The sequence below is a fragment of the Phyllostomus discolor genome, chromosome 9 (assembly GCF_004126475.2).
Source record: "Phyllostomus discolor isolate MPI-MPIP mPhyDis1 chromosome 9, mPhyDis1.pri.v3, whole genome shotgun sequence".
In the NCBI taxonomy this organism is placed as follows: Eukaryota; Metazoa; Chordata; class Mammalia; order Chiroptera; family Phyllostomidae; genus Phyllostomus; species Phyllostomus discolor.
Window position 1 is genome coordinate 85,330,741 of NC_040911.2, and position 60,414 is coordinate 85,391,154.

The window sequence follows — 60,414 nt, forward strand, 5'->3', positions numbered from 1 at the left end:
CACTGACCTTGGAGGACAGGGGCTGTGGGGTGCGGGGGCACATGTATGGGGCAGGGGAAAGGGGACCTGTGGTGAATAAAGGGGAGCCTGGTAGCCCAGGCAGGCTGAGCCGCATGGAGTGGGTATTTCTCATGAAGGGCAGGGCTCCCCATGGACTGAGCGCCTACGGGCTCTGCCGTTTCTGTGTGGTCCTGGGGTGGGGCTGGGCGGGCAGCCTGCCCCCCAGAGCGCAGCTGGGGCAGAGCCCAGGAATCCTGCTTCCTCCCCTCACGGTTCCACCGTTGGTTCACCCGGACCTACAGGGACCCGGCATGTCTATGGGGTGGGGTGGAGGGGACAGCAAGCACTTTGGGGCCTGGAAGGTCAGGGCTGGGGCTGCAGGTCCACCAGGACTCACCGTGAGACCTTAGGAAGGAGGCTCACCACTCTGTGCCTCAGTTTGCTCATCTGTGGGGATGCTCCATTCCTATAGTGAGGAAGACTTGAGGTGATGGGTGCGAACACACCTGTGCATTACGGAATGCTTGTGGAGGACATGAATGTCCTTCTAGAACACTAGGGAGAATTTACCTGAACCCTCAAGAGGGAGGGGACGGGGGTCGGGCCGGTGCCACGTGAGTGTCAAACAGCCAGAGTTCCCTCCACAGCAGCTCTAAGCACAGAAAATGACAATGAGGGTTAAGATCCCATTTATAATCCCCCTAAAGCTGATAAAGTACTCAGGATTAAATTTGACCAGGCAAGTGCAGAATTCATTTGAAGAAAGCAATGACACTTTACAAAGATGCTGAAGGAAAAAACGTGAGGACGTGGAAAGAAGATCCCGTGTTCCAGAAAGAGAAGGGCTGCCATGGCCGAGAAATGCATTCTCCATCCACGAATCCGTAAAACCAGTGCCGGTCCAGCTGCTAGTGGATGCGGCCTGACTCGCTGGTTCTGAGGCTCGCCTGGAAGAGAGGGGTGTGAGGAACAGAGAAATCAGGAGGACGGTACCCACTACAGCACACGTCCAAAACTAGAGGATCTCGGAGGGCCCGGTGCTGGTGCGGGCCGAGGCGGGGGCTGGACGAAGTGCGTGTGAAAGAGGCAGAACCTCCTCACTGACCCCGTTTCCCAGCTACAGAGGAGAGGTGGGCGCTTCCGTGATGGTTCCACACGTGGCCTTTGGGTAGTAAGTTAGTAAAAATTAAACTAGACCCCTACTCGACACCACGCACAAAAGTCAAGTCCGGATGCAATAACGCTTTTCTACATCCGAGTCTCGTGTGTGCACCAGAAAGCATGTCTGTCTCTCTGCCCTTACACGGGACAGATACGAAAACGTTGGTAGAAGGAAATACGGGAGCATAATGCTGTAGTCTCGGAACTGTGAGGCCCTTCCTGCAATGCATGCCAGTTATCAGCCATAAAGGAAACGGCCGATGTAGCTGATTACAAATTTCCAAAAGACCTGTTGAACACAAGCACGTTACACAGAGTTCAAAGACAAACCAGGGGAGAAAACATGTAGAGCAGCTGGAGGAGCGAGGCTGGGGGGGCGTCTGCGGAGGAAGTGGGCTGTCCACGGGCTCGCTTGTCACCAAACCCCGGTATGGTGTGGACTTTAAACTTTTATTTTCTTCTAATCCTCGCTCAAGGATATATTTATTGAGAGAGAGTGGGGTGTGGGGAGAGAAGGAGAGAGAGAGGCAAACAGACTTTGGTTGCCTCCCCGTCGTAGGCATACCCAGTGGGGATTGAATCTGAAAACTCTGGGTGCGTGGGACGGCACTCTAACCAACTGAGCCACCGTCCAAACCAACATGATTTTTTTTTGTTGTTGTTACTGTTTTTTTTTTAATCTTTGCCTGGAGACATGTTTATTGATTTTCAGAGAGAGAGGAGGGAGGGGAAGAGAGAGAGAGACAGAGACAGAGAGAGAGAGAGAGAGAGAGAGAGAGAAACACCGATGTGGTTATACAGGATGGCACTCAACCAACTGAGCAACACGACCAGGGCCCTGGCGTGGCTTTTTAATGACAAGAGTGGTTCTTACAGAAGTTGCAGCAATAATGCCAGGCTGAGCAAGTGTGGCTCCCAGGTTCACTGATTTCTGGGAGGGAGCAGGGAGTGAGTGGCAGGAGTGTGAGGTGACCCCTTGAAGCCCACCCACTCTGGAAACCACTGGAGGGCAGGCCCCGGAGCTGGGTGCTGGAGAGTTCCAGGGGCTGGCAGGGAGCCTGGCAGATGGCTACGGGGGTGGGTTCTGCACCAGCGCAGGGCCTGCCCACTGCGCCCTCCCAGGAAACAAGCGCATTGCCAACTCGTCTGCCCTTTTAATGGCCAGCTGGACCCGCACCAGGCTCTCCCTCCACCTGCCTGCCCCTGCCCACAGGAATTCCCTCCCTTGCAGGCTCTGGTCCGTGCTCTTTCTGGCCCTGCCACCCTGCTGCACTCTGGGGCCCTTGGTAGGGGCAGCCTCACCCCTCCCAGAGGACTAGGCCTCCTGCCATCTGCCCGGGGCTGGAGGTTTTCGGTGATCATTCACCCAGCACCTGCTGTGTGCCCTGCTCTGTGCTGATGGCTCCGTGGGTGGAGTCATAGTAGATTCTGGCAGTAGAATTGACTGCAAACTCTCCAATGAATACTAGAACAGGCAGGACTCAGCTATGGTGAAGACGATGCATGCAACGTGAGTGACCAGTATAATTTTTTTTTGTTGTGACAAAACATAATATAAAACGCACCATCTTAACCATTTTTAAGTGTACAGTTCAGTGGCATTAAACACATTCATAATGTGCCGCCATCGCCACCATGCATCTCCATGGCACTTTTCATCATGCACCTCAGCATTTCTTTCCTTTTGAAGACTGAATACCACCCCACCACGTGCACACCACTTGTTTATCTGTTCCTCTGTTGATGGACATCTGCTTGGTTCCGCAGTTTAGCTACTGGGGACAATGCTATGAACGTGGGGTACAGATACCTCTGAGACCCTGCTTTGAATTCTGCAGGCGCATACCAACTGGGATTGCTGGACCCTAAGGATACTTCTTTTTTTAACTGAGGAACCACCACAGTTTTCCACAGTGGTCACACCTTTCCACGTTCCTGCAACAGTGCACACGGGTTCCAGTGCCTCACATCCTTTTCCACACTTACTATTCTGTTTTGTTTTGTTTTTTTGACAGTGGCCATAGTAATGGGTGTGAGGTCATGTCTCACTGTAGGTTAGATTTTTGTTTCCATAATGATCAGTGATAAGATTTTGCATGTGCTTATTGGCCGTTTGGCTATCTCCTTGGAGAAATGTCTGTTGAGGTCCTTAGCTCACTTTTTATTTGGGTTGTTATTCTTTTGTGGTTGAATTTTAGGAATTCTCTATATAACCTGGATATTAATTCTTTATCAAATGTATGATTTGCAAATATGTTCTCTTATTCTGTGGCTTGCCTTTATATTTCGTTGATGTCTTTTGATTCACAAAAAAGGAAAATAAATGTTTATACCTGGAAAAACTAAGGTACAGAGAGGGTGCGTGTCCTGCTGAATATCACACAGCAAATCGTTTATATGATGTTGAAATACTCCAAGGTGGGCAGGGGTGAGATTTCCCATTTCCTACCTCATCTGGTATAACAGCCAGATGTCCCCAATGTACAGATGCAGAGACTGAGGTCCTGAGAGAGCTGGGTCGGGGCAGGCCTCGAAGCAAGGGAGATGACTCATGGACAGGCCTCAGACTGCCTGGGTTTGAGTCCTGGTGCTGCCGTTTGCTGGCTGTGACTTCCGGCAAGTCACTCTGTTGCTGGGAGCCTTTCCTGTCCCCATCCGTGAAATGGGGCCTCATGGGGCTCCTGCAAGGATGCCTGGGCACCCAGTACAGGATCAATAATCACTGACTGTGGTGTCAGACAGCACATGCTAGCCCACCCTCCTCCCTCTTTGGGGCTAAAGACGCACAGACTTGGGCTAGGCCATGAAGAATAAACTTTAATCTGTCTCAGGGTAGGGGTCAGTTAGGCTGCTGCCCTCTGGGTGGGGTCACAGAGCCGTGCACACGCACACGGTACAGGCAGGTGAAGCGCGGGTTCCCCCAGTTGCTCGATATCTTCACCTTGACGGCCCCAAAAGTCCGGGTGGGCTGGTTCTAAAAGCAAGTCACAGACACGGGGCTTTTCACCCCCAGAACCCCACTCTGCCTGTCCAGAAGGGCATTTGGGAGTGGAAGGGACCCGTTTCATAGGAGGGGAAACCGAGGCTCAGAGAGGGGAATGGGCAAGTCCAAGGCCATCCAGCGAGCCAATTCTCAGGGGCTGGGCAGGAGGTGCTGATGCCAGAAGACAGACGCTGTGATTAGAGGAGTGTCCAGCTTCGGGGCCCAGGCACGTGAGCACTGCGGGACCCCGAGGAAACTGCCACCCCTCTCTGGGCGTTAGTTTCCCCCCCTGTAGAACCGGAGCGGTAACGTCTGCTCCCCGTGGTTGCTCTGAGCATAAAACGAGGTCTTGGAGCTGGACGCGTACGGGCACTTGGAACACAGATGTACAAGACTGGGTGGTCTCTGTGTCCCAGGGAACTACACACGGGAGACTGAGGCCCGGCCGGAAATGGAATGGCCCAGATCACACAAGATTTATGGCCGGGCCAGGATTTGGGCCGGTGTCGGCTCCCAAGCCTAGACCTCCCACCGAGTCTCAGGGCCATGCCAGCAGCCACCCCTCCAGTCCTGCTTCCGTCCCCTGCTCCCTCCCCTCCGGGCCTCAGTTTCCCCCGGACCAGGTGCTGACAATGGACCTCCCCGTATGGAGATGCTAAGTCTGAGGCCCGAATTCTTAGCCCAGTGGGCCCCTCCTGCTCAACATCTGCTGCCCCTGGAGGGCTCCTGGGTGGAGGAGGGAGCTGGGCAACTGCCAGAGGCTGCATGGTTCTCCCCAGAGCCCCGCTCTTGACCTGGGGAGCAGCCCCCTCACTCTGAGCCTCAGTTTCCTTCTCTGGCAAGTGGGTTTGTGACAGTTGTGTACTTTCTGGGGCTGTTGGGAGATAAAGGAGGGTCTCCTGGGTCAAGGCCGGCACACAGTACGTGCTGCGTGTTCAGTAGGTGCTCAGCAGGGCATCTTTTCTCAGGTACCTGGAGCGGGAACATCTGAATGATGTTTTCCGGCTGAAACTGAAATGCCCCCAGGAACACCTCCTCCTTGGGGGAGCCTTCCATGCCCTGTGGACTCGGAACCAAGAAGAAAGTGTCAGGTACAGGCAAGGCCTTCAGAGAGTGCTGTCACTCTCCTGCTGGGACTTGCACACCTCCCAGGTTGGGGAGCTCCCTACCTCTTTGGGGACCATTCTGCTGCAGCACAGAGTAATGGATAGAAAAGAGCACTTCACTAGGAGTCAGAAGGCTGAGGGTCCAGGTCTATTCTGCTTATAGAATTTGGGTGTTTCCCTTACCCTTCTGTGGGTCTCAGGCTCCTCATCAGTGAAAAGGGACTCTGGCCTCTGAGGACTAAAGCAGCTCTGCAAAGCTTGGGTTGAAATAGAGTCGTTGTTTATCCCCTGTCCTTGGAGGCTGCGATCTGACTCTGACATTGGACATGCCCAGCCCCACCAGCCTCGTGAGTTGTGCTGTTTACCACAGTGCCGGCAATATTGCCATAATGAGCCTGTCCCTTAAGGAAATACTGCTCCCTGCCTGGCAGGGCGTGCTCACATAGATGACAAAGTCCTTGGGGGCCGTGTCCAGGCTGCCCGACAGTGAGATGGTCTTGGGAATATGCTGCAGGGTCAGATTGGACAGGTAGACCTTCTGGGCCAGTCGGATGGTCACCTGGCCTCGGTCACCTGCGAAGGCCCAGCAGTTGCCAGGTGTCACGTTGGGCTGGAAAGGCAGGTGCAACAGGGTTATGTTGGGTGGGACAGATTCCTCACCCACCCTGGATCCCCTAGACTTCCTCTGCCCTACTGGATGAGCCAGACCCCGCCTGACTACAAAGCTTGGCTTCAGTGTCACCAACTCCAGGAAGCTCCCCTGATTGCAGGCAGTGAGGATGAGTCTTCCCCTCAGCCCAGTTCAGTGAGGGCAGGGGCCTGCCTGGTCAGGGCCCTGAGGGTTCCCTGACCCTCAGTCTTTAGGGCTGCATGGGGCCCCTTCCAGTGCTAAAGCAGGCTGTCCCCTACCCCTGTGCCTGTCTCCTGCTGCTGCCCAGCCCTTCAGTGGTCCCTGCTGTCTGTCCTTGTCCCTGACTCCTCCCCTTTCATGGATTGTGGCCTTCCTCCGCCCCCTGCCCCCTGCCCCCTGCCCCATCTCTGTCTCCTTCCTTAATCCCCTGACCCAGGCCCAGGCCCCATCCCCTTCACTCTCACCCCCAACCTTAGTTTTTAGCGCTGACCCCAGGCCCCTGACCACACCCCTGCCACTCTCTCCTTGCCCGACATTCTCCCTGCCTCAAGGATCACGTCCGGGGGCTGTGCATAGTTCCACAGCCGGATCCAGTTCCAGTAGGAGCGAGCCTTGTCGTGGTTGTACGTGGCTGATGTTTGCTCAAAGTCGATGGAAGCCCCTGTGTGGGAGGTGGAGGGTGGGAGGGTCTCAGCCCAGTAGCCTGACTCCTGCCTGGTGGAGGGGAGCCTCACTGATCGGGCACTGACTCTGTGCCCATGCACTTTGGCTGAGTCACTGGGCTGCTCTGGACCTCAGGGATCTTCTCCAGGAAATGGGAGTAACAGTAACAATAATAGAAGTAACGATAGATAGCATGCACCTCACAGGGTTGTTGAAATCAGTTAATACTACAGAGTATTTGTCCAGCAGTGCCTGGTGCTGAGTCGGTACACACTTCTGTCATTATCATTACTGTGGCTGTTACCACACCCATTCCCAGAGCAGGGGACTCCAGTCCTGGGCGAGTAAGCTGATGCCCTCTGACCCTGCACCTCCTTGGGCCTGGGGGTGCCTGGGTCAGCTGACGGCTGCCTGGCAGAGGCAGTCTGCCCTGCTGGCCCCGCCTCCCTTCCTCCCGTGTGCCCCTGCCCACTCCTGCTGTGTCCTCACGGGGCACCTTTCAGGTCGGTTCCTTTGGCCTGGAATGCTTTTTTCTCCTCATCAGGTTCCAGCCCAAATGTCCCCCCATTCTGTCCAGGTCCCCTCTGTCCCAGCACCTGCTTCATTTTTCCGAAGCAACACTTGCCAAATTTGGCCTGGGTTGGCTTTTAACGTGGCCAGGCTGGGGCGGGGACAGCTCTGAGGACCACCAGGTTGCAGGTTGGTGAGTGGGTGGAGGGGTGGTGGAGGGCCTCCCCTCCTGACGTCAGCCCCCCATTAAAGAAAACTGAAAATTGTAGCAAGAAAACCAGCTGGGCAGGGGAGGTTGGCTCTGAGGATGGACTGCTCAGCAGTAGGGGGTGCGCCGGACGAGAACTGAACTCCATGCTCCGAAGAGTTTCTGAGGAAACCTGAGAGGAGCAGGCTGGGGGCGGGGATCACTTACCTATAGACTTGAGGGCGAAGTCCGGCTTTTCAATGTAGTCTCCTTGGATCATCTTCATTATTTTCTGGGCCATTTTTTGCTGGAGGGGCAGAAAACACAATCTGTGCACCGGTATGTTCTGACAGATCACGGTCCACCAGTGTGTTCGCCTGGGGGGCCGGCAGCTGTGGGCCACCCTGGGCCCCTAACCGCTTGCCCCTGCCTATGGGAGCTGTGGCTGGTGCACGCACAGGACTGCCCCGTCACGGTACCTTGAGGAAGCCCAGGCAACCCAGGGCCACCCCTGCCCCACCCACTGGGTGGACTCAGTGCTTTCAAACCCACTGTGACAGGGTGTCCCATGTGGGAATGGAGTCTCAGCCAAGTTAAGGGCAGGGGCCTGGGCTCAGACAGGCCTTCACTGCTGCGGGGCCTCGACTTTCTCGTCTGTGAGATGGGGCGACAGTCACTGGCGTGAGGACTGGACCTAGGACTTAGGGAGTCGCCGCTGTGTGCCACGACTCCTCAGCCTCACACACGTTTACTCCTGGTTCCTTTCAGCAGCCCCGGGAGGTAGGCACTGTCATCATCCCCACTTTAAAGATGAGAATCCTGAGGCACAAAAGGATGGCTTGTCCACGGTCACACGGCTGGTAAGCGGCAGAGCCAGGCAGTTTGGTTCCGGAGTTCAGGCTCCTAGCCACTCGGCCGTGCTGCCGGATGAAGACTGTGGAGCACACAGCAGTCAGTGCTCGACAAATACCAGCTGTTACTTTGATTAGACTCTTCTCGGCTCTGGCGGATTGTATTTTCCAAAAATGGCTGCAACGAGATCTCCCATTCCATGCTCTTCTTTCAATGTGACTTTGACATTCTTCCCATTGGGAGATGGGATGGAAATGCCTTCCTCATCAGCCTGAGTGGGCCTGTGATCATGGCAGGAGGGGTGCCCTGTGACTTCTGAGCTAAGTCCTATGAGGTGATACAGCACCGCTTGGTTCTCTGGGGACACTCCTCTTGGAAGTCAGCCGCCATGTGGTGAGGAAGCCCAGACCACATGGGGAGGCCAGTTTGGGTGCATTAGTCAGCAGCCCCGAGTTCGCAGTTGGCAGCCAGCATCAACCTCCAGACATGGGAGTGAAGACACCCCCAGATGACTTCAGGCCCAGCTGTCGAGTCACCCCCAGCCTTCAAGTCTTCTCGCGTGAGACCCCAGGCATCATGAAGCAATCAGAAGCCATCCCTGCTGTGTCCTATCTGAACTCCCAACCTGCAGAATCTCGGAGCATGATAAAATGGTTGGTTTGCACCACTAAGTCTTGGGGTGGTTTGTTATGCAGCAGCAGTAACTACAACAGTCGCACAGGTGCTTGCAGGGCAGTAATTATGACTCTATTTTGTTGATGTGGAAATTGAGGTGCAGAGAAGTTGGTTCCCATCCTAAAACTACACATATAATTCAGTAAGTCTGGGAGGGGCCCATTAATTTGAATTTGTAACATTTTTCTAGGTAATGCTAACACTGCTGGTGTAGGGGCCACCCTTTGAGAGCTACCTCTCTAGAAGGAGTGGTGAATCAATACCGAGCGGCTACAGCTGGTATGGACTTCATCTGGGGGCACTACACCAGTTATGGGCACAATTAAAGGCTGAGAGTCCAAGCTTGCCCCTGGCAGGAAGTCTGTCACCAGGGTCAGAAACTGCACCTGTGCAAGGCGAGGGGGAAAAGTAGGAAACTCGGGAGGCTCAAACATGGGGTTAGTCTTTCCCATCAGGACAATTATCAAATTTTTGAAGCTGCATGGGCAGGAGGCTAAAGGGTTAAACTTAAAACCTCTGTCTAAATCTTATAAAAATTGCAATCCAGGTCACAGCCAGCTTGACACACATCTACATAGATGGGAACAAGGTACTTCGTCATCCTTACAAAGAAAAGGGGGAATGCTCACTGGTAGAAGTTGTAATTATCTGGCACATCTACAGTTCTTTTGCATACAATGTCCAGAAAACACTAAAAAATTACTAGACATGAAGAGGCAAGACCATATGATTGATACCTTAAAGAAAAAACAGACAATAAAAGGAGACCATAGATGGTTCAGATATTGGATTTGGCAGGTGAGGATTTTAATACAACTATGACTAGTATGTTAAATAAAATAAAGGAAAAGATGGACAGCACAGGTGAAATGTTGGAAAGTTTCACTGTAAAATTAAAATCTGAAAAATAATCAAATGTATATTCTAGAACTGAACAATGCAATAGAGGAAATTAAGAACTTAGTGGAAATATTTAAGAGTAGACTGGACAGAACAGAATACAGGATTATCAGTTAACCTAAATAAATGTAAATAGAAAATAACAAAACTTAAGCACACTGAAAAAAAGAATGAAAACAAACAAACAAACCACGCAATAGCATAGCAGTTACGTGGAACACATTTGAAAGGTCTAGCATAAATATAATTGGAGCCCAAGGAAAGGATGCAGGTAATAAGAAATATTTTAAGAGATAATAGCTAAGAATTTTCCAAAACTATTGAATAACATCAATCCATAGATCTGATAAACTTAGCACCCCACAAGTGAGTTCAATATGGAGTACTGAGGATAAAAAGAATGTCCTACAAACTCCCATGGATGAAAGAAACAGACCATACCCAAAGGACCTATAGTACAAGTACCATTATGCTTCTCAGCAGAAATAGTATAAACTACAACACAATAGTGCACTGTTTCAAAATTCTCAGAGAAAAGTATTTCCTATATATAATTCTATACTTAGCCAAACTATCAATGAAGTGTAAGGGTGGAATAAAAACATTGTCAAACATGCAAGTTCTGAAAAAATAAATACACCTCTTATTCAGGAAGTTGTTGGGCAATGTGCCACACCAAAACTTGGGATATGGGAAACGGCATCAAACAGAGGAGTTCGGTGTTTGGGGGAGAATGGCCAGCATCTCACCTCATCTGACATGGCTTCCATCTCCTGGAGCTTGGCAATGAGCTGGGTTATGTTGCCGCGGAGGTCCTGGATTTCCCCAGTGTGATGTCGCACCTTCTCCTGGTACATTCTTACAAGGAAGGAGTGAGAACACGGACTGACTGATTTGTGATGCTGTTACCACCCTCAGCTTCTACCTTTGCCAGTCAGCCCATTAAAAACTAGCTTTATACTTTTCCACTCTCTTGGGCCCATCCCTGACATATCCAGGTTCTTAGCTCTAAAATAGTACTCATGCTCCTCCTCCTGCTTGGGATATTCTTTAACCCAGCTCCTTCCAAATATTCCCAAGTATTTTATCTGCAATTAAGGATACTGCCACCAGGGAATATCTTGGTTAAAATTCTTTTCAGCTACCTTTTGCTGAGCACTAACTATGGGCTAGGAATTATTCAAGACAGGTTATATCTTTTTTAACATCCATAATTACCCAGATAAAATGGGTGTTATGTCTCGTGTCATAAATGAGGCATCAAAGGACCAGAGAGGTAAAGTGTCTTGCATGGGATTAGCTAAGTAGGGAGTATGGGAGCGGGGATTTAAACCCAGGCTGGTCTGACTTCAGAGCCCACGTTGTTAGTCAATACATCCCAGATCTTGGCTGTAGCTCTGGTTTTTAGGTGTTAATAGAACTATTTAGCATATTTTTCTTACCTCAAGCTCTGCAGTGGACTATTTATGCTGTCATCCTGGTGGGGGGTTGAGGAATCAAGGGATCTCCTTCAGATGGTCTAATCTGGGTGCAACAGAGCTTCACCCACCCATTTTCCCACAACCATAAATCTGTCCATTCATCTACCTTCCTATTTACTCTTCTATCCATCCACCCAGCCACCATCTATCCCAAATCCAATTTACCTTCCTTTCTATCCATCCATCCGTCCATCCACATCCACGTTCACCTACCCTCTCATCCACCCACCATCCCATCCATCTACTCCATTTATCCAATCTTCCTCATCCATCCACACTCCCATCCACTTACCTTACCTTATCCATTAATCCTCCCATCAATCCATTTATCCCATCTATCCAACCATCCATCCATCCATCCATCCATCCACCCACCCATCCACCCACCCATATACTCCATCTGCCCGTCTACCCATTTTCTCATCCATCCACTTTTCCATTCATTCATCTAGCCCCCAAACACTTCCTCTAACCCCTACATCCATCACTTTCATCCTCCCAATTTTTTAGTGTTTTCTGGACATTGTATACTCCTATTGTATTTATGTTAAACCTTTAGAATGTGTTCCACATAACTGCTCTGCTATTACTTGGTTTGTTTGTTTTTCATTATGCCTCTCTCCATTCATACTCCCACATGGCCATCCTGTCATCCTGCACTGATGGTGTCAACCCTGTGCTTGGCCCTGAGGCAGACAGACACTGCTGGAATGGATAAGACCTGGCTCTGCCTTCAACGTTGCCAGTACAGTTGGAGGAATAGCCATGATTCCCCCAGGAACCACAAAGCAAATGGTCTCATCTTATTGGAGCAGAACGAACTGTCTTGAGTGGAGAGAGTGATGTGTTTCCTGGCCTCACCCTCCCACTTTAGGTGGGGGGCCTTGATAAAGAAGAGCTGGGTTGTCTCTGTGAGTGAGTGACAGGAGGGGCATCCTGGCGGGGAGAATATTGCATCTTGTCTCTGAAAGTCACATGTTGGCAGGAGAGATGAGTTCCAGGTGAGTGGCATGCCAAAGGCAGAGATTTGGAGCGGGGATGGATAAGAAACTGATCAGGGCCCAGGTGTGACGACAGTGAGAGGAGCCTACAGAGGTGACATTGACCGGGGAGAGGCCAGTCAGCAGTGGGGCTGATGAAAGCATGTACTCACCTGCCAGAATTCCACTTTGGATGGTAAGTGTATAGAGAACATCCAGAATCCTGTGGGGCCAGAGGAACGAGGATGAGCCATTTGCGATGAAAGGTTAAGAGCTTATGGTCTGGAGTTAAGGCAACTGGGTTCAAATCCAACTTTGACTCTTACTAATATTGTGTAGCTTTGGGAAAAGTTACTTAGCCTCTGTATACCTGTTTTCTCATCTGTAAATGGGATAACAGTAATACACACTTCATGACCGAATGATGTCATATATGCAGAGTATCTCACATAAACCGGACAATCCATGTCTTCTCTCCCTCACCTGTCCCAATCCTACCATGGATAATTGATGAAGTGAAGAACAGGGGGTGATCTCCCCTGCATTTTATGATATCTGCGTTGCCTGAAATCCTACTGTTCAAGCCACTAATAAAAGCATAAAAACCTACTGGTTGTTCAAATGAAAATGCTCAACAAAATAGAAATAGAAAGGAACTTCTTCAATGTGATAAAGGCCATTTATAAAAACCCACAGCTAACATTATCTTTAAGGATGAAAGATTGGATGCTTTCTTCCTAAGATCAGGAACAAGACAGGGATGTCTGCTCTTGCTATTTCAATGTAAAGTTGTCCTGGAGGTTCCAGACAGGTCAATTAATCAACAAAAAGAAATAAAAAGCAGATGACATGATCTTGCATATAGAATCCTAAAGTATTCAAGACTGTATATCTTGCCCGGTGTCAGAAGTAATAAATGAGTTCAGCAAGATTGCAGAATACCAGACCAATATGTAAAAATCAACTTATTTCTAAACACTAGGAATGAGTAATCTGAAAATAAAATTAAGAAAACAATTTCATTTACAATAAATCTCATAGAATAAAACACTTAGGAATAAGTTTAACAAAAAAGTACAAAACTACAAAACTATAAAACATTGTGGAAATAAATTAAAGAAGACACAGAGATGCCCATCAACAGTGGAAAGACAGCCACGTGCCTGGGTTGAAAGACTGCATGTTGCTAATACTTTAACAATACTGAACAGTGCTCCCTATTGATCCATCTGTGGGCCAATGCAATCCCTGTCAAACTCCCAATGATATATTATTTTCCACAGAAATGAAAAAAATGATTCTAAAATTCATATTGAAACATTAGGGACCCACAATAACTAAAACAACGCTGAAAAGAACAAAACTGGGGGACTCAGACCTCTAGATTTCAAAACTCACCACGAAGCTAGAGCAGTCAACCTAGGGCAGCGCTGGCAGACAGAGGGACACGTGGGTCAGTGAGACCGGACCAAGAGTCCAGGAATAAACCCTCCTGTTTATGGTCACATGACTTTCAATAAGTGTGCCTAGACAATCCAATGGGGAAAAGAACATGCTTCTCAATAAATGGTGGGGAAGCAACTGGGTATCTATATTCAAAAGAATGAAGTTGGATCTGACCTCACACCATATACAAAAATTAACTAAAAAATGGACCCTGGACCTAAATGTAATGGTCAATCTATAAAAATCTTATAAGAATACATGGGAATAAATCTTCATGGCTATGACACCAAAAACACAGATAACAAAGAAAAATAGATAAATTGACTTCATCAAAATTTAAAAAAAATTGTGCTGCAAAGGACACTATCAGGAAAGTGGAAAGACAGCCAATAGAATGAGAGAAAGTGTCTGCAAATCACATATCTGATAAGAGACATGTAACCAGGCTATACAAGAAACGCTTACAACTTAATCACACAAAGATAAACAGCCCAACTTAAATATAGGCAAAGCCCTGACTGGCATGGCTCAGTTGGTTGAGTGTTGTCCTGCAGAGTGAAAGGTCACTGGTTCGATTCCCAGTCAGGGCACATGCCTGGGTTGTGGGCCAGGTCCCCAGTTGGGGGCATGTGAGAGGCAACCAATTGATGTTTCTCTCAAAAAGTAATGTTTCTATCTCTTTATCCCTCCCTTCCCCTCTCTTTAACAATAAATAAGTACATTTTTTAAAAAAGTAAAATAAAAATGGGTGAAGATATGAATAGACATTTCTCCATAGAAGATATACCAATTGCCAATAAGCACATAAAAAGATGCTCACCATTACTAATCGTTAGAGAATGAAATAAAAACCAATGAGACCACTTTACGTCCACTAGGATGGCTAAAATAAGAAAGACAATAACAAGTGTTGGTGAGCATGTGGAGAAACTGAAACCCGCGTGCATTGCTGCTAGGAACGTAAATGGTGCAGCCACTCTGGAAAACAGTTTGGCAGCTCCCCAGATAAACGCAGGTTTAGCACGTGACCCAGGAACGTTGTGCCTAGACATATACCCAAGAGAACTGAACACACATGTTCACGCATGTCCCTGAAAAATTTCACAGGGACATTCATAGCAGCATTATTAATAATAACCCCCAAAAAGCAGAAATAACTGTAGTATCTATCAACTGATGAGCAGACAAACAAAAGGCTGTGTGTCCTTTTATTCAGCTACAACAAGAAGTAAAATGCTAACGAATTCTACAACATGGGGAACTTGGAAAACATTATCGGTAAAAGAAGCCACGAAGACCGCATGTCATGTGATTCCATCTATAGGAAGTGTCCAGAGTAGACAAACCCGTAACAACAGAAAATAGGTGAGTGGCGTCCGGGTCTGGGGCCAGGAGCATGGGAGTGACGGGGGAGCTGCTTTACGGGGCAGCTGTGAAAACCCTGGGCTTTGCCAGTGCTGGCGAACGCTCAGCTTTGTGAACACACCCAAGTGACTGAATTACACACTTTAAAAGGCTGATCTTTATGGTACAAAGATTGCATATCAAAGCTATTATTTTAAATTATCTTATTGGTTGGGCTAAGTGTCCTGGGAATTTCTAGGAAATCCACCGCTGTCCGCTTACATCGGAGGAGAGGGAGAATACTTCCCGGAAGCAGAGCTGTGATGTGGGGGGAGGGGGTGGTGGCTGGAAGGAAGCCACGGAAACCCAGAGAGGGGGGTAAAAGTCACCATAGCATGGTTTTTGGCTTTACAGTTGTCCAGGCTTCTCTGAGCTTTCAAAAAAAACTGTATTGGTCATCATTTTAATTAATCCTCACAGCAACACTCATCAGACAGATGGGGAAACTGAGGCTCAGAGAGGGGCAGTGCTTCACCCACTGTCACCTAGGCAATGCCAGAGCCCTCACTCTTTCCCTCCCCGGGATGGGCAGGAGCCAGGGACACCTCCACCCAGGATGGGGCAGGGCCCCGGGAACGTACCAAAAGCACAGAGGACCAGGACACCTGTCTTTTCCATGAGCTTCTGGAAGAGCAGCTTGCATCTGGAAGACAGAGAAGCAGTGACCGAGGTGAGGCAGGGCTTTGCACAGGCTGGCCAGTCCCTGACTGGCCTTTGGCTCTTTCCCACCCTGGGGGAGGGTCCTTCTCTGGGCAGTGACACCCTCTCCAAGACGCTGGCCATGTTCCATGGCTCTGAAGCATCGCAGAGGAGAGCAAGCTCTTACCCCAGCATTTGGGGCCATCAGGGATCAACTCACGGTGGCCATGGCCATCGTGTCCTCACCACTCCCCTTCTCCATCTACACCGTGTTTGTTCCCTCCCATCTTCCCCTCTGGAGAACACACCCTTCAGGGTTCAGCTCAAACATCCCCTCTTCCTACAACCAACAGACTCATACTCCCCACATTCATACCGTTTTTGGTGTCTGCTTTCCCCACCCAACAGGGAGCCAAGGCTGAGCCCAGAGTAGGTGTTAAGGAAACATTTAGTGTGTAAACAAGTGAATGAATGAGGTGGAAAGCTCTGCAGGAATTCAGAGGAGTCTTCAGAGGCAGAAGGGTAAAGGGAAGGGATGGGATGGGCATTCCAGGCAGGAAGAAAAGCATAAGCAAAGGTGTGGACGCAGGCATAGAAAGAGTGGGCCCAGGGAGTGAGAACCCTAGCCTTGCTGGCCCAACAGGTCCACAGCTGGAAGCAGAATGAGGGCAGCTCAGAAAGAAAGGATGGGACAGGGTTTCAGAGGGCTGCAGGCCGAGGTGGTGGAGCAATGGGGAGCCACAGTAAGTACTGGGGTGAGGAGGCCTGATAAAAGCCAGGTGTGGGATAGGTTATCTGGTCTGGAGATCGAGGGGAGGTTCAAACGAGGGAGGGGGCTGCCACAGTCCCCCCATCACCCATCCCTCACCTGCCCCTGCTCACCTGCAGGTGTTGAATAAAATGTGTTGGGCCTGAGTCCTCAGGAAGCAGGCCAGGCAGGTGATCCATGCTGCAGAGGAGACAGAAGACCAAGGAGTATTTGCACCCTTGTTCTTATTCTACAATGACTCGCTGACTGTCCTGGAGCTGGGAAACTCCCCTTGACTTGCTAGTTGAGCCCAGGGCAGCCCCACTCGGCTTATGTGTAAGGGGCAGTGTGGAGTGGTATGAGTGCTGCAGGTGAGCACTGCTTACTAGTGACACGGGAACACAAAAAATGTCTGGGATGTGTGAATGCCCATTCCTAGACTCTGGGAGCTTCTCAAGTACATGATCCTTGTCTGGCCCATCGTGAGTACCCAGCATTGCCCAGTGTGGAGCTCGACAAAAAGCAGGAAACCAGGATGGATGAGTAGGTGGGAAGATACGCAGATAGAATGGTTTGGAAGATGGATCAATAGAAAGATGGCTGAGAGGATGGGAGAATGAGAGGAAGGGTGGAAGGATGGAGGGGCCAATGACTGATGGATGAAATATTAACAAAGGTGGGTGAATTAGTGGATGACTTGGTGAACAGATGGATGGAGGAACTAAGGGATACACGGGTGCATTGCAACAGGTGGCGGCACGGACAGATGGTTGGATACAGGACTGTGTGGATGAATAAATGGAAGGGTGGGTGATGAACACAGAAGTAAAAGCCCCACCTTTAGGTGGACTGAAGTGAGGGCAAGCTGCACCAGACCACTCCCCTGACTTCACCAGGGTTCTCTCCTGACCCAGTGGCCAGGCTGGTGTCAGAGTGGGGGAGGGCTGGTGGTCAGCTACTCCTCCAAACTGCATGTCTCTCTTCCACTGCCTCTCTCCAACCACTAAAGAGATCCTGGCTGGAATGACACCCCTGACGCCTCTGATGGGAAGACCTCCAGAACTCAACCTGCAGCTCCCTCCCTCCCCTGCAACCCAGCGCAGACCTTACCCCCCAACCCCAGGTCAGCCCGGCCTGAGGTGGTTGGATATACGTACACACACATCCCAGCATGCACTGAGTCAGGACTGGGGTTGTGGTGTTGAGACGAATTGACGTCAGCAAGTCATTATCTGCAAAGAACACAGGGTTGTCATGTCACCTCTGACCTCTGGGCCATGGTGCCTGCAGACATCTGGGAAGCTCCTAGAGCTTGGCGAGAGCATCCCTGCCCCTTGTCCTCCCCCTTGCCACGTGGCCCTGGGTTGCCCTTCTGACCTCTCTGAGCCTTAGTCCCGTGCTGTCCACAAAGACCCCAGGGCTCCCTTCTCCCCTCCTGGCTTACTCATGTTCAGCAAGGACTCCTCTGTGGTCCTGTTGGGGTTCCGGCCTCTTTGGACGACCCTAGGGCTGACAAGAGTCACAGTGACGTTTTACAGTTCACAAGGAACATGGTGCCCACGTTCCAGACTGAAAAACTGAGTTGCAGAGAAGTTTGCCTAAGACCACCAGCCACCGAATCAGGGACAGACCCAGGTCTGCTGACCCTGAGCAGGCACGACACTGGGCTTCCGGTGCTCCACCCAGTGCCTGGCGCACGGCAGGAGCTCAGCAGACACAGGCTGAAAGGATGGCCACTCCGCCACTCCCTGGCCGGGGGACTTTAGAAAAGCCACTGTCAGACCCTCTGACCCCAGTTGCTGCATCTGTGAAGTGCAGGAGGCAATGCTGGCTCACTTCCCAGAGCAGAGGGGAAGGACTGTGTAAACTGGAAAGGGCTGGGCAGAGGGAGGGGCTGCCATCCTCACCTCCGGGGCCTGGGATTCCTGCACGGGGGAGCCATATCTTCGGGTGGGTCACACGGGTCCCTGGGGCTCCTTGGGCACCGTGGCATTGATGTCCTTCTCTGGGAGTCGGCGAGGAGGAAGCTGCTGCTGCCGGGGCCTCCTAGCGTTCCCTGGAATATGTCGTGTGGAATCTGCCCAGGTCAAGTGGAGCTGTGGGCTCTGTGACCTCACAGAGCAGGGATGGGGGGTGGGGTCTGCCCTGTCACCAGCTTGGCCCTGGAACTTTCTCTTGGAGGAACCCACTCTGACCAGCTTCCCACTTTTAAGATGGGGAGATGGAGGGCTCCAGACAGGAAGGGTCACGTCAGGGCCTTAGAGGTGGGACAGGGGCAAGAGCTGAGGCTCCAATATCCAGGCCATATGTTTTCCTGCTCCAGAGCCCTTCCTGCCCCAAGTGTCCCAGACTTGCCATCTTCTTAGGTTCCTTGTTTGTTTGTATTTCTGTTGGCCCTGCCTGTGGAGAGGGCCTATTTGAATTGTGAAGCTGAAATGAATTAACTTTGCCCCCTGGTGGCCATTGCTCAAATTGCAGGCTAAGTACCTGTGGGGAGCTGAATAATGGTCCCCCAAACAGGCCTGTGTACTAAAACTTGAACATGTGAATATGCTTGGTTACATACAAAGGGGAGTTAAAGCTTGCAGATGGGATTAAGGTTGCTAATCAGCTGACCTTGAGATGGGAGAATCTCCTAGATTATGCAGGTGGGCCCAGTGTAATGACAAGGGTCCTTCCTTATAAGTGGAAGAGGGAGGCAAAGGAGAAGAGGGATGCCAGCCTGAGGAGCGCTCAGCCCAACCTGCTGGCTTTGAAGACGGAGGAGGGAGACATGAGCCCAGGAATGGAGGTGAGCGAACAGATCCTCTTCTATAGCCTCTAGAGAGAGAACAATACCCTGGTTTTAGCCCAGGGAGACCCAGTTTGGATTTCCAACCTCCTATAACGCTAAGACAATAATTTGTGTTTTAACTTACTAAGTTTGGGCTAATTTGTTATAGCAGCAATAGGAAACTCATACAGTTCCCTGAAGAATATTTGGTGGAGGGGAAGCCCAGAAATGTTGCCATTATAATTGTTACAAGGGTCTTACAATTGTACATTCATTATTCATTCAACCTATACTTTATGCTGAATTACGAAGCACCTGGTGTGTTCCAGGCAGAGGCTGCAGGGGTGAGCAGAAGCAGCCCCCGTCCCTGCGGATGAGGCAAAGGGACTGGCAGAATATCGTGCATGGAGCAGGTGCTGCTGGACGGTGCTTGCCATGCGGTAGAGAGGAGGGGCTGGTGAGAATCCTCATCTTTTGTGTCTGCTGGCTGCCCTCGGTGCCCCTGCGCTGGAGATGCTGAGGAAGAGGAAGTGCTCATGCCGAGAGCAAACACTGCGAGTGGCTTCTGTCAATATTTGAGCCCCTCTCCATGGACTCTGCTATTTGTCTCCGCTACGGTGAGGGCCAGGAGGGCTGGACAAACCAAGGCTGGGAGTAGGGAGTTAGTGAGTGTGCAGCTGGCTCGTCTCACTCCTCTTCGCCTACAGGATAGGGCAGGGGCGCTCCGGCTGGAAGGCGGGGTGGGTCCATGTGAGCTCTGGCCCCTGGGGGAGGGTGAGGTGGTGTCTCTGGACTCCGTTGGTTCTGTTGCTCTAGTGGGGTCCCAGCATGGGGTGGGCCTGGGCTCTGGGTCTGGCATTTGGGCTAGTATGGAGTCAGTGAGAGTTGTGGAGGGCTCTGGAGTGAGGAGGCCTGAGGTTTTTGACCTTGTACCCCAGGTGGGTTCACACAGAGAAACAAAGGGGACTCCCCTGCAGTTATGCCACCACCTCCTGTGCCCACACATGTGTGCACACACACACACACATGTGCACCCCTCCCAACACAGGAGGCAGCTCACGGTGCGCATGCACACACACACATGCACTTAGCACCATGCGCACATGGGCCCGCAGGCATACTCAGTACACTAAGCCCACATACACTGAGTCCTGCAGAAGTAACACCTGCTTGAGTGTGGTTGGTGGGGTAATAATATGGGTGTAATAACTTATAGTTTTACTTTGAACATTTCACCTAAAATGTCATAGGGTATACTTGAGTCATATTGTTATGTTGCAGAATTCTATGCTTATGATTTTGTAATAAAAGATTTTGTAATAAAAACAGGCATTATTTGTGCTGGACCCTGTGTGTACTATGGACAGAACTCCCCACACCTGCACTCATGTAAGGTCACATGACCAGGCATGTAACAACATAAACCAATGCGACAATATGACCTTCTCATGGACACACACACACACTTTCCTCTGGTGCTGATAATTATGGCCTAACACATGTGTACATATGACTAGGCATGCATAACCACACACAAACACAAACACACACAAAACCCTCACACATATGCATATGCAAACTTTCTTCACATTTGCCCAGTTCTTTGGGCCCATATAGCCAAGGTGGAGCCGGGGGTTTATACTGCAGAAGGTGGTAACTGGCTAAATCCATTCTGAGTGGGATTGGCATTTGGAGCGAGTTTGGGGTGTTAAGTAGTGGCGACTGGGCCATCCACACTCCCTTGTCTGTTGTCTTTTGAATGAGGGCTCAATGTCTGATGAGGATCAGGGCTGCGTCTGTGACAAGGGTTGGGGCTCTTGTGAGACCGGGATCAGGACCCAGCCAGTCACTGGGGCTGGGGCTCAGGCAGCCTCCTGTCTCTCCTGAAAGGGTCAAGTTTCTGGGCCAGCGTGGAGGCATCAGGCCTGAGAGGTAACTGCGGCCCTCCCCCTGACTTTGGGCATTCCCTCCTGCCTGGGCTTGGCCAGGCCTGGCTGGGGCGATGAGGAGTCCCTACTGGGAGCAGACCTCCCCCCAGAGATCTCCAGAGCTGTCCAACCCTAGGGTCTTGCAGTGGTTGGCAGCGAGGCCAGACTACGTGGCAGCCCCACCGCTGCTGTGGGATGAGACACCTTGGCACAGGCCGTGTTTGCAGGGAAAACACTTTCAACCACAAGCAAACCTGTCCCTCCCCATGTCCCTTCCCTGTGGGTCCTACGCACCAGGGAGGCTTATAAAGCAGCCTCCATACCTGCCTGGGGCAGAGGAGGGCTTGGCTGGGGCTGAGAGTCCACCCGTCCCGGGACGCCTGAGGTAGGACTCAGGATGAGCTGGCATTCCTCCAAGGAGGAACCTCAACTTCTCTGTCTACTCAATGGGGACACTACTTTCAATGGCCTTCTGCAGAAGGGCTCATCCCTGGTCTTGCTGTGGGACTCTGGGGAGGGGCTGCCTTAGCAGGACTCAGCCCATCTGAGCAGTGGCCCCTCATTCCTGTGTAGCTCCTTCTCTCTGAGCCGGACACAGGTCTATCTGCCCACTTGGCTGGGTGGGGGTAGGTAGGGCCAGGGGGTGATGAAGAGGCCCACTTTCTGGACATTTCCTTACCCTGGCACAGGACGGGATGAGGACAGGAGCCACCCTAGGTCCTCTGCTGGCTAGACTAGGACAGCTGGACCCCAGAATGGGCTGTCACACTGGGCTGTACTCCTGGCATCAGGTGACGCAGCCCTGGGTCTCGGGGCGGTGGGCCTGGGCTTCAGTTTCCCTGTTTGGGAGTCCCACCACCCTCTTCTGCATTGGCTTGGGTCCTGCACTGACCCCAGTGTGCTGTGTGGCCTTGGGCAAGGCCATGTCTTCTCTGGGCCTAGGGGCCCACACCCCTCGAGGTTCCTGACAAAGCAGGCAGGGGAAGGCAATCTTCCGGATGCAGAGATACAAAGCTGTGTGGAGCCTGGGGCGGGGCTGGGATCCCGCTCAAGGCTTTCGGCCTTCAGCCTGGGGTGGGCATTGGGGAGATTCTGGACAAACTTCCTGATGCTTGTCCCCACCCCAGCCCACAGATTTGGGGGGCAGTGACCAGGACCATCATGGCTCAGGTGTGCAGGCTGGGCCTGCTGCTGGTGCTGCTCCTGCCTGCGGTGGGTGCCTCCATGCCAGGCACCGTGATCAGACTCAACAAGGCCATGCTGAGCTACGGTAAGAGTCGCGTCACTGGGCTGTCCCGCGTGGGTCTGCGCTCGAGTGTGTGCGAATGAGTCCATGTCTGCATGTGTGTGCAATCCTAAGTGTGCGTGTGCATCTATGAACTCAAAAGCCCCCTGAGGACCCACTCGGATCTTATCTGTCACCGTGTCCCTCGATCCCAAGAAGTTCCTGACACAGTGCTTGCTGCTCAACAAATATTTATTAAGTGAATGCACGAGTGGGGGCGTATGTCGTGTCCAATGTGCACGTGTGCCTGCAGGGTTGGGCACACGGGCCTAAGAGGGGGGGGCATGGCCAGCTTGAGTGGGAACCTTGCTTGTGCGTGCCTGTGTGGGGGTTTGACAATTCATGGTGATGCGCCCACACGTGTCCTTGAGTGTCGGGCAGGTGCCTGACCACGGGCATGTGTGCAAATGCCATGGCGCATGGATGTGTGTATGCAGGTGTGGCTGCCCACCCTGGTTGTACGTGTGTGTCCATGGAGGGGTCCCTGTGTGCATGCGTGAGGGAGAGCATCCTGGAGTTAGATCCCTGCCATGGTCACGGCGGGAAGAACCACTGCTCACCAGCCCAGCCAAGGCCTTTGTCCTAGACTCTGCTCCATCCCCTGGGGAAGGCGCAATGAGGAAAACTAGGCCCAGGGAGGGACAGAAGCTGTCCCCCCAGCTGCCCCTAGGGTGGCTTTCGGGGTCTCAAAGCTGGGGTAGGGCCGAGAAATCAGAAGTTGTTTCCCCTGAGGCCAGACCGAACTCAGGCTACAGTGTGAGGGATTCGGGTCAGAACGTAGAAGGGACTTTCCGAGGCCCAGGCTACGGAGCAGTGAGGCAGCGGCTCAGGGAAGCAGCAGGGCGTCCTGGTCGTGCACACCTTTCAGGACCCGGTATCTGAACAGACAGGCAGGTGGTGAAAGGGGGTCATTGATCCGTGTTAGAGCATGACTGGCACAAGGGACCAGGCACGGATGCCTGCAGGGAGGGACGTGAGACCGCCGCCCCCCACTGGCCACCTTCTCTCCACCTGTCCCATGTGAGCCTCCTTTGTCCCAGACAGCCACGCAGGTGCACCTGGCCATGTTTGTTCTCGGCGGAAATCTGGCAGGAGGTCCGGGCCCCACACGCGCCTTTCCAAGGCCAGGCTGGCTGGCTGGCTTCTTACCCGTGTCCTCAAATCTCTGTTCTGTGCGGGGAGTGCCATAGATAGAGTCCAGAGGCCTGGGTATGAGCCTCGGCTCAGCCACAGATGGTCAGGCTAAGAAGAGGGGCATCGGGAACATAGAGACCACTGCCTTTATGCTTGGGTCTGGGAAAACTGAGGCCCAGAGGGGTTCAGGGGCCACAGTGAGTCTGAGCAGAGTCTGGGCCTTTGGACTCCTCATGTGATGCTCTCGCAGCACCATGCCCTCCATTAACCCCACTCACATGTAGTCAGCACCTTCCCTGGCCCAGCAGTACAGCTGTGTGAGGAAGCCCAGGGCCTTGGGAACCGGGTGCCTTGGCCCAGGTCTGACTTCTCCTTGCCAGGTGTCCTCACCTCTAGGTAACCGGGGCGTCATACAGGACCTAGAGCACTGAGTTGTTGTGCTGGCACAAAGGAGGCACTATAGAATGATAGCCATTACTATCCCTATAACAAATAGCAGCAGGGAGAGTGAATGTTAATTGTGCACCGAGTGGTTACAAGGACCCTCTGTAATGAGTACCATTGTAATCTCTGCAAATTTATAGGTGGGGAAACTGAGGCACAGAGCAGCCACACAGATAGTAGCAGAGCTGGGGTTTGCACCCAGAACCTGAGGGATTCCAGAGTCCTCAGCACCCAGCTGCCAGGCCTCCCCACTCCTGTTTGATTAGGGGTCCCCTTCGGCCTGGGGACTTGAGGGGGCTCCAGAGGAGGTGGGCTTCCCGCCAGAGCCTGGGGAAAGGACAAAGGATGTTACTGTTTCTGAGGAGCAGGGTAGACAAGCAGGGACTGGAGAGACAGAGAGAGAGGGAAGGCGTGACTGGCGGGCCTGGTGTGAGAAGTGCACCCAAGGAGGGCATGAGGAGGGCTTGGCCCCGTGCTCGAGCTGGGTGACAAGCCTGCCCCTTCCAGGCTCCGCGGCCTCTCCGCTCAGGACGGGGTGCAGGTGCTGGGTGGTGTGGTCTTCCTCAGTGGCTCCTGAGAGCCGCCTAACTTTGCCCTGCCTGGCCCCACAGTGTCCAGAGCCGGGAAAGACCCCCTCCAGCAGGCCCTGCAGGTCCCTGTCCCATACTTCCTGGAACAGAGAGGAGAGGGGCTTCAGCCCACCAGGTGAGTGCTCCTGTCCTCCAGATAAGGCACTCGCACCATCACCAGGTGAGTGTTCGCACCGGTGGGTGCGCGCTCTCACCCCCTGGGAAAGACGCTCCAGCCCAGCAGACAGGCGGCCTGGTCCGCAAGGGACGCCTCCTCAAACGGCTGGGTGTGGCCCCCTCACCAGGTCGGACACTCCCACCCACTCGGCGAGTGGTCACAAGAGGACTCAGAGATGGGACCAAAGTGGAGATGTGGGGACTGGTGCCTCTGAATTGGTAGCATTCTGTCCCCAGGGGCCAAGACTGTGGCCTCTGGGTCCCTAGATCTGGCAGGACTCTTGGCTACTTCTTCCAAAAGCTAGGCACCGAATTTAGGGCACAAGTGGGAGCCTAATTTCCCTCCACACCCCTCGCAATGCACAGAAACTCCGAGGCAGAGACAGGCAGGGGCGTCTCCGACTCAGCCGTCCCCTGGGCCTGGGCCAGGTGACCCCATCCACGTTGGGACGCAGACTCGCCTTTGTAGGTGTCTGGATTCCCGAGAGAACTTTCAGAATCTGTCAAGGTTTGAATGATGACAATTAAGCATAAACATTTAACACCTGGGTGGGCACAAGCCCAGTTGGCTCGAAGGCCCCCAGTGTGAGTTCCCTGCGGCTGGGACACTGCTCAAGGCCCGGCTGGTCACAGTGGAGAGCAGGGAATGACAGCAACCCCTACGGCCGAGGGCTCCTGAGTGACCTGTGGTCCGGCCACAGGCAGGCAGCGCGCTGCTGGTTAGGGACAACTCAAGTGTCCTTGTTGGTAGGTGTGGGAACATACCCAGGACGGTTGTCAAGGGAAAAGAAACAGGTTCTAGGTCAGCCTGTGTCCTAGGGAGAGTCACGGAAGGATGTCACCCAAGTGCTAACAGTGAGGGCTTTTGAGGGTGGGGTTTTGATGTGACTTTAAAAACTTACACCATTTGTAGCATCTGAATCACACCCCCCCCCCCCCAAGTACTGTGCAGGGGAAAAATGACTTTCATTTAGGGGGGAAAAAAGCAAACATAGGTTAGTTGGAAAGTCTTAGCAATCTGAATAACTTTGAAGGGAGTGAGTTTCCCATTGCTGGAGGGCTACAAGCCAAAGCTGTTCACTAGAATGGTATAGAGGGGATTGATTTCTGCTCTCTGTGACTCTCAAAGTTTTTCTTTCCCGGCATTCCCAGCGTTCCAGACCTCAGTCAGACACTAAAATCCTTCCAAGGCCTGAGAAATCATCTGACCCAATTCCTGTCCAGGGCTAGGGGGCTCTCTGCACCTTTTCCCTACCCGGTGCTTGTCTGTGTAGGGCTTGCATGCCCCCGTGATGGAGAACTTGCTGCCTCTTCCTTGTCCTGTATTTCCAGTCGTCAGAAAGTTGTTCTTTATTTATAACGTGGCCAGTGTGGCTGTGGCCCGGAGCACCCACCCGAGTTGATTCCGCAGTTTAGCGGGAGCCCCCTCGTCACCTCCTCTCCTACCCGGCAGGATCCAGATTCTGGACGTCCACGTGCCCCGCCTTTACCTGAACTTCATTGACGGTTTGGGGGTACGCTTGCGGGCAGCAGCCAACTTCACTGTCAAGGTCTTTCGGTGAGTGAATCTGCTGGTTGCAGGGGGCGGGGCAGGTCGATTTTCAGGGGCAATTAGAGTCGTTTCATTTCTCCAGCCCTCGGTTTTGCCCTCTGCCAAGGGGATGAATGTTTGCAGCAAGGCTATGAGGGTCGCAGCAAATGGATTCGTTGCTGTAATTAAAATTGCGTCCCTCTTTTCACAGCACAAGGCACATAATAGGTGCTCAATAAACATAGCTATTAGAATTATTTCTGTGCACCAGCCACTTTACATTCATTTAGTTTTCAAACTGTGAACTGGGCCTTCAGAGGGATCTCTTATTTGAACCCCGGGCACTTCATTCTACCAGTGCGTAGTGGGGGCCAGGCTCCAGGCAGGGTGTCATCACGTGACCACTGCGTGGAGAACGCAGCACAGCCCCGTGAGGTCGGCACCACCAGTCTTATGCCCCTTTACAGAAGAGGAAACTGAGGTTCCTCGCGGGGAGTGACTGGCCCAGGGCCTTGCCATGAGAGAACATGGGGAGCCGGAGTCCACACCCATTGCTGTAGCGTCTGTGACCCTGAGTGGGGGTCCTGTCTGTGTTCGCTGGGGGGCAGGCTTGGGCTGGGGGTTTGCAGGGCCTGGCACCAGTCTACACAGGGCCTTGCTGGGCGGTGCTGCTGGGGCTCAGGTCTGGCATCTCCATAGAGCCCCCGAGCCCCTGGAGCTGGTCCTGCCCGTGGTGCTGCTGGCCGACGCCCCCGTGACCCAGGGCTCCATCGGGACCCCTGTGGTCAGCATCTCCGCCTGCTTGTTACTCTTCAACAAAGCCATCGTGTTTGATGACACTCACAGGTAGGTGCCTGGGCTGTGGTTCTTTCTTGAACTTCCTACTCAAGCCTTTATCCAGTCGCTACAATGGGTTTAGAGGCCCCTAGTATCACACCTGTTTCAAGGCTGAGTACACTGAGGCTCAGAGAGGGGAGGGACTCACCTGAAGTCACACAGTGAGTTTGCAGCCTGGGCCGTGTCCCCTCCACCGCCCAGCCCCACACCATACGACAGTGCACACACACACACACACACACACACACACTATTTTTGAAAGGATTCAGGACTGATGCCTCTGTTAGAGATTTCGGAGGGCTGCCCCTCCCTGCAGAGATGGGGTGTCCGAGGTTCGGGGTGGGGGGGGCTGGCGCATGCCAAGCTCTCACTGTGTCGGGTGGCCCTTCCATGTCCTCATCTAAAGCGAGCAGCAGCGCTGCCTCCAGCGTGCCTGCTGTGTGCTGGGTGGGATCCCGGCCCTTCCTGAGCAGGGTCCACAGTAATCCTACCGGGAGGGTGTCAGTATTTCCCCCATTTCACAGGGGAACAAACAGAGGCCCAGAGCGGTTAAGTGACTTGCCTAAGACCACACAGCTGCAAATGGTGGTGTTCAAATCCCCGCAGCCTGACTGACCTACTGCTTGGGAATCCTCTGACTAATGTCCACACCTTCCCACACGTGGCTGGGGGTTCCCGGGGAGGCGCTCGAGCCTTCTGGACAGGGCTTTTCCCCGGAGAAGAGCTGGGTACAAATTCATTCTGGCTTGTGTCCCACGATCGCCGCGTGGAACTCATCCCCTCACGGTGCTGCCCGAGGACGAAAGCCCCGAGGTCGATGGCAGTAAAAACACAGATGCCGTTCTCCCACCTCCCCTGGAGGCAAGCCAGTGAGCTTGGGCTGCAGCCTGGACCAACATTTTAGCAAGGTTCCTAGGCGTCCGCTGAGACACAGGAACCCAGACCCATCTCTCGTTGTTCAGAGAGGACACTGGGGCCCAGGCCCAGGAAGGGACTTGACGAAGGGTGTCACGGGGAACTGGAGTCCGAGCAGGAAGCGGCCCCGCCTCACTGGGCTCGGAGTGGACGTGGGGCCAGCTGCTCACGGGCACGGCGCAGCCCAGCTTTGGCAATGCCCTCTCCGTCTCCCGCAAGCCCGGCCTCATTTTCACGTCTCAGCCACTTCCAAACCCTGAGATCAGTGACCTCTTCTTTGAGGCTCAGTTTCCTCATCTGTGGGGACAAGGGTGCCAGCACCGTGTCCAGCCCACGCAGGGTGTGGAATGGGGATCACTGGCCCCTGGCTGAGGGGAGAGATTCTCTTCCTGAACGTGGCCTTGCCAAAGAGACAGGCCTGGAGGCACCGACCCCGGCTCAGGAGCCCTTTCCGTGTCCCTCCCTCAGCACGCCCCCCGAGCTGCTGGTCCTGGTGCAGCAACACATCCGAGCTGTCCTGCGCAACAAGGTAAAGGGCAGCCGGCCAGGCCTCGCGGGCAGGACGGCGCCGCTTGCCTCGCAGGCGCGGCAGGCATGGGGAGACGGGGATGGGTACGGCTTATTTATTTTTGTTTGTTTCAGAAGAAGGCCCTTCATGGGACTCCTTCCCTTTTCCCAGGAGAACGGGGAGGGGGCTGCGGCAACGGGCCAGGGCAGTGCCGGGGAGGCGCGAAGGAGGGCGGGTTTGGGGCTGACCGGGGAGGGAGGCTCAGTCTCTGAGGCCAGCCCCGATTTTGTGCTGGAGGGTGGGATGGGGACAGAGCTTTCAGGGACCACATGGCTGTGAAAAGAAGACAAAATGGGACTGGACAAGGGCGTGGGCCCTGGAGCCAGATGTGGCCTGGGTTCGAAGTCCGGTTCCCCTTCTTCCCAGCTCCGAACCTTGGACGAGTCACCTAACCAGTCTCTGCCCACCTGTCCGGGCCCTGATCCCACCCGCGCAGTGCAGAGAGATGGGCTGGTTGTGGGCTGAGGCGCATTAACACCCACGAGGCGGTTAGGACAGTTTGGGCAGTGTGAGTGACGCTGTTACTGTTAGTGTTTTAGCCCTTGTCACTCGCTGCCTCTGGCTGACTTGGTGAGAGCTGGCGCCCCAGGGCCAGGGTCCCCCTGCTGACAGGGGAGCCGGTTCTCCAACTCTGCCTCTTCCTACCCCGCCTCCCTTAAGGGGCAGTAGTGGAGACCAAACCAGCCCACTGCATGCCATCCCCCCATCTTGCAGGTGAGAAAACTGAGGTTTGAGGGTTGAAGGCAGCACAGCCTGACCCGGCCCTCTCCTCTGCCTCCTGGCCTCGCCTAGCCCAGCGTCACCAGCTCTGGCCTGGACCAGGCAGTGACCGCCCTGGCCTTGCAGTCTCTCCTGCCCCACCCTCTGTCACAGTGACCCTACCTTAGTGTGCTTCTCTGGCCCCACTGTGCCCTGGAGAACACTAGTCTCCCGGGCCTCGCTTGCTGACCGCTGCCTGCCTCCACCGTGGGTGGCATCCTTCCACCGCTGGCCCTCTGACGCAGCAGGCTCCTGCCTCTGCTGCCCAGGCCCCGCTGTGGCCACCTCCGCGGTGTCCCACAGTCCTGTTTTTTCTCGGTGCTCACGGGCCCCAGCTTCCCCTCCGACTCCCCAGTGCCCAGAGGAGGTGCCCGAAGATGCCCACTGGTGTGGAGAAAGAGGGTATTCCAAGTCTCAGTGTCCAGTTTGGGGGAAGCTTCCGTACGGGGACCCTAGATCCTCCCAGGTTCACTCCCTCCAGCGCTGAGCGCCGCTCTAGCCCAGGCCGCTTTGTCTTGTCACAGGCGTGTCTGAGCATCTCCAACCTCGTGCAGGGCCTCAATGTCCACCTGGGAACTTTGATTGGTAAGACTGGGCAGTCTCGGGGAGGGGGAGGGGAGCTCTGAGACCCTCTGAGAGCCCTAAGACCCTTCAAGATGCCCTCTTTGAATCAGCTTAGACCTCCGGGAGGTCAACTGTAAGATGACTGAACAGTTATTGATGGAATCTGGGAATCTTAAAATTCTAGAATGTCTTTGAGTGTCTGGGGCACCTATGCATGCGTGTGCGAGGGAGGCACATATGTGTGCGTGTACGAGGGAAGCACACGCAGCTTGCCGTTGCCTTCTGCCCTGCCTGGAGACTCAGAGACCCCCCTCCTCCGCTGGCTTTGCTCCCACATCTCCCGCATTCTTCGCTGGACTCTCTGCCCCTCTCCCCTTTCAGGGCTCAGGTGCTCATATCCCACTTCCTCCTGGACGCCTCCCTGCGGGTCCCACGGACCGCTCCGACTCAGCGTGTCCTCCACAGGACTCCAGCCCTTCTGCCCCCAAGGGCCCCGCCCCCGGTTGCCTCCTCAGGGGCCACCACCATCCAGGGTCACAGCTCCCTCTGCCCTCCACCTTCCGTCAGGCTTGTCCCACCTCTGGTTTCTCCGGGGGGCCTCATTATCCAGGGGGTGCTAGGAATATACTAGCAGAAGGCCCTGTCTTAGGCTAATCCCCCCAGAAACAGATCCTAGGATGAGGATTTCAGTGTAAGAGGCTCAGGCGGGGGTGGCTTTAGGGGGCCCTGGTTGAGGAGGGGAGGGGTGAGAGAGATGTGTTGACGAGCAGGTACTGCTGTGGGCACCTGAGGCTCACCGCCCCCCGGGGAGCCCTGGGACTCCGAGTGGAACACACCGAACACCCTCCCGAGGGGCGGGGCTGGGCATACATCCGCCAACTCCCATCAGCCATTGCTCACCTCCCCACCGCCCCGCACACCTTCCACCCCTGCTCCTGTCTGATTTTTCCCTTTTTTAAAAAAGAAAAAAAGAGACAGAAATCTGAATGGACACACACGCATACCTCTCTGCTATCCAGACACTTTGGGGGAGGAGCTAAGAGCTGTGCTTTCCCGACAGCGACAGCGGGGTTGAGTCCTCACCTGCCAGCCCACCTAGCCTGGCCAGCTGTGTGCAGGGGTGTGGTTCCCATGAGGGCCTTGCCCTTTCCAGTCGGAATATTCTGAGCCTTGGGGGAACTCCTCCTCCTCCTCCAGGAAATGGACTCTCAGCTGCGCCTCCCCAGATGGCACTGCTGTGCACCTGAACTGAATGGCCCGGGGGCCTGGGCCTTTTGGTTTCCGTAGGAGGCAGTGTGATTAGGGGAGAGTGAGAGGGGCTTCCCAGCCGGCTGGACCAGGTGTACACTCTTAAGCACGACTACAGTCACCAGAGTTTGTGCGCATGTGTGTGTGTGTGTAAAATGGGCTCCTAACCTTACAGGACTGCGGTGAGGATCGAATGAGACAGTGTAAGTCAGTCAAATGTCTGGACCGTGGGAAATGTGGACTCCCTGCTTTTTCCGCGGCTCCTTGTTGCCTCTAGCATTTCTCTGTGGCTCCGTGCCTAGGGTGACCCTTCCCCTTCCTTCTGATTTGGGGTCTCTAGTCTTCCACTGACTGGGAAAGCAGAAGGCAAACCTGTTGGAAGTGTGTCTACACTAAGAGTCAACAGGTCGTAAGGGGTTGAGTCTTTGGTGTGCTCACTTTGCAACTTCAGTTTGCTTCCACGGGGGCCTTCTACCTCCTTTGTTCCCTGGCCCAGGGCTGGCTAACCGAGGCAGTTGGAACATGGAGTGTTCTGGATAGACGAGGCACTGGTAGATGAGGCTAAGTATGCCCTCTTTTCTCCTTCATTCCGGTTTCCTTGAGGCCTCAAACCTCTGGGTCCTGAGTCCCAGATTCGCTACTTCATGATCAATGCGCCCAACATCACTAAGGACTACATTTCCTTGGATGTCAATGTGAGTCGGTCCTTGTCATCCCAGAGCCGGAGGCTGGTGCCTCTGGAGTCCTCGTGTTCTGCGAGATGCCTCAGAGAGCAGGGGAGTTGAGGGGAGAAGGGCTGGAATGGCATTCCAGGCGTGAGGCTTGGACGTGTGGCATATCGGGGTGGGTGGCATCTTGGCGCCCAGGTTCTGTGATAGAGCCATCTCCCTACTGATGTCCGCCGCTTGTTTCCCTCTCTGCCCGCCCCCAAAGGCTGTTCTCTTCCTTCTGAGCAAGCCCATCCCCATGCCCGTGAATGCCACCCGCTTTACGCTGCCGGAGCACGTAGGCACCAGCGGTGCCATGGTGACCTTGGGCCTCTCCCAGGACGTGTTTGACTCTGCTCTCCTGCTGCTGCAGAAAGCTGGTACCCTCAACCTGGACGTCACAGGGCAGCTGGTGAGGGCCAGACCTGCTGCCCAGGGAACGTGGGGCAGGCACGTCTTGTGGCCCAGCCTGGGGAGACCCCACGGAAGCCAAACCATGGGCGGGTGGGACAGCTGGAGCTTTAGGGTCACAGGGGGGCTGTTGGAAGGGTTAAGTGGGGTTAAGTTGGAAGGGGTAAGTGGGAGGCAAGATGTGGTCTAGCTGGGGAGCTGCTGCCCTAAAAGCTGTCATGGTCTGGGGAGCTGATTTCAGAAGTCCAAGGACAACCTGCTGAACACTTCGATGCTGGGCCAGCACATCCCCGAGGTTGGTGACATTTCTGGTCATTCCCGGGACCCAGACTCAGGATTGGGGTTGGGGGGGTGTCTGGGCTGTGGGATCTCCGCTGGCTCATATCTGTCCGGAGTGGGGTTTAACATCCACCCTTACATCAGCACCGCGCCCTCTCAGGCAGGGCCCCTGCTGCCCGGACATCACGCTCTTTTCTCCTCCATAGAGAAGTACCCAAGCACCGCCTTCCCTTCTGTTTCCTTCCCCTTGTCCATCTTCAAGACCAAGCTCAGGATTTCTTCCTGGGACCAACCCCCTAGTCTGGTTCAGGAGGCTCCTTGACCTTCCATGGCCCCCCAGCTTCCCTCCCTCCTGGCACAGACCGCACAGGCTATGCCTGTTCTCATGCCCATTTCCCATCAGACCGGCGTTCCCAAGGGCAGGGGCCTGGGACGGTCCTGATCTGTGGACTAGTTACGTACAAGATGGTTTGATCAGCATCAGAGGAATGAGGAATGGAGAGCCCACCCAGCCTTAGCCCCCTCATGGCCTCCTCCCTCTCTCCCCTCTGCCTCCCCAGGTGGCCCTCCAGTTCCCTGAGCCCATGCCTGTGGTGCTCAAGGCGCGGCTACGTAGCACCCCTGAGGTCATGATCCACACCAACAACGCCACGCTGCAGCTGCAGCCTTACATTGAGGTCCTGGCTGTGGCCTCCAACTCGGCTTTCCAATCCCTTTTCTCCATCAACGTGGTGAGTGAGGTGGGCTGGGTGGGGCTGGCTGGGAGGGTGTGGACTCTCAGGAAGACCTCACTTCCTGCCCCAGGCTCCTCATTTGCTCAGCTCAGTCCACACTGTTCTCGTTATTCCTTTGATGTTCCAGGATATTTCTCCCTCAGGGCCTTTGCACATGCCATACCCTGTGCCTAGGACACTCTTTCCCTGGTTCTTGGCATGGCTGGCTTTTTGGGTCTCAGCTTAAATGTTACAGCCTTCCTCAGGGCAGCCTTCCAGGACCACTCTGAGAAAGATGGGCCCTATCAGCCAGCTCTCTCCATGCCACCATTCTGCCTTCATGGCACCCATTACTCCCTGAAAGGATCCTGTCTGGTTACTTTAGTTATTGTTCACCACCCCCATTGGCGACCTGTGCCCCACAAATACCTGAATGAGTGGCGGATGGGTGGGAGTCAGGGGTCACTGGTGGCCAGCTGAAAGGTTTCACATGTCCCTGCGCTCTTTCACCCTGCTGTCTCTACTCACCCAGACAGTGAACCTTAGCCTCCAGCTCTCTGTGTCCAGGGTGAAGCTTCAGGGGACCACGTCTGTGTTGGGGTAAGTGAGGCCTCCTGGACCCACAGCCTCAGTGCGTTCCTCTGCGCCATGGGCTCGAAACCACCCTTCACAGAGCCTCGGGTGCAGCAGTCGTGGCATGGGGGCGGACGGTGCTGGCCTTTGCCTCTAGCCCTCTTGCTTCCCTTTCAGGGATATCCAGCTCACTGTGGCCTCTTCCAATGTGGGGTCCATTGAGGTAAGTGTGGGGGTCTCCAGAGACCCCCTCACTGGATGGGCAGGCCATGAGCCTGGGCAAGGGGCATGTGTGCATGTGTGCCGGTGTGTATATGCGCCTGTATATGCCGCCATGACCAGGCTCCCTTGTGGGGTGCCCAGGGACGGTGGTCGGTCAGCAGCCCATCCATCTACGATCAGCTTTTCCCGTGATGTCTCTCTGCTGACCAGCCATTCAGTCAGCCTTGGCTCTTCAGGGGGGTCAGTCAGTGGGTCTGCCTGTCACTCTGCCTGGTGGTCGACAACCTGTTAGCCCAAGAATCACTGACACCACTGATAAATTGGGCAAGCCAGCGTGAGATGGTGTTGGCTGCTCTGTCAGTCAGGGGACACGGCTGGGCCACCATGCTTCCCTTCGTCCACAATGGCCTGCAAGTCAATATGCCCCATCAGTCTTTCTACTGGTCAGTCCGCCTGTCAGGCAGCGCCAGTAGGACAGCCAGCCTCCTGTTTGTCACACAGGGAGAGAGTGTCAGTCAGATACCTACAGGTGCTGTCTCTCAGCCTTTCCACAAGCGGGTGGTTACTGGGTGCCTTATGCTCAGAAGGCTGACCTGACCTGGGGGTAGCTGGTCTCTGCTTGAAGCCGGGACAAGAGTGACCTGCCTTCCTCCCTCCCTCTGTTCTTGCTCTGTCCGTGTGTCTGTCTGTGTGTTCACGTGTGTCCTGCTTGTCTGTCTTGCCCCACCCCTTGCTGGATGGGCCCCGTCTCTGTGGCTCCTCGGCTGCAGATGCCTAAGTTGCGAGCACTCATAAACATCGTGTTCAAGAAGCCCCTGCTGAACCACCTCAATGGTAAGCCCTGCCCTCCCCCCAGTTTGGTCCTTTAGCCCCCTCCTGCCTCACACCTGCTCCAGGCTCTGTCCCGGCCCCTCTCCCATCTCCGAGGCTCGGAGGGTAAGAGGGCGGCTTCCGGAGTCTAGCTGCCCATGTGCGCCTCTTGGCTTGGCTGTTCAGCAGCTGTGTGATCTTAGCTAAGTTCCTTTCCCTTTCTAAGCCTCCACTTTCCCTCCTGCAAAGTGGGTCTAATAATGGCCCCCACCTCTGGTGTATCTGTGGAACTCAGTGTCGCAGTGCACATGAGGACTTCAGCACTGACCGGGCTTAAGATGACGCTCCATCACTGCCTTCCGGCTGAACTTGGTTTCTCTTTCTCTGCCTGCAGCTCTCTTGCGCGTAGGGGTTACCCTTCCCAACGTGGTCAACCTAAACTATGTCACCCCTGAGGTCTTCATTCACGAGGTGAGAGCCTGTGGGTACGACTCCTCAGCCCTTGGAGGGAAGCTGGGCTCTGTGATATGGGTGTCACCTCTTCCTCCCTCCCTGCTAGTGCAAACACCAGGACCTCGAGGTCAGACAGTCCTGGGGGTGCCCCCTGCCTCTGCCAAGACCACGCCATGAATCCTTAGGGGCAACGAGATGGGACATCCAGGACTCGAAGAGACACTGGAGGGAGGGTCTCACCAGCGCTTTAGTCCCTATCAAATATCACACCAGGCCACAGCCAGGGGCCTTCAATTGTCCCTTGATTCTGTGCCCTGGGTGGGCACAGCCCCTTGAGGGTGTCTGGGGCAGAATGACAAAGGGGCCCCTCCGGGCTCTGCACACAAACCTCTGCAGGCTGGATGGGAGAAGGGGCTTCCCAACCCTCCTAAAATCACTTTCCCGGGTCAGAAATCGAGGGTCCAGAGTGACACTGATCACATGGCTGCCCAGCGTGAGACCCCACAGCTGCTTTCCGTTTCGCCTGGGACATAAAAGGATGATATTCTTCCTAATTCACTCAATGAGACATGCATAGGGCAGCAATCTTAGCCAAGGTCCCTCAAGCCCAACATCTGGGTGTTATGGACCCCCCTCCCTGAGTGAGAACCACTGATGTATTTCCAGGGAGGATGTCCTTGTTGCTTAAGAACTATGGTCCCAAGGCACTTGGGTGATCCACCTCCCAAGAAAGAGCAATAGGCACAGCAAGCAGCCAGGGCTATTACTGGGAATTTCCCCAAGACTCCTCCAAACAGGCATGGGCAGTGGCAGACCCACAAATCCAGCCAGCTGGGTCTGAAGTCAAAGGTCCCTGCAACAGGGCTGTTCAATAGGATGGGACTCTGCACTGTCCATCACAGTAGCCACTGTCGGCCACTGGGTACATGTGGCTCTTGGGCATTTGAAATGGGGCCAGTGCAACCGAGGAGCTGAATTTTTTATTTTATTTAGTTTTAATGTGATCAGCCACAGGTGGCTAATGGCCACCATATTGGACCGTATAAGAGCTCCACGTGGGAGGGACTTGGTCCGGCTCGTTCCCTGCTGGGTCCCCATCACCTGTCCCAGGGCTTGGCGCACACAGTAAAGACGTACTAACTGAATGAATGACAAGCAGGCCCCTGGGGTGTTCTGCAGTGCACTGTAGACAGTAGAAGATATCCAGGGAGTGCCTGGCTCTGCTGGGGAGACTGGGACTTGGAGGAGATACTCAGTGGTCTGGACTCCCAGTCATAAAACTGAGATGGTGCCGACCATGTGCAGACGCATCTCGTGCAGGCCCCATGCTGAGAGCTCTGCCTGCGTGGTCTCACTGTGTCCTTGTGGTAGCATTTCTGAGGTGGGCCCAGAGAGGCAAAGGACTGTCCTCAGGACACAGAGCAAGAGGGACAGAGCATGAACTCAGAGCCAGGCTGATGGGACAGCGGAGGGTCCTACGGGTCCTCGTGTGGCCTCTGACTTGGCCCACGGCCTTCTTTGCCCTTCAGGGTTACGTGGTGGTATCCAGCGAACTCTCCTACCAGAGCTGAGGCAGGACGGCTGGGAAGGCTGAGAGCGGGCCGGCTCCCTGCTCCGGGGGCCTCTCTTGTCTCAAGCCACTTGGAGAACGGAGGCAAAGCCACACGTAGCCTCCGACAAGCCGTATGGCCCAGGCGGGCTGTTCAGTCTTTGCTGCGTGCCTGGATTCTCCTCCTTCACTCCCTCCCTTCGTGTCCCTTCTCCTTTAACCCTTCCCCCTTCCATCATCTATTCCCTCCTCCCTCCAACACCTCCTCAGTGTGGGGAGCACATTGTCCCTCCAAGCTGTACAGACCGGTACCTTCCCTCTTGTATTAAATATCTTCTCTTGAGCTGCAACTTCCAGCCAAGCCCAGCGAACTCTTTGCATAACTGATGCCAATTCCCTGTGTGCAGTTCCTGGGCCCAGTCTGTCCCTGGAGCCACCAAAGCTGCTGGGAGAGGAAGAAGACGTGACCCCACCCCTGTTGTCTTCCTTGCCCTCCTGGCCCAGGGGAGCTCATGTTTTGAGAGGACCGTGGAGAATGACCCAGACAACGTGGAAGTCAGGGCTGCCGTAGGGGCCCTCGAGCCACCGTGCCCTACCCGGTGGCATGCTCCATGCCTTTTTCCCCCTTCAGCGTCACATCCCATCCTGTTGCTAGGATCCCGTAAGAGCCCTGTGAATCGGACAGGTGGGATGTGGAGTCCCATTTCACAGATTCAGGGACTGAGGGATCCAGTGAGGAGAGAAATGCAGCCAGAGTCTTAGAGCGGGATGGTGGCTGATCCCCAGGACTGGGACCGTGCTAGAATCCAGGCATAAGATGTCCAGTTTCCTCTTCCATTCACCGGCGTCTCCACCCGGCTCTTGTCCTCGAGTCACGAGCCCCAGGTGTCAGAGAGTTCCCTGCCTTCTCATGCGTGTCTCCACCCCTGGTTTCCTTGTGAGCAACATTTTTGTTCGAAGGAGGCAAGATCCACCTCCTGAGCCCATGGCCTCACTGAACACGTCTAAGTCCCTTTCCCTCTGAAAGTTCCTCTAACTCAGCGGGTCACACGTGACAAGATGGCCTAGGGAAGGCAGACTGAGGGACACAATCACGAGGGACCAAAGCCACGTGGTTTTCTGCTCCTGCACCCTCACCCCCAAAGCTGATCTTTTAGCGAAAGACACTTTGCCTTCCTGCCTAGATACACAGGATTCGTGTTTTGCTTAGGTTTCCCTCTGGAGTAAAATGTGCCCTAATTTCCACCATCAGAGAGTGAAGTCTTCAGTACTGACGCCTCCTTCTGTGTCGGCTCATCCCTCAAGTCCCAGTGAGACACGCTGAGGGCTTGGAGCCAGCACAGAGTCTGGGTGGGGAGGAGGAGATGGGGGCAGAGCTGAGAGCGTGGCGAGGGCAGACTGTAAAGTCCAACCTCATAATTTCGCTCAGGACAGCATGGCCTTTATTTCATTTGGTTGCTTGTTCATTAATTCATTAACCCCGCTTTTACTGGGATTTAATATTGGCTCAGCCCAAGGCTGAGGTGGTTTGGAATATGGGAGACAAAAATGTTAAGGCACAGACCCAGCCCGTAAAGGTAGTAATGACAAAGATCACGAGTTCAATATGTAAGGTCCATCCATCAAGCAGACGGTCCAGTGACCCAATCTTTCTTCCATCTGTTCATCTACCCACCTATCAGACACCCATCCATTTGTCCATCCATCCATCCATCCATTCATCCATCTTGCCATTTGCACATCCACCCATTTATTCAATCACTTTTTCCAACCAGCTAGGTCTTTGTACCCATGATGCACTCTGTTCTACATGCTCTTTTAGGAGCAGGGGAAGAAATGCCTGAGTCGAGCTCCGTGTCCAGGAGGGAGCTATGGTCTGTAGAAAGAGAGAGAACTAGCTCAGTCCCGAAGGGGACACAAGAGTGTGGCAGTCTGTGTCCATTCAGAAGGTAGAAACCACACAGTAGCTTAAACAGGGGACATCTAATATGAAGAATTATTAACTGTGGGGAAACAAGAACTAGAAAGAAACTGCATGGTGCTCTGAAGCAGAGGGAGAGTACCCACGGAAGGAAAAGCTTGGAGGGGCTCTGACCTCACTGGAGAGAAAGGGTTACTCAGCCTCCTGGACGGCAGCGAAGTTTGCTGCTTTGAGGGAGTTGGAGCTGGCCCAGAGTTGCTGGCCAGACCCTGGACAGCTGAGACCTCCGGTGTGCATGTGCAAGCAGCATGGGGGGAGGGGAGAGAGGGGGAGGAGCCTGGGAGGGTGAGGGAGGGAAGGTGGGGGGTCGTGCTTGGCATTTTAGTGTCTGTTCTGCATGTGACCATGCAGGGGCGCTTACAGAGGTGGTCAGGCACTGCATGGGCAAGAGGCCTTCAGAGTGGGTGGGCCAGGGGCGGGGCTGGGATGAGCTCTCCTGCTGGGAAGGGCTGTATGCGGAAACGCTGTCCCCAGGACGCTGCTGCCAGGTTACAGAGGGATCTCGTTCTGGGACCCCAGGAAAGGCTCTCTGTTTCCTTAAAATAATTTTATTTTTGTTTATACCTGGACTTTGGAACTTGGTTGGGACTGCTTTACTTTGAATTTAGGGTACCAGGGAATGGCATGACTGTCCTTTTCCTGCCCAGCATCGCTGTGGTTACTCTGCCCATTCACTATAAAGAGCATAAAACAGCAGCTCAGGGAGGTTCAAGGAGCACCCCCACCTCACCCCCCGCCAGGCCACATAGCTTATGAGGGCAGTGGCTGAGGCTCAGATCCTTGAACCTGTGCAAGGAGGTTTCTCCAGCCTCTCCCGCCCCATGTCCTTCCCGCTCTCCTTCAACCCCCAATGCCCAGGATGGCCCTGGGAGGAGGCAGGGAGGGGCCAGGTGACCAGAGGCACACCGGGTAGATTTGTGTGCAGGAGGAGGTGAGGCCTGCCTGCCCCTCAGTCACTGGGGGCGGATCCACAGGGATAAAGCGATGCTATCTGTAGCCTTGATTCTCCAGCTCGGGGCAGAGACCAGGCTCGGCCAACCTGGGTTCTCTTACCCTGCCCCGGCCCTGGTTTCAGCCCCCTGACATCAGGCAGGGGCCTGCCCCACCCCCCACCTTGGTGACCCCATGTGCATGGTGGGCATGTAGCTTCCTCAGTCTCTCAGACCTGTGGGTTCCCTGTGTGGTGGGTGAGGACAACCTCAGGAGCCCAGTAGCCCTCCCCATCCAGGCCTCCCTAGGGCCTCATGGAGAGCAGAGCCGAGGCTGGTACCCCGAGACCTGGGTTCTAGCCTCTGAGGCCAGCTCGCTGTGTGGCCTCTCGGCCTTCATTGCACTTCAGCTCTGGATACAGAGAGAAGCCCTGTCCCCCCTGGAATTTATCATCCCCTGGCATCTCCTCCGGGAGCTCCCCCACCAGACAATTAGCTCCTTGTGCCCCTTGTGAGTCTCAGAGGGGGCACAAGGCCTGATGGTCCAGCTAACATCTCCCAGGCCTTTGCCCTTGGCAGCCCCCTCCCGAAACACCTTTGCCTGCCCTGTAGAGCTGGCTCTGCGCACACGTCAGACGTCAGCTCCAACATCCCCTGCTCCAGCAGTCTTCGGCTCTGACCACAACCCTGTTCTTCCCTCCCGGCTCGTCCCCCGGTTCCGTGGCTTCCACCACTTTTATCCCCGGGGAATGACCTGGCTTAGTGGCTGTTGACTTGCACTGTTCATCTCCCCGCACAGTGCCAGGAGACCCCTCAGGACAAGAACTCAGCTGCTTGTTCATGAGGCATCCCCGCAGCCCTGCACAGGCCTGGCACACAGTAGGAGCTCAATAGATGTTTGTGGAAGGGACAGAAGAGTGCCCACTGTGTGCCCAGTCTTGTGGGAGGCACAGGGTCTAGGCAAGGGGGCAACGTGAGCCCTCGTGCCTGCTCTGGTGACCAATCCCACCCCACCCCTACCCTCCTCCTGAGTTCCCAGCCTCCTTTGTCCTCTGTGCTATTTACATTGGAACAGACTACAGCATTACGTGAGCATTGGGGCTCCTGTTCTTCAGGCCTCTAGATAACTATCTGGGCCTTATTAAAGCCTTAATTATTCAGGCAGCTAATCAGGCTCCCAAATATAAGGGCGTCCTCATCCCCGGGGTTCGGCGGGCTCAGTTATCTGCAGGACGTCCCCAGGCTCAGCAAGGTAAGGACAGCCCTGCGTGTGGAACTCTCCCCAGGGTGCGTCTTGTCCAGGCCTGTGGATGTACAGATGAGAGCGCCGAGGCCCGGGGAAGGGGAGGGGCTTGCCTGAGATCACACAGCAAGTGAGCAGGGTCAGGGCTTAGATCTCTGTCCTGACCTCTGCCCAGTGCTCCCCACCTGACCAGAAGCCACTGGACATTGCCACCTGCAGGCGCTATAGGACTTTGGAAGGACCCAGGAGACAGCGGGTCTGAGGGGCGGCCTTGAGCTCCATTGGAGGCCCAGGTCCTGCTTTGCAGGAGCTCAGGGCTGAGCCGGGACAATGGGGCAGCAGGGCGGGAATGGAGGAGAGGGTTGGTGCATCCAAGAACATCTGCCAGGCCGAGAAAGGGAAGCTCTCCATGTGGAGGAAAACCCATGGGGAAGACCGTGGGTGGGAGCAGCGGGAAGCACTCATCTGGGGGCCGGATGGACTGAGACACTTGAGGACAGGGGGCAGTGTAGGGTGGAGGGGAGGCTTCCTGGTGGGGAGGCAAGGGCTGAACATAGGTCTTAAGGGCTAAGCAAACCATGGACAGTGCGGGGAGGGCAATTTAAGAAGGAGGGACAGCTTAGGCAAAAGCACAAGGACAGTCAGAGACAAAACCCTGACACTGACTGTCCCAGAAATGCCCACCTGCCTACATTACCCCCAGCTACTTAGTATTTTAAGAGGGCAAAAAATCCTGCCCGGAACGGCCTTAACCCCTGGCACCAGCGCTGGCCTGGGACTGGGGGGATGGAGTGCTGCTCAGTCTCAGGGTCCCGTCTCCCCACCTGGGAGATGTGTCTGGGGCTGGAGGAGACCCTCGCCAGGCCCCTCCCAGCTCTGTCGCCCTGGCACTGAACTTCACAGTCCCTCCGGGCACGATTTTTAAAGAGATTTGACACTGAGCGTGCATATGCCCGGTACCCGTCCGTGGCACACGCTTGTGTTCACAGGGGTTGAGGAAATACCAAGATTGCTTATTTTCAGACCCAGATAGATGTTTCAGTGTTGAATGAAATGAGAAAGAAACTTATCCTTTCTCTTAGCAAATATTGATTATAGGATTGAGTGGTTTGCCTTGGCTTTTTCAATGCTTACCTCCCACCCCATCTCTCTCTCTCTCTCTCTCTCTCACACACACACAAATGTATCCCATTCTATTGCATCTCTTTAAGAGTTGGGAGGAGCAGGACTATTTGCCATATCTACCTTGTAGCCTGGTCTGCCTGTCACATAGTAGGCATCGATAAATGTGAGTTGAATGAATGAATAAATGAGTGAATGAATGAATGAATAAATGAGTGAATGAATGAATGGGCTCGAAGTGGGTGCCCACCTCTGTTTTCAGATCAGTGGAGCCCTCAGTGGCCTGAGCCTGCCGTCAGCAGGAGCCCAGCTGGACTCCCCTGTGTGGGTGACACAGGCCAGGCCCTGCGGCCCCTCTTTGTTCTTTCCAGTCGCAGCTCAAACCTGAGATAAACACGTAGCCTCTGGTTGGGACAAACTGAGGTCCTGGTAAGTGGGAGGAAGCGACTTCTGGAGGGTCAGGGATGGAATGGGAACTTGGAAGGGTCTGGATTGGGAAGTCCTTACTCAGTTCTCTATTCACTGGGTGTGAGATTTTGAGTATGTGCCTCAGTTTCCCCATTGGTGAAGAGCATTTCAAGAGGCCATAAGAAGTTAGGAGCTGATATTTCTGGAAGTGAGGCTGACCTGAAAGAAGCGGGGGATGCCACTGGCTGCAGTGTCAAGGTCGGGGAGGGGGCTTCCCTCATTCCCACGCTACAGGAGGAGTTTCCTGAGTCAGGACCAGGTTGGAATCCCCTCTGTGGCCCCAGCGTTGCCTGGAACTGAGCCGCACTTGAACTCATGAAAAACTGCAGCTGAACCTCCCACCAACCCCGTAGTGCAGACTGGGCAGAACAAATCATGCCCGCGGACAAGGAAACTGAGGTTTAGAGAGGGAAGAGCCCCGATGGGCATGACTCCAGAGGTCCTGTCTTCGGTCTGGACACTCTGACCCCTCTGGAAGGCAGTAATGAGGTTGGCTTAACCGGCTGGATTCCAAAGGCTCCTGGACCCTGGGGATCACCCAGAGGGCCTGGTCTGCTCTGGAGCGTGGGAGGTCTCCAGGGGCAACCGGGCCTGCAGGGCTCCACCCAATTCCGGCCCTGTGGCACAGGTGGAGCCATGCTGCGGGTCCTGTGCCTGGCGCTCTGCGGCCTACTGACCCACGCATGGGCTGAGCCTGGGGCACTGCTGAGGCTGGGCATGGACATCATGAACCACGGTGAGCTGGTGGGCCCAGGGTTGGGGGGTGGGGGGGCCAGTGGGTGGGATAGGGCATGGGTGGTACACAGTGACTGCTTATGTTTGCATGGCCTCGAGCATCCTGGGATCCTCAGAACACACTTAGAAGCAAAATGGGTGACATGCCCCAGGTCTCTTCACAAGTTGGGGGCACAGCTGGAAATCCTGCTTCCTTGGAGCCTCTCCTAGGCTCTGAAGGCAGCAGTTGGTGGCCACAAGTAGGCGGTAGGAGTGACAGACATAGCCAAATCCCAGGTCACCCAATAATTTGCTGTGTGACCTCAGGCAATGGACTTACCCTCTCTGTGATGCTGTTTGCATACCTGTAAATGTAAATAAATGGCCAGTCTTTGCCTGGAAGGATCAAAGAAAATATGAGATTAAAATCGCCTGGGGGAACTAGAGTAAAAATTTATTTTCCACCTTTGAGCTCTGTGACTTCAAGAGAAATGAAGTCCCATCCAGATGTAAAGTGCTAATGACAGTCTAGCCAGCTCCGTATCCGTTCCCTCTCTGGGAGTTAGCCTGCAACCTTATGGAGGTGCTTCGGGCAGTGTTATTTGGGGCTGGGGACTCCAGGTGTGGGAACCAGAGAGTCTTGGCTTCAGGCACAGAATCTGCATTTTCACTCGATCCCAGATGAGTTCGCTAATCACATAGCTGTGAGAGTGGCTGGGGTTCTCCATCATATGCCCCCTGTGAACTGCTCCAGGCTCTCTGTCATGTCCCTCCACCCCCCCTCCACGCTGCATTTCTCACTCCCTCCTCTCCATGCCACCTGCATTCCCCCCCTCCCCCGCACTCGCTGTGCCCTCCCCCTGGAGTAGCACCCCTTATCCCTTGCTTCCTGGTGAAGGTCCCTATTCCTCTCTCAAGGACCAACTGACACATCACCTCCTCCTGGAAGCCTTCCCCAGTTACTTTTTTCCTGGTCCAAACCCTTTACATGGTTCTTCCAGCTGCCTGCATTTATTATGGCTCTTGTCACTCATTACTGACATTGCTGGTGACTCTGTCTGCCCCATGAGGCTGGAGGAGGGCTGGGCATGACTCAACTCTGGGTCCCTGGATCATAAGGGAGGGGCACAGTGACACAGTGACTACGTAGCACAGAGTGGCACCACATGTAAATGGTCTGGGCCTGGGAGGCCAGACAAATTGGCCCAGGGCAGGGGAGCAGCGAAGAGCCCAGCTGAGTGTCTCTCCGGGCCCTGCCCCTTTCCAGAGGTCCAGAGTGCCATGGACGAGAGTCATATCCTGGAGAAGATGGCGGCTGAGGCTGGCAAGAAACGTCCGGGGGTGAAACCCATCAAGGGCATCACTGAGTGAGGAGGAGAGGGGCTTTGTGTGTGTGTGTGTGTGTGGGGGGGGGTGATGGCTAGGGCAGAGGGTGGGGAGAGTGCTGTGCCAGGACCTGAGAAGGCAGTGGGACAGCCAGTGCAGGGTGTGGGACCTCTTCCCTGCCTTGTTGCCAGCTTGCTCTGAGGCCCTGGGCAGGTCACCGCTCCTGCCTGGGCCTCCGTCTGCACAGTCATCCATTGAGGACAATTCCTGGCCTGTTGTGAGCAGGGTCATTGGGAGGAAGTGAGGTTGACAGTCACATTCCAACTCATTGCAAGTGCCATACGGTGTTGATTGGTAGGGGCTGCCCGGAATGATGTCCTGGGGAGGCACTCTCTGGACTGAGTAGGAAATAGGACTGCAATCAATTAGCAATGTCTGCCGAGAGCTCAGGGTAGACAGGTACTTGTCGATGAGCCACTTCTCCGTTACCCTGGATCTCAGACTGGCGGTTTTCAGCCAGGGGTGACTTTGCCTCCAAGGGCATTTGGTAAGGTCTGGAGACGTTTTTGGTTGTCCTGACTTGCTGGGGTGGGGGTGGGGAGGGGCCTCTGGTGGGTAGAAGCCAGAGATGCTACTAAACATCCTACAGTTGCACAGGGCAGCTCCCCACAACAAAGAATTATCCCACCCAAAACGTCAGCAGTGCCGAGGGTGGGAAATGCTGAGCCTAGTAAACCTCCCCACTTTGCCAGTGAGAAAACTGAGGCTGAGAGAAGGGAAGGGTGCAGGTCAAGGTCGCACAGTCAGCCAGGTGTCATAACTCACACATAATGGGTGGTCTCTCTGTACAAACTGGTTCATGTTCAACCTTTTGTTTGTGTTTTACGGCGGGTCCTAAGGCAGGCTTATCCTTAGAACATGGGGTAGGGGGTTTACCTAAGGCCTCCCAAGCACGGTGGTGGGGGAGCAAGTTGAGGGCCTGGTAAGGTCTTCCCTGCCCAGTTCTCACTGCTGTGGATGTCTGTCTCCTCCCAGTATGAAGGTCAAGGATGTGAAGCTGCCTGTCATCACACTGAACTTCACCCCAGGGGTGGGCATCTTCCAGTGTGTGTCCACAGGCATGACCATCACTGGCAAGAGGTGAGTATGGCAAGGGAGGAGAGGAGGGAAGGAGAATGGTATCCTTGTCTCACCCTTACACACATTTATTGAGTACCTACTGTGTACCATCTGGGTGCTGTGGTCTGAGATGATGCAAACCTGATTCCTACCTTTGCTGGAAACCAGACCTGAGCAGATGACCGTAGAATGAATGATTAACCTAGGACAGAGGACCCATTGGCAGGGTGCAGGGATCAGAAAAAGCCTTTTGGAGATGATGAGAGCTGAGCAGGGTTCTGAAGGATGTGTAAGAGTTCACCAAAGCAAGAGGGGAGAGGAAAGACTGGTTTTGTGACCTTGGGTAGGCCCCATCCCCTTTTTGTCCTGTGTGAGTGGTCCCCCACCCTGTCCCCCTTCCAGAGCAGCTGAGAATGTGGGCAAAGAGGAGACGAGGACAGTGGCCACAGTGGAGATACACCCATGATGTCTGCCCGCCCTCTCTTCCAGCTTCATAGGCAAGAACATGGAGATCATCGTGGTCGTGAACATCACAGCCACCAACCGGATTCTGCAGAATGAGGAGACGGGCCTCCCCACGTTCAAGAGCGAGGGCTGTGAGGTCATCCTGGTCAGCGTGAAGACCAACCTGCCCAGCAAGTGAGGGGCTCTGTGGCTGGGGAGGAGGGCTGGGTTCACGTTGCGCCCCGCCCCAACTCAGCCCCCCACTTCCTGAGCCACAGCGCTTCCTCAGCCATGTCCCTGTATGTCCCGTCCTAACCTCCTACCATCTGTGCCCCGTCCCTGTTTTCTCTTCCCAGCATGATGCCTAATGTTATCAACAAGTTCCTGGACAGCACCCTGCACAAAGTTCTCCCTGGCCTGGTGAGTGCCCAGAGCGAGCCTCTACCCCTTCCCACAGGAGCGCTTCCACCAGGGCTGGCAGCTGCATTTTGTCTCAGGTGCTGACCCTGATTGACAGATAGTTGCTGAGGAGGAGACTGAGGAGGTGGCTGGCTCAGTGGGAGACCGTGCCGTGATCATCTAGTGATGTCTTCCTTGAGCGCAGGAGAAGGAAGCGATAGCCTGCGCATCAGAGCTTGCCAGCCCTGCCCAGATCACCAGTCACCGGGAGTGCATCCGCACTGATCTTGCAGGCCGGGGTCAGGAGATCTGGATTCTAGCTCAGGCTCCTCCACTGACTTTCCACGTGACTGTGGCCTCAGTGGCCCCTCCAGTCCCTGTCCCTCCAGGGCCCTTGGGACTCCCTGGGGAGTACCGTTTAGCTGTGAAGGGTGAGGCCCTCTGTGCAGGGGCCCCATCACCACCTTCTCTGCTTCCAGATGTGTCCAGCCATTGATGCGGTCCTGCTGTACGTGAACAGGAAGTGGGCCAACCTGAATGGTGAGTAGACCTAGCCATGCCTTGCTTGCACAGGGGGACATCAGGATGGGTGGACTCGGATGCCCCACTCCCCATTCAAGTGCCTGCTCCCAGCCTTGCCTTGGGACTAGAGGAGGCCTGAGGTCATGGTGTCTGTCTGTCCTTCCACTGTCCAGATGGGAAGCCCGAGACCCTAACAAATGCTGGGGACCTAGCTTCTTAGCTCTCCATCCACCATTCTAACCATCACCTGCCCCTTCAGATTCCAAGGACAGCAGCCATTGAGGGCTCGCCCACATACCTTGCACCCTGAATATCAATCCCGATAGTGGCGATACCTCTTCCCTTTGTCAAGAGGATGTGTGACCTCCATCATCTCAGGGTTCCCAGGACTCTCCAGTGTGGGGGAGAGGAAAGCCCAATAGCTGGGAATGGAGAAGATGGGTTCATGTGCCCAGCAGTGTGGCCCAGGACAAGTCACTCCACTCCTGCAAGCCTCACTTCGCTCATCTGTCACACAGAGCCAATAACCCTGACCCCGCCAGTCTGTGGGGGGAACTGGGCTGTGACAACCCTCGGCAACCTCTCAAGAGGCAGGATTTTCCAGGTCAGGTGCCCGCATCTCCATTCTACAGATGAAATTACTGAGGCCCAGGGTTGCTAAGCGATTTGCCTTGGGTCACACCGAGGGCGAGGATTCCTAGCACACAGGTCAGGCTCAGGTGGAGGTTGGCCGATGCCGGCTTCTCTGAGCTGCCTCCAGGTTGGCACCTAAGCAGAACCTCCTCTTTGCACAGCCCCCATGCCCATAGGCCAGATGGGCACCGTGAAGTATATCCTGACATCCATGCCAACCACCACAGCCAGCTACATCCAAGTGGACTTCAGTGTAAGCCCCAGGGAGTCGCTGGGGGGCTGGGGTCCCAGGCTCATCGGCCTGAGCAGTGGGGGCTGCCTGGGGCTGTGGTCCTTTGCAGACCCGGCCCACTCAGGAGATCAGTCCCTGACACTGGGGTCCTTTCCTTCTTCATGCTCTGAGTACCGGAGCCGATTCCCTGGGACTGCCAAGTCCACACTCACACCTCCTCCCAAGGCGGTCTGCTGCTCCCAGTGAGCGGCTCACCCGGTTGTACCGCACCGTTCCTTGTACAGACAGGAACAATGAGGCCTGGGCGGAGGCAGGGCCTAGCTGGTGCTCCATTGTGAGTTGGTGGCAGAGTTGGGTCCTCACCTAGGTTTCCGGAGCTGCCGGTGACTAGGTGAGACGCACCTTCCAGGAATGGGAAGAAAAACCCCAACGAGTTATCCCCCTGCAAAGTCTTCTTCCAGCGTGGTTCTCACAGGCCCTGCATTATTTCCCACTTCTTACCTTTTTCTTCTGAGAGTAAAACAGAAAACCTGTTCTGCATAAACGAGGGCTCGGCCCCTCAGAGTCAGATGAACTGAGGTTACTTAGGCAATCCCAGGAGAAACCGCCAGTGCTTTAGTGACTGACTTCCTCGTCCTGCAGGCCTCCGTCTGCCCGTCTGCACCCGGGGACGGCCGAGCCACTGTAGCCTACTCTGGCTGTAACGTCTGATGACTTGCTGACTTAGGGCTGGCTTGAGTGTCGTTAGTTTGGAGGACTTAGGCTCACCCCTAACCACAGTCCCTCATGGCCAAGGCTGAGCGTCTCTTTTCTGCTGCCCCACAGCCTGTGGTGCAGCAGCAAGGGGGCAATGCCATCCAGCTTGCTGATGCCGGGGAGGCCCCCGAGTTCCCCGAGGACTACGTTGAAGGCTCTTCACAGCTGCTGCTCTCGGCTGCCCTCCTCACAGCAGAGCTTGCCCTTCTACAGAAGTCCTTTGACTTGAACACCCAGGACAGGAGGGTGAGCTGCCCAGTGCCACGCATCCCCTCATCTGCCCCTGCCCCCTGGAATGATGGTCTCTGTCTGGTGTGTTCATTCGTAGAATTATCCTAAGGGGTTGTGGGCAACATGAGGCCTGGGAGATGCCAGGACTGATTTAGGTTTTTATCATGAGTTAACCCCGCTATCCGCCATCTCTCTCATCCATCCATCTGAGTACTACCACGTACTCAGTGGCACAGTGTGTCCATGTAACCACCATCTATCCATCCATCCATCCATCTGTCACTACTGATCCATCCATCCTTCCATCCTCCCATCTATCCCTACTGATCCATCCATCCATCCATCCATCCATCCTTCCATCCATGCACCCACTATCCACCTGTGTATCTTCCCATCTGTCCTCACATCCATTAATCCACCCATCATCCATTCTGTCATTCATTTATCATACTCTTCCACCATCTTTGCATCCACCCATCCTCCCATTCATTATTATTTTTATTCTTTCACCTACCCGTCCACCTGTCCATCTGTTATTCATCCTTCTTCATAAACACTCCCCTATCCATGCATTCTCCCATCCACTCACCCCACTTATCTCCTTATCCCTTTTCCCATCCTTCCATCCATCCATCCATGAATCCATCCATTCACCCCCCCCACACACCCATTACATGCATTCATTGTCATCTATCTGCCTATCGTTTCATCCAACATTTTCTCAGTGTTTAGTCATGTGCTAAGACCTATGAGTGTTGGAATGTGTAAGACATTGTCTGGGCTACCTAGGAGTTCACTATCTACTCAGTCACAGGGGGACAAGTGTTTTGATAAAAGGACCCTCGGAGGGCCCGCCTGGTTGAGTCAGAGGAGATGTGTGTTAGGATGGGTCAGGGAAGGCTTCAGGAATCCTAACCTTGATTTGCACTTTGTAGGCTGGTAAACTGCCCTCTCAAACCACTAAGACACTGGCTGGCTTCATCCCTGAAGTGAGTGCCCCAACTACCCATGATCCCCACACCTTGCCCTGCTCCGTTCTCCTGTAGTTGAAGGGACAAGAAAACTGGGGAGGCAGCTTTTCAATGCTCACCTCCCTTGTGCAGGGTGGAATCACCTGGACTTCTCCAAAAAGTACTCTTTGGGTCAGCGTTTGTGCATTTTTATATCCAGTGTCCAATATAGAAATAGCCAGAGGGTCTGTTTTGTTCATTTCATTTCCTGATAGTCACATCCCAGACTTTGTATGTTGTACTCCCCCTGCCCAAGGTGGAGTCACCTATTTTCTGACGGACTCCTGGTTTCAATGGAAGCCACCGGGCTGAGGACTGGCTCTGAAGGGCCTTTCCTGGTTTCTGCAGGTGGCTGAGGCCTACCCCAAGCCGAGGCCCTTGGTGACTCGGGTAAGGATAAACAAGGCCCCCAAGGTCACCATGGAGACAGGGGAGAGCCTGCTGCACCTCCACGGCACCCTGGAGATGTTGGCTGCTCGGCGGCGGCGGGGCAAGGCTCCCGTGTCCCTCTTTCTCCTGGAAGTTGTGAGTGGAATCTGTTAAGCCCAACCTGTTGGAAGGCGGGATTTTAGTTGATCGGCAAGTAACGGATTGAAGAGATCTTAGCTCATCTCAATTGTGGGGCCCTAACCTCTCAGACCTTGTCACCTGGTGTTTGATTATTGGCTCTGCCATTGAAACTTGGAATGGCTAGAAATATCAACAGTTTAGTCCTTCCTTTTTCTCTCCTCCCTCCCTCCCCATCCTTACTCGCATCTACATCCATTAGCATTTGTAAGGGCAGTGGAGGGCTCAACTAGGGGACTATAGGAGCCTAGAGAAATCCCAAATCCAGTTTGAGGAAATCACAAAGGACTTCCTAGAGGAGGCTACCTAAGCAGGAAGTTGAAGGTTGAGCAGGAACTGGCCAGGAGAGGGGTTAACGTTGGAGAGGCTGGTGATGGAGGGCACTGCGTGCCGGAGAAATTACATGACTTGTGCAGGAATCCACAAACATGCCAGGTATTTTTGAGAGTGCTTTCCTGAACCAGGTGCAGCGAGGGATGAGGAGCTTGGGCTGGGGCTTGGTTCCTGAAGATGGGGATGAGGCAGCGAGGAAGACCCCTGCTGTCTTGGCAGTAGTCACAGTGTTGGGAAGGTTGTAAACTTCTGGATTTACTAGTCCTGATGGGGGCCTGCTGCCTTCTCCCTGCTTCCTCCCATGCCAGCATTTCAAACTGAAGATTCAGTATTCAGTGCACGAGAACCGGCTGCAGATGACCACCTCCCTGGACAGGTAGGAGTCGGCTGCCCACGCTGGCACCGCCGCACCCCTGCATGGGCATCACCAGCACCCTTCGTTTTCCTGCTCCAACATCTTTCTCTGATCCATCAGGCACAGCCCCCACTGCCAGGCTGAACTGGTCACCATTCCCGCTCTAGAACCCTCAGGGGCTCTCCGTGGTCTACATGATCTTTTCTCAACTCTTAGCCTGGCACTCAAGGCTCTTCTCGAATTCCCTCACCACTGCTCTCACTGTCCCACTAGGATCTTGCACAGTGGGTCTGATCGTGAGCCCGTGTTCCTGTTTCCACTTAATAGGTCTTTGCCCGTGTTGTCCGAATGCCACCTATCAGTGCCACCTGCCAGCTCAGATGACATCTCCAGGAAGGCAGCCTTTCCTTATGCTAACAACAGCTAACATTTAGAGAGCTCTGTCTACGTGTGAGGCACTGGCTACCTACAGTACATTCATTATCCCACTGAACACCCTAGTTTTACCTTTAGTTGTGCATGAACTTTTGTATTTGCCTCAGTCTTACATCTGACTTGTCCTGGGCCAGGATTCTTTCAGTTGCAAGAGACAGTTCCATCTTTAACTGACTGAAGCTCCAGAGGAAATCTTTTGGCTTATGCAATAGAAAATTCTGGAGGCAGGCTTGCTTTCAGGCATGGCTGGACCTAAGTACACAAATAAAGTCCTCAAGAATCTGTCTCATTCCTCCCTTGGCCCTTGTAGTCCACTTGGTTGGCTAAATTCTCAAGCAGCCTCTCTCTCCAGATGGGGGCAAAGTGACCCCAACAACAAGAGAAGTCTATTGTCTAATAGCTCTAACAAAAATTACGAGGGCTGCTTTTCATTGGTTTGCCGTGGATCACATGACTAATCCTAAGATAATCACCATGGCTGCTCTGATCGGAATGCTCTGATTGGCCATGCCTGAGTCATGTGCTCAGGCTTGGGGCTCTGGGTTCAGCTGCACCTGAATGTCTTGGAATGATAGCAGAAAATGGAGAGTCTGCTACTGGAATAGAAAATAGGTGTGGGGGAGATAAAGCTACCAGATGACCATTGCAAGGCCTGTTCTGGTGCCAGTATTTATTAGTGCCTACTGGAGGTTCTGCAGGGGGTAAAACTGGGTGAGGGGTCGTAACTCGCTGTCCTTCAAGGAGCTGGGACTAATCAGTTGGGCTGCCAATCTCTACATGCCTGGCTTTGGGCAGGAGCAATAGACATGATTGGGGGTCCCAGAGGGAAGAGTCAGGACCAATGAGAGGAGACAGTGGTTTGAGCTGTGGGAAACAGAATGGACTGTAATGAAAGGTAGTGAGTGCCCCATCAAGGGTAGCATGCAAGCAGAGACTTATAAACACTTGATAGGAAGGCATAGAGGGAACGTCCGCATTGGGGAGGGGTCGGGGTATTTGAGTTCCCCCTTCTCCAGGGCCGGGGCAGTGGCTCTGACTGCCCTCCCCACTCCTTGCTTCCTTCTCTGCAGATCACTGAGCCTGTCCCGGAAGTCCTCATCGATTGGTGCCTTCAGTGTAAGTGTCCGAAGTGCTTCTGCCTTGTCTGGCAAGACTGAGCCTATTCCCTCCCAGGACTGCAGGGAAGTACCCTGAAAGGGAGACAAAGTACACAGAGCAGATCAGTGTGGGGTTTGGGACCCCGACTTGCTCTGTGACCTTGGGAAAGTCACTTAGCCTCTGGAGCTCCGGTTTTCTTTTCTGGGTAGAACCTGGACATCTCCTTGGGTTGACTGTAAAAACATTATCGTGCATAGCAGCAGCCTGAGCTGGCTCGGTTGACCCAGCTTTCCTTTGTATGAGTCTCTGTAGCTCACAGCCCATCTCAGAACCTGGTCAAGTACATGCTAAAAATAATAATAACAACAGTAGCACTTACTGAGCACTTACTCTGTGCCATGTGCTTTACCCAGACTCAGTGAAGCCATGGGAGTGAGTGAATCATATTAATTGTACACATGGGGAAACTGAGGTACAGACAGGTAGTGAATGAATGACTGATCGAAGCTACTGAGTTTTCTATAGGAGCAGGAATGGGGTCCACAGGCCACCCCGTGTCTTCTGAATTCCCCCACACCTGCACAATGACCCCAGGCCCACATGTCACCCTAATAGGGAAGGGACGATGCAGAGGTGAAAGGCATCGGCCTCCAGTTACACCAGGGTCAGGCCCAGTTTCGGTGCTGGCTGGACAAATCATTTGATGTCTCTATTATTCGTTCCTGTGGTCCCCAGACCCAGTTGGAGTGAGGGCTAAAAAGCTTTGTTGAATTGACTTGAATAATGGGATGTGGGTATTTTCTCTTTTCCTCTCTCTCCCTCAGGAGAAGCAAGTGACTGGCTTCATCGCCGACTTTCTCCAAGAAGCCTACGTCCCTGCTGTCAACGGTGAGGGCTCCACCAGGCTTTGATCTGCTGGTTCCTGGACGTACTCTGAGCAGGAAGGGATGCCGCCTTGGTGGTCTCAAAGCCCACTCCCCTCCACTGGCCCCAGATGGGAAAGCCTAATAGGGAGTGGATGGTCACTGATGAATCTTTGAGGCTAATGTAGTCTGAATGTCACCTGTCTAGGGACAAAGACCTCTTTGTCACAAAGGCCACAATTTGGGATCCTTGACCCTTGACCCCACACCATGAGTTAGATCTTAACCCAGGCCTGGGATGTAAATACAGGGTGAGCAGGCCCATGCTGTCTGTGCCTGCACAGCTCACAGACATCATGAATCAATCACAGCACTATTTCCCACTACTCTGCTCCAGGCCGTCACTCCTTAATCAACTGCAGAGTGGTCAGGCTGAAATGACTCTTACTGTGTTTCTCAGATGTGCTCCAAGTCGGGCTTCCACTTCCAGACTTTCTGGGCATGAATTACAACCTGGCAGAGCTGGACATCATCAAGGTGAGGAAAGGAACTGGGGAAGGCCATGGCAGTCAACACTTTCAGCCAATGAGTGATGAGCGCAAGCCTGCCTCTCTCAGCCTGCGGGGAGGAGGGCCGAGGAGGGCTGTGTCCCTCAGTACATCCCTCCAATCCCTTGAGCAGTGCCCCCGCCCCGCAGAACCTACCCGCCTTGGCTAGGGGTGCCCAGAAGGAAACACGAATTCAGCCACTTTCTTTCCCTGCCACCTCAGGCTAATTACTTCACCTTTCTCTGGGCCTCCGTTTTTCTGTGCTGATAATGGGGCTGACGGTATGGGTACCTGCCTCCAAGAGCTCCTGTGATGATTCACTGAGATGATTTACCTAAAGGCATGCAGTAAGCGTTTGTAAATATTAGCTTTTCACTGCTTGCCAAGCATTGCACATGGAGCATTAAATGTGCATTTTGTTTCTGTCTCTCTGCTCTGGGAGGTAAGAATGTTTGACCTGTTTGACCATTGAGAGAGATAACTGAAGCTCAGAGAGGTGAAGGATCATAGAGCGAGTCACATTCATCCTCTGCTCTCAAACACGGGCTTCCGTTTCCTGGCTGTGGTCTGGTCCATCCCAATTCTGCCCTTGGGTGGTCCCATCACTACTGCCTCCATCCCCATCTGACCCTTTGCTTCCTCCTAGAACGCTCTGGTGATGGACTTGAAGCTGGACTGACCGGGACAGGATTCAGCTGCCAGTGCCTGCAAACCACCGATTGGCTGCACACCGACCTCGAAGGAGCCCCTGATTGGAGCCTGGTGGGCCTGGCCCCTCACTACCACTCGCTGCTTTCTTTAACAAGGAGTGAACAGTGTGAGGCCTGGGCTGGGGGCTTGGCAATAAACAGAAGAAAGGCCCTCACAAACATCTAATGTTTGGACCTTGTTATTTGTAGCAAGTCGACGTGTGGTCTCTCTTCCCCTTTGGTGGGTTTTGGTGTCTAAGACCAGCCTGGGGTCTGAGGGAAGCTGGTCATGGCCTTGGAGCAAGCCTGAGCATATATTGAGTACCTGCTGAATGCTGTGCTCAGGGATTTACCGGCACCCTCTCATTGAATACCCACACACACCTTATGAGAAGAGGCAACATTGTCATCCCTATGTTACAGACGAGAAAACTAAGGCACGGCAAGGTCAGCTCCCTTGCCCAGGGTCACACAGTTTTGCAAGTGGCAAAGTTCTTCCCACCTCTTCCCACTTACCTTAGCTACTTGCCCCCATGTCTTGGTGACTGAGGATGGCCCTGTTCATAGGGACCTGTAGAAGGCCCGGGTGCCCCTGGGAGTTCTGCCTGCGTCACCTCCTATAATCCTCACAACAGGGGCTAGAGGTGAGGCTGTCTTCACTTCACAGCTGCGGAGACTAAGGCTCAGAGAAAAGCGACAACTGGCCCAAGGCCACCTGGCAAGTCAAGGGACTAAGCTGGGACTGGAGTTCTAGAGCCAGTCTGCCTCGGTCCAAACCCTGGCTCTGCCTCCTCACTGCTGTGTGCCCTCGGCAAGCCCCTTCACTCTCTGAGCCTCAGTTTCCTCACCTGTAAAATGGGGATAATGACAATACTGGCCTCAACAAAGTTGCCATGAAGATTAAATGAATTAAATCATGACAGGTGCTTAGCATAAGCTTGGCACAAAGTAAATGCTCAATAAATATTAGCCACAGGCAAATCTCTGAGGCCGAAAGGTGTAAACAGGTGAGTCTGTGCTGGGGGGTGTGTGTGGGGGGGGGGTAACTGTGTGAGACCAGGTGTCAGAGCTGATGGCCTGTGGATCAGGGCGTCTGGGGCGTCTGTGCAGGTATGAGCGGTCCAATTGTGGAGCAGTTTGCGTGCAAAAAAACCTCTGGTGTCTGTCCCTGTCTGTGTGAGTCTGTGTGTCCTGTGTTCATGTGTGTGTTAACTGAGCTGAGGGTGCTTCCACGTCTCATAGACTGTGCTCACGTGGGGATTGGCTCCTGACATTTGTCTCATCTGCCCCCCCTCCTCTGTGGGATTGACACGGGCACTGTCCTTTAGACTGACTCCTTTTTACAAGTAAATGTATATTCACACATAATACGTTAAAAACACTTTTTTCTATCTTATTTTTGACATCTTTTTTTAAAAGATTTTATTTATTTATTTTTAGAGAGGGAAGGGAGGGAGAAAGAGGGAGAGAGAGAAACATCAATGTGCGGTTGCTGGGGGCCATGGCCTCAACCCAGGCATGTGCCCTGACTGGGAATCGAACCTGCAATGCTTTGGTTGGCAGCCCACGCTCAATCCACTGAGCTACACCAGCCAGGGCAAAAAATGCTTTTTAGATAAATGTATTCTAAGGGGACCCTGAAAGTCAGTGTCATTTGCTGGACTGTAAAAACAAAACCCACGACTTTGAAGAAGAAATGTGCGTTGGTGTCGGCTACGATCACAGGGTGCTCTGAGGCTGGAGGCTACTGGGGGGTGGCCAGGCGCTGGGTTGGGACGTCTGTGTGGTGTGTACACATTTGTCAAAATATGTCTCTGTGGGGTGGGTCTTTGCACGTAGGGGGTCTGGGTAGGGCTCGGGGACAGGAGCCTGTGTCGGGGGCACGCAGGTGTCTGTGGTGAGGCCAGAGGCCCGGTCAGGAGGCAGGTGCTCCTGGAGCTCACAGGGCCCTGGCAGGTGGGCCCAATCGCAACCTGGCCCAGGCCCATGCCGGAGAGGAAGGAGGGCCCTCCCTCGCCCCTGGCCAGATGCCCGGGCTGTCCCCTTGTCCCTGCCCATTAGCCCTAATCCCATCACTTATTAGTTCCCTGATTCCGGGACAATGGCAGCTTTGAGACAGGCCTGGCAGATGCAGATGCCTGGGTAATCCGTGAGTGGCCGATGCCCGACCTGGGACATGTCAGAGACACCCCACCCGCACCCTCACCCCACCCTTGGATGATCACACAGCGCACTCAGGGCCACCTAAAGCCTCCCCACCACCCTCCCCAGGCCCAGTGCACAGATGGGGCATCTGAGGCACAGAGCTGTGCAAGTCAGGAGGCCTGGGTTCTCACCGGGGGCACACGATGGCCTTGGAGAAACAGCATTCCTCTCTGAACTTCAGTTTTCCCATCTGTAAAAGGGGAGAGGGGCTGCATGCCCTGGCCTCTAATCTGATTTCAACATTCTTGGAGTGCCAGTTTCCCCGGATTTGTCCTGGGCACAACACAGGGGCTAGGCTGGCAAGGGGAGCCCCACACTGTGACCCCACCCCCTGGGGAGGCCTAATGGAAGCTCCGTGCCCACGGGCTCTGGTCACCTTCCAAGACTCTCCCCAGCCTTAGATGAGGAAGTGGCACCTTTGAGACAGGAGGTGGCCAGCCTCCTGGTGCACTGGCACTTGTGAAGCTGGGACTTGAACCCCATCTGTCTGAGTCCAAGTCTGCTCCTTGCTCATCCTACCACACTCAGCAGCAGAATGCCTCATCCTCCTTTAAAGAAACCAAGGTCCAGACAGGGGGAGGGTGTGTGACCAGCTCAAGGTCTTTGACGCTGGGTCCACAGCTCTCAACCTCCAGGGGCCTACAGACAGCACAATATGTCCCGCAGCTGTGCCCACACCCGTCCCTGCCCACATTCTCCCTTCCCAGCCCACTCTCAGCTCAGGTACCTCCCAGAAGCCTCCCAGGGACCTTGGCATTGTCCGGGTTTCTCTGGTACTCTTGGCGCCTTCCCTCGATGCTCTCAAGTTCATTTCTCACTGTCAGACCAGTCAGGTGAGGGTGGGCACCTTTAATATCAGCCCATTTGGCAGATGGCGAAACCATGTCTCTGCGTGGTGTAAGGCACTCAATGGTGCGTAACAGAGCTGGGATTTGGCTCCAGGAACTTGAGCTCCGGAGCCTTCACTCCAGGAGCTAACACCCAGGGCTATTTCTCCTCATTGGGCCCCTCTCCTGCTCTAACCCCTTCCTAGCTCCCCGGCACCCTCACTAGGGCTCTCGAAAGGTTTGTTAAACATGGCAGTTCCCGGGCCCTCTGTGCTCGGCCTGTCGAGTCAGGGTTGCAAAGATGAGTATTTTAGGAATTCCTTCCCAGGGCCAGGCCTGACCCCCGACTCGGCTTTGGTGCTGGAGGAGACTTGTAGGTGCCTGGGGAGCTGCTGGGGTCAGAGTACCCTCTGAGGTGGGGTCCAGAAGGCCTTGGGGACAACAAGGCAGCCCAGAAACTAGGTAGCATCTTCTGCCCTTCCCAGAGGCTGGGCTGATGAGTCTTAGAATCAGATGGCCTGGCTGGATGTGACCTGGGACCAGCGGCTTCTGCTTGTAGAGTTCTGGCTCCCCCAGTGTGAGACGGGGAGGTAAAGACAGTGCTGACTTCGCCGACCACTGTGGTGATGATACAAACTCACATGCTTCAGCGCCTCATACGCAGTAAGTGCTCAGTGAATGCCAGGTACTCGCTCCCCCTCCTCCTCCCGCAAACAAATGCCGTAATGGTGCTTGTGATGCCCAGCGCTGGTGATTCTCAGCGCTGGCGAGGATGTGGGCAGCCATGACTCCGCCCCATTGCTGGTGGAGCCCCGGGGGCAGAGCCCCTTTGGAGAGCCCTGGCAGTCCCGGGAAAGCTGAGCCTGTGCATGCACGCCTGCGACCAGCCGCCCTGCTCCTGGCTAGTTACCCCAGAGAAATGAAAAGTGAAAATGTGTGTCCACAGCACGGCTTGATGAGAGTGTTCACTACAACTTATTCATCGAGGTCAGCGGCTGCAGAGCCCAGGCGCCTCTGGGCGAGAGAGTGGATGACAGACTGGTGTGCTCCCGCAGCAGAGTGGCATGAGCTCATATAGCAGAGAAGAACAGATCCTCGTCTCGCCCACAGGAGTGGGTTTCACGGACATCGAGTGTGAGGGATGCTGCACGTGAAAGGGCACATATGTGCCATTCCATTTCCATGACCCTCGAGAGCATCCTGGGACCCCCACTGCGTGAGAGGTCAGGACAGTGGTTCCCTTTGGCGGGCAGCGACTTGAAGGGACATCGGGGGCTTCTGGAGCACTCAGTTTGTGAAAATTCATTGAGCTGTATACTTGTGATCTGGGCCCTTCTCTGTATATGCTTTATATGTTCATTAAAACTCTATTTTTTAAAAAGCGTGATGTGTGGTTTAGTAGCCTGGCTCGTTCCTAAAGTCATCAGGATGCTCCTTGCGAGGGGAGGGGCTCCGAGGTTGTGAGCTGGACCAGGCTGATACCATCGTTCCTCCCATCTCGCCAGGCAGGGGACGGGCCCTCAAACACCCAGAGGCATGCCTATAGCCCAGCATGCCTCAGATTCTGGGAAAGGAAACTCCCAGAGAGCTGTGGGATCACAGCCAGCTTGGGGATCAGGAGGGCTTCCTGGAGGAGGGGATACCTGAACTGCTATCTGCAGAAGAATTACAAATAGAAGCTAAAGTCTATAAGTCTGTACAGTAAACTGCAGGGCCTGTGACTTCCTTGGCCCCGTGTCCCGCCCCCGCCCCCCCCCCCACCACTACCCTCCACCACACAGGCCTCTACAGGGTTCCTGCATATATCACCTGAGGGCCTTTGTACTTGCCCTTCCCTCTGCCTGTCTGGCTTTTCCCCAGATAGCCACCTGGCCTACTTCCTCTCTCCTCCTGCTCCACTTTGAGGCCTCCCCTGACCACCATATTGAAAACTGCACCCCTTCCCTTACTTTATTTTTGTCGTCAGCCTCTGATGTACTATATGTGTTGTGAGTGCTTGTCTGGTTCCTCCAGAGCTGTGTTGTCCAATACAACAGCCAATATCCATATGAGGGGACTGAGTGCTTGAGACGTGGCAAGTCCATATTTGCAGTTCTGTTAGTGGATTTTATAGACTTAGCATGAGAAAAAAAATAGACCATCTCATGAATAATTTTTTATGGATTAAATGTTAATTGATAATATTTTTTAAAGATTTTATTTATTTATTTTTAGAGAAAGGGGAAGGGAAGGAGAAAGAGAGGGAGAGATATATCAATGTGTGGTTGCCTCACATGTGCCCCCACCAGGGACCTGGCCTGCAACCCAGGCATGTGCCCTGACTGGGAATCGAACTAGTGACCCTTTGCTTTGCAGTCTGGCACTCAATCCACTGAGCCACACCAGCCAGGGCTAAATAATAATATTTTGATAAACTATACTATTACAATTATTTTGCTTCTTTTTTTACCTTTAAAAAATATGTGGCTATTAGAAAAAAAAGTTATTGTATTGTATTTTTACTGTCCATCTCCTTCAGTGCTAGGGATTTGTTTCTTTTAATTACAGCTG

General features: G+C 54.0%; 3 protein-coding genes across 9 annotated transcripts; 2 read left to right on the plus strand and 1 right to left on the minus strand.

Moving 5' to 3' along the window:
- Positions 1-3,978: 3,978 nt before the first annotated feature.
- Positions 3,979-18,520, minus strand: SUN5 (Sad1 and UNC84 domain containing 5). The gene is given in 14 exon segments (XM_028525116.2): positions 3,979-4,003; positions 4,005-4,135; positions 5,117-5,203; positions 5,693-5,860; positions 6,427-6,542; positions 7,470-7,548; positions 10,418-10,526; positions 11,111-11,145; positions 12,303-12,352; positions 15,561-15,622; positions 16,501-16,567; positions 17,524-17,598; positions 17,811-17,869; positions 18,274-18,520. Coding segments are annotated over 14 exon segments (1,149 nt in total). The 5' UTR covers positions 18,360-18,520.
- Positions 18,521-21,361: 2,841 nt separating this feature from the next.
- Positions 21,362-37,165, plus strand: BPIFB2 (BPI fold containing family B member 2). The gene is made up of 16 exons (XM_036009710.1): positions 21,362-21,452; positions 22,195-22,337; positions 24,542-24,635; positions 26,130-26,234; positions 26,907-27,053; positions 28,428-28,488; positions 29,811-29,871; positions 31,702-31,793; positions 32,032-32,217; positions 32,458-32,511; positions 33,056-33,226; positions 33,741-33,808; positions 33,959-34,004; positions 34,774-34,837; positions 35,208-35,284; positions 36,796-37,165. Exons 2-16 carry the CDS (start codon positions 22,229-22,231, stop codon positions 36,835-36,837), a joined length of 1,377 nt encoding a protein of 458 aa, XP_035865603.1. The 5' UTR covers positions 21,362-21,452; positions 22,195-22,228; the 3' UTR covers positions 36,838-37,165.
- A 3,721-nt stretch (positions 37,166-40,886) lies between these two features.
- Positions 40,887-55,014, plus strand: BPIFB6 (BPI fold containing family B member 6). 7 transcript variants are annotated; one of them, XM_036009715.1, is made up of 17 exons: positions 40,887-40,977; positions 42,462-42,519; positions 43,187-43,294; positions 44,540-44,639; positions 45,634-45,738; positions 46,207-46,356; positions 46,518-46,581; positions 47,040-47,100; positions 47,877-47,968; positions 48,773-48,949; positions 49,870-49,923; positions 50,293-50,469; positions 51,153-51,220; positions 52,705-52,750; positions 53,557-53,620; positions 54,056-54,132; positions 54,790-55,014. In XM_036009715.1, exons 3-17 carry the CDS (start codon positions 43,195-43,197, stop codon positions 54,820-54,822), a joined length of 1,368 nt encoding a protein of 455 aa, XP_035865608.1. In that variant the 5' UTR covers positions 40,887-40,977; positions 42,462-42,519; positions 43,187-43,194; the 3' UTR covers positions 54,823-55,014. The 7 variants fall into 7 exon arrangements, with proteins under 7 accessions (XP_035865608.1, XP_035865606.1, XP_035865609.1 ...); XM_036009713.1 differs by having other exon boundaries at positions 40,892-40,977; positions 43,075-43,294; XM_036009716.1 differs by having other exon boundaries at positions 40,892-40,977; positions 42,462-42,518; positions 43,172-43,294.
- Positions 55,015-60,414: the final 5,400 nt, after the last annotated feature.

Bases quoted from the DNA above. Each gene is read 5' to 3' on its own strand.
- BPIFB2 (XM_036009710.1), top strand. From the start codon at position 22,229: ATGGCTCAGGTGTGCAGGCTGGGCCTGCTGCTGGTGCTGCTCCTGCCT. The intron at 27,054-28,427 runs GTAGGTGCCTGG...TCCCTCCCTCAG, and splicing joins GTGTTTGATGACACTCACAG to CACGCCCCCCGAGCTGCTGG. The intron at 35,285-36,795 runs GTGAGAGCCTGT...TTTGCCCTTCAG, and splicing joins CTGAGGTCTTCATTCACGAG to GGTTACGTGGTGGTATCCAG.
- BPIFB6 (XM_036009715.1), top strand. From the start codon at position 43,195: ATGCTGCGGGTCCTGTGCCTGGCGCTCTGCGGCCTACTGACCCACGCA. The intron at 50,470-51,152 runs GTGAGTGGAATC...CTCCCATGCCAG, and splicing joins CCCTCTTTCTCCTGGAAGTT to CATTTCAAACTGAAGATTCA. The intron at 51,221-52,704 runs GTAGGAGTCGGC...CCTTCTCTGCAG, and splicing joins ATGACCACCTCCCTGGACAG to ATCACTGAGCCTGTCCCGGA.